The sequence below is a fragment of the Lolium perenne genome, chromosome 1 (assembly GCF_019359855.2).
Source record: "Lolium perenne isolate Kyuss_39 chromosome 1, Kyuss_2.0, whole genome shotgun sequence".
NCBI classification, from domain to species: Eukaryota; Viridiplantae; Streptophyta; class Magnoliopsida; order Poales; family Poaceae; genus Lolium; species Lolium perenne.
Genome location: NC_067244.2, coordinates 119,594,283 through 119,665,553, shown reverse-complemented (window position 1 = coordinate 119,665,553; position 71,271 = coordinate 119,594,283). Strand labels below are relative to the sequence as shown.

The 71,271-nt window shown below is 50.0% G+C and overlaps 4 protein-coding genes across 4 annotated transcripts; 1 reads left to right on the top strand and 3 right to left on the bottom strand.

Moving 5' to 3' along the window:
• Positions 1–35,856: 35,856 nt before the first annotated feature.
• LOC127332965 (uncharacterized) lies at positions 35,857–37,575 on the bottom strand. The gene is made up of 2 exons (XM_051359278.2): positions 37,339–37,575; positions 35,857–37,047 (listed from the first exon to the last, which is right to left on the bottom strand). The coding sequence occupies exon 2, from the start codon at positions 36,944–36,946 to the stop codon at positions 36,461–36,463; it is 486 nt and encodes a 161-aa protein (XP_051215238.2). The 5' UTR covers positions 36,947–37,047; positions 37,339–37,575; the 3' UTR covers positions 35,857–36,460.
• A 91-nt stretch (positions 37,576–37,666) lies between these two features.
• Positions 37,667–38,178, bottom strand: LOC139831018 (uncharacterized). The gene is made up of 2 exons (XM_071819975.1): positions 37,973–38,178; positions 37,667–37,857 (listed from the first exon to the last, which is right to left on the bottom strand). The coding sequence occupies exons 1-2, from the start codon at positions 38,135–38,137 to the stop codon at positions 37,699–37,701; spliced, it is 324 nt and encodes a 107-aa protein (XP_071676076.1). The 5' UTR covers positions 38,138–38,178; the 3' UTR covers positions 37,667–37,698.
• Positions 38,179–38,677: 499 nt separating this feature from the next.
• LOC127300251 (uncharacterized) lies at positions 38,678–39,745 on the bottom strand. Its single transcript, XM_051330345.2, has 2 exons — positions 39,332–39,745; positions 38,678–39,257 (listed from the first exon to the last, which is right to left on the bottom strand). The coding sequence occupies exons 1-2, from the start codon at positions 39,743–39,745 to the stop codon at positions 38,868–38,870; spliced, it is 804 nt and encodes a 267-aa protein (XP_051186305.2). The 3' UTR covers positions 38,678–38,867.
• Positions 39,746–59,529: 19,784 nt separating this feature from the next.
• Positions 59,530–71,239, top strand: LOC127332955 (uncharacterized). Its single transcript, XM_071822956.1, has 3 exons — positions 59,530–59,904; positions 70,569–70,674; positions 70,759–71,239. The coding sequence occupies exons 1-3, from the start codon at positions 59,530–59,532 to the stop codon at positions 71,184–71,186; spliced, it is 909 nt and encodes a 302-aa protein (XP_071679057.1). The 3' UTR covers positions 71,187–71,239.
• The last annotated feature ends 32 nt before the right edge of the window (positions 71,240–71,271 follow it).

Here is a 71,271-nt window from a genome sequence, read left to right as displayed (position 1 = left end):
AGTGCTCCTGTGAGTGAACTGTATGTTCGTGTAGTGTAGGATATTGTGCAATTGTAGCTTATAGTTTTAATTTGTTGCAGGCTGTTGCTTATCCCCCCAACGGAAATGCATCATGGAAAGGGCAGTGAAGGATCTCACGCACGTCCACCGCAAGGAAGGAGGCGGGCATACAACAATGCAATGAATTCCAAGACAGCGGGTCTACTTGGTATCTCTTCAACTAGACCAACATCGTCACAACCAGTAGTACCGAATGAGTCACCGCCGAGAACAACATCACCGGTGGTAATTTGCTTTCACCATTTAAAAAATGATCCAACACCACTACATGGTTTTTTAGTGTGATTGATTGATTGTGATTACTCTATGTGCAGCCAGTGGATGAGACCGATGAGGAAGAAAATTCTTATGACAAGAATGATGCCATGTCCAAGGAAGATGTATTTCATGATGGTCATCTTGACATTTCTGATGATGGAAATTCGGTGGATAATAATGGTGGAGGTTCTCGGATAGGGAAGAAGCGACAAAAGGGAATGAAGGTTGGTCCGAAGGTTACCGTTCAATCGGGGGGCAAGTCAGGTTCAAAAGTTTGGGATCACTTTGAAAAGGTTCCGGTGCCATCCACCACGCAGCCTGGTGTCACGGTGATTATGGCACAGTGCAATTACTGCAAGAAGTTCTTATCCTACAAATCAGATCAAGGGGGTACCGGAGCCACTACACACCTCAAGAGGCACTACACAAATTCGTGTGCAGATTACAAGGTCCTAATGGCAAAGGTGGCTTCTCAAACCCTTCTCAACTTTCAGCCATCTAATGCAAGTGATACCGGTATTCCGGTTCTCCAAACTTCTAGGGAATATAGCCAAGAGGAAGCTAAAAAATTAATTGCTAAAATGGTGATATGTCATGATTATCCATTTAAGATGGTAGAGCACACATGGTTCAACATAGTGATGAAATATATGAATCCTCAGTATGAATTTATTGGTAGAAAAACCATTAGAAAGGAATGCTTAAAGGTGTTTGAAGCTGAAAGAGATAGCCTTATGAAGGTTCTTAAAGGTGTGGACAACATTGCTTTAACTACTGATTTGTGGACATCCAACCAAACACTTTCCTATATGTGTTTAGTTGCACACTTCATTGATAAAAACTGGAATATGCAATGTCGTGTGCTAAACTTTGTGGAGTTGGACCCTCCACATAGTGGGCATGTGATTTCTCAAGCTGTCTTTGAATGTGTGGCTGCATGGAAGATAGAAGATAAAATCATCTCAATTACTCTAGATAATGCGTCCAACAATGATGTAGCAATCCGGAATTTGAAGGCCTTGTTTGCAGCTAGAAGCTCCTATTGTTTCGTTCCAAAATATTTTCATGTTCGTTGTTGTGCTCATATCATCAACTTGGTGGTGACCGATGGTACTGCAACCATCTCCCATTTGACTGCCAATGTGAGGGAAACTCTTAAGTACATAAAGAAGTCGGTATCTCGATTATTCAAGTTTGTTGAAATATGTCGTAATCTTGCAATGACAATTGGTGAGGGGCTGAAACTTGATGTTACCACAAGATGGAATTCAACATACAACATGCTAAAAACTGCCATTCTCTATAAGGATGCATTAGATTCATATGCGGACATCGATGCAAACTATAAATGGAAGCCCACAAATGATGAATGGGCATTCTTTGATAGCATCACACCAATACTTGCTCGTTTGGCTGAGGTTTCTACTGCATTCTCTGGCTCTACATATCCTACTTCCAATATATTTTATCCTCACATTGTCAATGTAAAGATTGCACTTAGAGAAGCATGTGAGTCCACAAAACCAGAGTTGAAAACTATGGGGGAGGCAATGATGGACAAATTCAACAAGTACTGGGAAGAACCCAATAATGTCATGGTCATTGCTACTGTTCTTGACCCAAGGTACAAGCTGAAATACATCAAGCGGGGTTTTTATAAGATCTATGCATGTGAAAAGGCTGCTACTGAATTTGAGTTGATCGACATCGAGGTGAGAAAGTTGTATGAGACATATGATATGCATCATCGTCATGAGAAAGCTGATTCTTATAGAGCGGGTGCATCCTCATCAACAACTATGGATACAAGTGCCTCTTTGCCCTCAAGTGCTAGCGAGTTTACCTCCTATTTAAATGAAACTTCTTTGGAGACAACAAAGAATGAGCTTGACAAGTATCTTGGTGAGGAGAATGAGAGCTTGCTAAACAAAAAATTTGATGTGCTATTGTGGTGGAAGCTGAATGCACATAGATAGCCCGTCGTGGCAAAGATGGCAAAGAATTTCTTGACTATACCGGCCACTTCAGTGTCATCGGAGTCAACTTTTAGCACCGGTGGTCGAGTTCTTGATGACTATAGGAGTTCTCTAAAGCCGGCGATGGTGGAGGCATTGGTGTGTGCTTCTAGCTGGATTAAAGGTGCCCACAATGACAACAAGAATTCGATGAATGTGGTATGTTCCTTGTTGCTACTGATTTATTTTTCAATTGTATTTCCTATTCATATCTCACTTGATTGCTTTTACTCTTTTAGGAGGAAGATCATGACGATGATGTTGAGACCATTCCATTTCCAAAGAGTGTGGTGGGAAGCAACTAGTAAGTTCTAATACCTAGTAATTGGTTAATTGCTGAAATGTTACTGGAATATGTACTTGCTGGAATGTCAATGGTTAATTGCTGAAATGTTACTGGAATATGTACTTGCTGGAATGTCAATGGTACATGCTTTTTGGTCTATGTACTTGCTGAAATGTCAATGGTACATGCTTTTTGGTCTATGTACTTGCTGAAATGTCAATGGTACATGAATTTTGGTCTATGTACTTGTTGGAATGTTAAATGCATCATCAAAACCGTATCCCAATAGAGTTAGTGCTGTTTTTGAGGTCTATTTAGTTGCTGGAACCTTTTCTATATCATGCAATCTGAAGCAAAATTTAGTTGTACTGATATTTTGATCCATTTAATTGCTGGTTAGTTTTCTACACAATCAAAATTGAGTTTGTATTGCTTCTTTTTGGTCTCTGTGTACTTGCTGCAATGTATTATACAACAATAAAGCTGAATCTAAATGTGGCGCAGATTTGACATGCGGTTTATGAACTGACAAGGGATGGCAATGCGGTGAAGAGAGAAGAAATGATGGAGCGGTGGTTCTTTTGTGGTTGAAATTCATGTTAAAACTTGCTTCTTTCATTGAGCCGCGACTCATGTTCTATTTGTTCTATTCGAAGTTGTTGAACTAAGCATGTGTTCGTGATGTATGCCACTGTATTCTACTAAGTAATCGATATTTGTACTTTCTGAAACTTGTTACATTATGTTTGTGATGTATACATGCTATATTGTTGTTTATACTTGTGAAATGGTACATTTTTAGCATAGGTCATGGCGAATTTTTTAATTACATCGAGCCTTCAAGCCGGCTTGCAAGCTTCATCGAGCGGGCTTGTCGAGCCTCGAGCCTTGATCCCAGGGTTTAGGCTTGGCTTGCCCACCCTTCGAGCCAAGTCGAGCCCGAGCCAAGCCTCATCGAGCCCAAGCCGAGCCTCGAGCCTCGAGCTTCAAGTCCACCCCTATCCTTAGGTGGGGTGGCCGGCCACCTCAGGTGGAGCCCACCTGGAACTCCTCCCTTAGGGTTTGGCTGGCCAAGCTTGTGGAGTCCCTCCGGGACTCCACCTTCCATAGTGCCTTTCTTTCGGACTTTTCTAGAACCTTCTAGAACCTGCCATAAATGCACCGGATCATTTCCAAACTTGGAATATGACTTCCTATATATGAATCTTATTCTCCGGACCATTACGGAACTCCTCGTGATGTCCTGGATCCCATCCGAGACTCCGAACAAAACTTCGAACTCCATTCCATGTATCCATATCTATTTAAACGACATCAAACCTTAAGTGTGTCACCCTACGGTTCGCGAACTATGTAGACATGGTTGAGACCTCTCTCCGACCAATAACCAATAGCGGGATCTGGAGATCCATAATGGCTCCCACATATTCAACGATGACTTTAGTGATCGACTGAACCATTTACATACGATACTGATTCCCTTTGTCACGCGATATTTTACTTGTCCGAGGTTTGATCATCGGTATCTCTATACCTTGTTCAACCTCGTCTCCTGACAAGTACTCTTTACTCGTACCGTGGTATGTGGTCTCTTATGAACCATTCATATGCTTGCAAGCTAATTAGACGACATTCCACCGAGAGGGCCCAAAGTATATCTATCCGTCATCGGGATGGACAAATCTCACTGTTGATCCATATGCCTCAACTCATACTTTCCAGATACTTAATCCCACCTTTATAACCACCCATTTACGCAGTGGCATTTGATGTAATCAAAGTACCCTTCCGGTATAAGTGATTTACATGATCTCATGATCGAAGGACTAGGTAACTATGTATCGAAAGCTTATAGCAAATAACTTAATGACGTGATCTTATGCTACACTTAATTGGGTGTGCCCATTACATCATTCATATAATGACATAACCTTGCTATTAATAACATCCAATGTTCATGATCACGAAACCATGATCATCTATTAATCAACAAGCTAGTTTATACAAGAGGCTTACTAGGGACTCTTTGTTGTTCACATAACACACATGTATCAATGTTTCGGTTTAATACAATTATAGCATGGTATGTAAACATTATCATAAACACAAAGATATATTATAATAACCATTTTATTATTGCCTCTTGGGCATATCTCCAACAGGCTTCGGCTACGAGATCCCGATGGACGCCTGCTCGCGCGCATCCCGCGGAATCGAGGCAGGCTCTACATCATCCACCTCACGCTGGCACGGCCAGTGTGCCTTGCCGCACATGGTGGCGAGGACTCGTGGCGTTGGCACGCGCTACGGCCACATGCACTTTGACGCGCTCCGTCGTCTCGCCAGCGCGGATATGGTGCACGGGCTCCCTCTTCTCGACGAGGTTGAGCGCCTGTGCGACGCCTTCCTCGCGGGGAAGCACAAGCGTGCACCGTCCCCCCGCCAGGCCATCAATCGCGCTGACGAGCCGCTAGGGTTGGTACACGCAGACCTCTGCGGGCCGATCGATCCACCCACACTAGGAGGCAAGCGTTACTTTCTGCTGCTTGTGGATGATCATAGTAGGTTCATGTGGCTGCACCTGCTCGCCACAAAGGACCAAGCCTCTGTGGCAATCAAGAAGTTCCAGGCCGCCGCAGAACTCGAGAGCGGCCGGAAGCTGAGGATGTTGCGCACGGATTGAGGTGGCGAGTTCACGTTGAAGGAGCTCGGGGACTACTTCGTTGACCTGGGCGTGCAGCGACAGCTGACGGCGCCATACACACCACAGCAGAATGACGTAGTCGAAAGATGAAACCAAACTGTCGTGGGGATGGCGCGCTGTCTGCTGAAGGCCAGAAGCATTCCTACGAGGTTCTGGGGAGAAGCCGTCACGACGGTGGTGTATCTCCTCAACCGGGGAACGGCCAAAAGCGTGGTGGCCAAGACATCTCATGAAGCTTGGTGCGGACGACGCCCAAGCGTGCAGCACCTACGCGTGTTTGGATGTGTGGCTCACGTGAAGAACACACGGCCAAATCTAAAGAAGTTGGACGACAGGAGCACTCCGATGGTGCTATTTGGCTACGAGCCAGGCACCACCGCGTATCGCGTCTACGACCCCTCCTCGGGCAAGGTGATGGTCTCCCGCGACGTTGTCTTCGATGAAGACGCCGCGTGGGACTGGTCGAGCACGGAGCGAGGCAAGATGGAGGCCGCGATCACGTTCAACGTCGAGCACTTCGTCGTGCCTCATGCAGGTGGCGAGGCAGGTCAGAACACGACGCGCCCAGAGCGTGCTCTGGACATGCCCACGCAGAGCGGGACACGCTCTGAGCGTGCACTGTCGCCGCCAAGCGACGCCCCTGGCATGGCGTCACCAAGCACACCTGCGACGCCAACCACACCATCTCCACCGCAGGTGGAGCTGGTCTCTCCACCAACGAACGTGTCGCAGCCGTCCCCTAGTGAGGAAGCACCTCGCCGCTACCGCACCTTGGAGAACCTCTTCGATGCGACCGAGGAGGTTGAGGCAGTGCATGACGACATCTGTCTCCTGACGGCTGATGAGACTGTTGGGAACCCCAAGTGAAAGGTGTGATGCGTACAGCAGTAAGTTTCCCTTAGTTAGAGACCAAGGTTTATCGAACCAGTAGGAGTCAAGAAGCACGTCGAAGGTTGATGGCGGCGAGATGTAGTGCGGCGCAACACCAGGGATTCCGGCGCCAACGTGGAACCTACACAACACAACCAAAGTACTTTGCCCCAACGTAACAGTGAGGTTGTCAATCTCACCGGCTTGCTGTAACAAAGGATTAGATGTATAGTGTGGATGATGATTGTTTGCAGAAAACAGTAGAACAAGTATTGCAGTAGATTGTATTCGATGTAAAAGAATGGACCGGGGTCCACAGTTCACTAGAGGTGTCTCTCCCATAAGATAAATAGCATGTTGGGTGAACAAATTACAGTTGGGCAATTGACAAATAGAGAGGGCATGACCATGCACATACATGATATGATGAGTATAGTGAGATTTAATTGGGCATTACGACAAAGTACATAGACCGCTATCCAGCATGCATCTATGCCTAAAAAGTCCACCTTCAGGTTATCATCCGAACCCCTTCCAGTATTAAGTTGCAAACAACAGACAATTGCATTAAGTATGGTGTGTAATGTAATCAACAACTACATCCTCGGACATAGCATCGATGTTTTATCCCTAGTGGCAACAGCACATCCACAACCTTAGAACTTTCTGTCACTGTCCCAGATTTAATGGAGGCATGAACCCACTATCGAGCATAAATACTCCCTCTTGGAGTTAAGAGTAAAAACTTGGCCAGAGCCTCTACTAATAACGGAGAGCATGCAAGATCATAAACAACACATAGATATAAATTGATAATCAACATAACATAGTATTCTCTATCCATCGGATCCCAACAAACACAACATGTAGCATTACAGATAGATGATCTTGATCATGTTAGGCAGCTCACAAGACCCGACAATGAAGCATAATTAGTAGAAGACGACAATCTAGCTACTGCTATGGACCCATAGTCCAGGGGTGAACTACTCACTCATCACTCCGGAGGCGACCATGGCGGTGAAGAGTCCTCCGGGAGATGATTCCCCTCTCCGGCAGGGTGCCGGAGGCGATCTCCTGAATCCCCCGAGATGGGATTGGCAGCGGCGGCGTCTCTGGAAGGTTTTTCGTATCGTGGCTCTCGGTACTGGGGGTTTTGCGACGAAGGCTATAAGTAGGCGGAGGAGATAGGTCAGGGGGCCACACGAGGGCCCCACACAACAGGCCGGCGCGGCCAAGGGCCAGGCCGCGCCGCCCTAGTGTGTCGCCACCTCGTGGCCCCACTTCGTATCATCTTCGGTCTTCTGGAAGCTTCGTGTGAAAATAAGCCCCTGGGCGTTGATTTCGTCCAATTCCGAGAATATTTCCTTACTAGGATTTCTGAAACCAAAAACAGCAGAAAACAGCAACTGGCTCTTCGGCATCTCGTTAATAGGTTAGTGCCGGAAAATGCATAAATATAAAATAAAGTATGCATAAAACATGTAGGTATCATCAATAATGTGGCATGGAACATAAGAAATTATCGATACGTCGGAGACGTATCAGCATCCCCAAGCTTAGTTTCTGCTCGTCCCGAGCAGGTAAACGATAACAAAGATAATTTCTGGAGTAACATGCCATCATAACCTTGATCATACTATTGTAAGCATATGTAATGAATGCAGCGATCAAAACAATGGTAATGCAATGAGTAAACAATTGAATCATAAAGCAAAGACTTTTCATGATTAGTACTTTCAAGACAAGCATCAATAAGTCTTGCATAAGAGTTAACTCATAAAGCAATAATTCAAAGTAGAGGTATTGAAGCAACACAAAGGAAGATGAAGTTTCAGCGGTTGCTTTCAACTTATAACATGTATATCTCATAGATATTGTCAATGTACAGTAATATAACAAGTGCAATATGCAAGTATGTAGGAATCAATGCACAGTTCACACAAGTGTTTGCTTCTTGAGATGGAGAAAAATAGGTGAACTGACTCAACATAAAAGTAAAAGAAAGGCCCTTCGCAGAGGGAAGCATTGATTGCTATATTTGTGCTAGAGCTTTGGTTTTGAAAACAAGAAACAATTTTGTCAACGGTAGTAATAAAGCATATGTATCATGTAAATTATATCTTACAAGTTGCAAGCCTCATGCATAGTATACTAATAGTGCCCGCACCTTGTCCTAATTAGCTTGGATTACCGGGATTATCATCGCAATACATATGTTTAACCAAGTGTCACAAAGGGGTACCTCTATGCCGCCTGTACGAAGGTCTAAGGAGAAAACTCGCATTGGATTTCTCGCTTTTGATTATTCTCAACTTAGACATCCATACCGGGACAACATAGACAACAGATAATGGACTCCTCTTTAATGCATAAGCATGTAGCAACAATCAATGTTCTCATATGAGATTGAGGATATTTGTCCACCATGATTCATGGCTTTAGTTAGCGGCCCAATGTTCTTCTCTAACATTATGCATGCTCTAACCATTAAATGAGTGGTAAATCGCCCTTACTTCAGACAAGACGGACATGCATAGCAACTCACATGATATTCAACAAAGAGTAGTTGATGGCGTCCCCAGGAACATGGTTATCGCACAACAAGCAACTTAATAAGAGATAAAGTGCATAAGTACATATTCAATACCACAATAGTTTTTAGGCTATTTGTCCCATGAGCTTTATATTGCAAAGGTAAAGGATAGAAATTTTAAAGGTAGCACTCAAGCAATTTACTTTGGAATGGCGGAGAAATACCATGTAGTAGGTAGGTATGGTGGACACAAATGGCATAGTGGTTGGCTCAAGGATTTTGGATGCATGAGAAGTATTCCCTCTCGATACAAGGTTTTAGGCTAGCAAGGTTATTTGAAACAAACACAAGGATGAACCGGTGCAGCAAAACTCACATAAAAGACATATTGTAAACATTATAAGACTCTACACCGTCTTCCTTGTTGTTCAACCCAATACTAGAAATTATCTAGACTTTAGAGAGACCAATTATGCAAACCAAATTTTAGCAAGCTCTATGTATTTCTTCATTAATAGGTGCAAAGTATATGATGCAAGAGCTTAAACATGAGCACAACAATTGCCAAGTATCAAATTATCCAAGACATTTTACCAATTACTACATGTAGCATTTCCCGTTTCCCACCATATAACAATTTAACGAAGAAGATTCAACCTTCGCCATGAATACTATGAGTAAAGCCTAAGGACATATTTGTCCATATGCAACAGCGGAGAGTGTCTCTCTCCCACACAATGAATGCTAGGATCCATTTTATTCAAACAAAACAAAAACAAAAACAAACCGACGCTGAAAGGATACGGATGTCGCCTAGAGGGGGGGGGGGTGAATAGGCGGTTTAAAACTTTTACGAGATGGGCTTAACAAATGCGGAATAAAACTAGAGTTTACTTTGTCAAGCCCAAAGCCTATATACTATGGTTCACCTATGTGCACCAACAACTTATTCTAAGCAAAGGTTCACCTATGTGCACCAACAACTTATGCTAAGCAATACAAGCAAGTATGTGATAGCAAGATATATATAACTTCAAGCACGATGGCTATCACAAGGTAAAGTGCATAAGTAAAGAGCTCGGGTATAGAGATAACCGAGGCACGTGGGAGACGAAGATTTATCCCGAAGTTCACACTCTTGCGAGTGCTAATCTCCGTTGGAGAGGTGCGGTGGCTTAGTGCTCCCGAACGCCACAAGAGGCTCACCTTGAGGTGTGGTTGCTCGATGCACACCAACGCCACAAAGGCCTCACCCCAAGATGCGGTACTCACACCACACACCGAACGCCACGAAGGCGCCTCACCTAAATCTCCGGTGACCCTCGCCACAAAGGCCTAGGTCACGGTTCCACTAAGGGATTTCCTTCGAGGCGGAAACCAGGCCTTACACAAAGATTGGGGCACACATCCACAACTTAATTGGAGGCTCCCAACAAACCGCCACAAAGGCCTAGAATCCGTCTAGGGTTCCAAGAACCCAATAGTAACAACCTTCTTGCTTTCACCACCACGAATCACCGTGGAGAACTCAAACCGATGCACCAAATGCAATGGCAAGAACACCACAAAGATGCTCAAGTCCTTCTCTCTCAAATTCCAACAAAGCTACAAAAGCTATTGGGGGAATAAGAGAGGAAGAACAAAGGAATTCACAAAGAACACCAAGATCAAGATCTAGAGAGTTCCACTCACAAAGAGATGGATTTGATTGGTAGAAATGTAGATCTAGATCTCCTCTCTCTTTTCCCTCAAATGGGGGCAAGAATCATGGAGGGATTGAGAGATAGAGCAAGCTTCTCTAGTTCAACAATGGAGGAGAGAGAGAGTGAGAGAAGCTCAGCCCAAGGAGGAAGAAGGGGGGTATTTATACCCCCCCAAGAAAATCGAGCCGTTGGGCAAAACCAGGGCCGGATAATCCGGCCTAAGTAAGGGCCGGATTATCCGGGGGCGGATTATCCGGCCTCAGGGATAAAACCTGGTCAAAATCCGGCCAAAAATCCGGCCCCTATCCAGAGCTGCTTTTCTTCTGGTCCTTAGCCGATTTCGGGGGGGGGGGGGGGGGATATTTCCGAAATATCCGCCCCGGATAATCCGGCCCGGATATTTCTGAAAAATCCGGCCTGGCAAAACTGCAGAAACACCAAAACTAAAACGGGCATAACTTTAGCATCCGGACTCCGATTTTGATGATCTTGGGCTTGTTTTGAAGCTAGGAACAAGCTCTACAAGATCATGCAGGAAACCATCATGGTCCAACAAGGGAGGATAGAAACAAATGATGAAAGGTTTGACCTATCTAAAAAAGACATACCGGTAAAACCTCCAATCTCGAAAATGCAACAAGTTGCCCGTGCAAAAAACATTCTTGATGAACTAGAGCTTGTCATGAGAATAAGCACAAGCTCTAAATCATCACATGGATAAGATCCAAATAACAACCAAGAAAGATGATGAATCAAACTCGAAAACGCAACAAGTGATCTATGCGAAATCCGTTTTCAATGAACTAGAGCTTGTCATGAGAATAAGCACAAGCTCTAAAACATCTCATGGATAAGGTCCAAATAACAACCAAGAAAGATGATGCAAGGATGCAAAGGTTTGAGCTCTCTCCGAACGATACGATCGAATTACTCACTCGAGAGCCCTCTTGATAGTATGGCAACTAAACTATAAACCGGTCTCCAACTACACTATGAGACCGGTGAGAAAGAAACCCTATCAAGAGCAAACCTTATACTTGCGCATTCCACTTGAGCTTGATGACGATGATCTTGACCTCAACAAGATGGAACGCCTTTCTTGCTTGTGCTTGCTTGACGAAGTCTTGTAGATTGCTCCCCCATAAACCACCATGGGAGAGCTTCTTCTTCGGCGCATCTTCACTTAACCATGACCACCATGTGGATTGCTCCCCCATAATCCACCATGGGAGAGCTTCTTCTTCGGCGCATCTTCACATATCCATGATCATCACATGGATGGCGAGACTCAAGCAAAGGATCTCTTCGAGATGGCTCATCTTGAACTTGCACTTCATTCTTAATCATGTTGATGTCTTGAAGTAACTTGAGGGCTCACTTCATCTTCATCTTCAAGACATACTTGACACTTGATATCCTTCATCAAATTCTTCTTCTTGCAACCTTGAAGCCAACATATGGTTCAAGAATTGCCTATGGACAACTCCTACAAATATAACTCAATGCAAACATTAGTCCATAGGGATTGTCATTAATTACCAAAACCACACATGGGGGCTCCATGCACTTTCAATCTCCCCCATTTTGGTAATTGATGACAATATCTTTGAGAGGGTTTATATAAGGAATTGAAGTAACAAATAAGTTGGATATATAGAGCAAACTCCCCCATAATATATGCATGTGTGAATGATCTTGACTTTCATTGCATATATTGGCATTCAAAACCTAGTGGAGTTTCCTCTAAATATTCAACTATGCAAAGCAACAAGATGCAATGCAATAAAGGCACATGCTTAAGCACAAAGCAAAGACATAACCAAATTCCCTTAAACCCTCCAAACTTCTCCCCCATTGGCACCAATTGCCGAAATGGGTGAAAAATTTAGAAGGCCAATATAGTGAGAGTTCCTCCATAGCGTGTGCATTTATCATAATTTGAGTGGAATCAAATGCACATATCCAATGACGAATATTCGGAAGGAATCACACTATAGATAGGGTCAAAGATTGCAAAAAGATAACAAAGTCAAGAAGCTTCAACAAATTAAGCAAGCAACCAAATGAACCACAAAGAAGATACCAAAAGAAATATAGATATTATGATAAGATCAAGAAGATTGCTCTAAATAATATGAGGAAGCTCCCCAAGGTTTGTGCACAAAACTAGACAATTTGCATTGGAGTATAAAGTGCACAAACATGGAATCATCACTCCCATAATATCATTCAAAAACAAAATATACCAAGTGAATCAAACTCTAATGATCACCAAAAGATAGTGCTCTAAATCAAATGAGGAAGCTCCCCAAGGTACATGCATAAATTAAAATGTTGTATTTGAATACAATATGCATAACATGGAATCCTCACTCCCTCATTACCATTTAAAACACAAACATTTGCAATAGATCATAGATAGAAAAATAAGCTTAACACTTGCAACAAACAAATAGTTGAGCAACAAGTAAGAGGCACCATAATAAAAGGCTCAACCAAGAGGATATGTGAATTGCATGATAAAGCATATTATAAGACTATTACAAGGATGAGCAAAAAGCATCATCATAGTCTTCAATGAATTATATTGCTTAGCATGACCAATCAACACGCAATAAATAAATAAGATATCAAATGGAGATGTATCATCTCTTATGTGTATAAGTTTCTCTAAGTGGACAAAATCACTAAGATATTTATCCACAAAGAAACATGCACACACAAAATAGACACACAAGACATATTGACATAGGTATCCCAAATGGTCCTGCCGAATATAGTATCCGGGGTTTACTGGGGGCCCAATACCCGAAGAATAAGAAGATTCGGGAGCCCAAGATCTATTAAGGAAAGATAGAGTTGTAATAGGAAGTGTTATTTGTAATCTGGCGGGATGAGTTATAAACCGTTCCGGACTCTGTAAACTTGTATAGCACGAATCCCTCGGCTCCACCTCCTATATAAAGGGGGAGTCGAGGGACGACGAATCAATCGAATCATTGTCTGCAAACCCTAGTTTTCATAATCGTCGAGTACTTTTTCGGCTGAAACCTTCGAGATCTACTTACCCTCTACTTCCAACTAAACCCTAGCCTACAATCCATAGGCATTGACAAGTTGATACCTTGTCAATTGGCGCCGTCTGTGGGAATTAGAGGCGTAAGGATCTGATCTCGATGGCACGCTCAAGATCTTCGACATCGTCAACCGCAAGCAACACAATGGATCGAGGTAAACAGATCGCTGCTGGTCTTGTCGATTTTGTTCCTCACCCACCCTCCCGTTTGGATGCATATGCGTATCTGGCGGAGCCCATGGAGATGACGTTCGGAAGGTTTCACTTTCGCGTCGAGAAGGAAGGATCGTATCGTGTCGAGATTCCGATTTCGTCGGGATCGTCGGTGGTCGATTCCGATTTTTCAAGCTATGCATCGTCTATCGAGTCAGGAGAAGAAGAAACCTCGGCGACACGCTACGTCAGCACCAGAGCAAGAGAGAAACTCGCCAAGATCTTCAACGACATGTCGTTTGAGTCATCTGCGGACTCATATATAAGCGATGGCTCAAGCGATGTCGACAGTTACGACTTCATCGACAAATCTCTCACAGTGGGCAAGGTCTTCATCAATCTCAACGATGATGTCACCAAACCCAACGTAGATCTGAGTACAAAGTATCATCAGATTTACGCCATTGAAGATCAAGAGGAGACATCTGAGGCTTTCGACAGTTTGGGAAATCCATACGTCGATCCCTCCAATCTGCGCCAAGGCCTGGGCAACAAATACGTCGGGCCAGAGCCGCGAGATAGAGTTCAACTTTCACAAGCAGCGTGGGACAGAGCCGCGAGAGCTATGAACGGCACAGAACCAATGGCTACCACAGCCACACCAGAGGAATTGCAAGCATATCAATATAGGCTCGCACGAGCTGCCAGGGAATTGGAAAAACAGACAATGAGTTGAACAGAGAAAGGAGGCAGCTTCGCATCCAGCAGAGAAGGGCAGATCTAAGTCGACAATCTAGAACTACGGGTGATAGCCACGGGGAGGCGCGGAATGAGCAAGATCAAGGCTGCAACACATACCCGCGTAAAGAGAGCACTTGGTCCAAAACCTCGACATGTCTTTTATGTCGATAGATACAAGAGGAAACATCATCCCTAAGACACCAGAGGCTGGGTATATGGCGACACATGCTTTTATCCTTGCATCTAAACCACCTCCAGGTGATCCAAGGGAAACACTGTACAATATGGCGGTAGCAGGAGTTGGAGCTATGGGGACAGCGTTTGTATCAACGCCTCCCGAAGGAGCGGCAAGGCAAAATAGTCCACGACCTGCAGCAGCAACAGCGGCAGTACCTGAAGGGCCAAGTGGAGCAAGAGACACAGCAGCACAAGCAAGAGTCGAGAGAGCGCGGCAGAGCAGAAGGGATCATCGGCAATCGCCGGAGCTGACCGACGAAGATATGTGTGGCTTGCCATGCTTTACAAGGAGAGTCCGGAAAACTCGAGTCCCCTCAGGATTCAAGTTACCCGATAATTTCAAGAAGTTCGACGGCCTTCAAGATCCAGAGGATTGGCTAGTCGACTATCTGGAGACGGTGAAGCTGACAGGAGGAACTAGGGCAACAGCCATGCAAAGCATCCAGGTGCATTTGAGTGGAGCTGCACGATCTTGGATAAAGAAACTCGCTCCAGGATCCATCGACAGCTGGGAAAGTTTCGAGGATGTGTTCGTCAAGAACTTCAGATCCACGTGCAAAAAACCCGCGTCGTTAGAGGAGTTGAGAGCGTGTCGACAAAAGCCAGATGAGCCAATGAGAAAGTACATCCAGAGGTGGAATATCATCAAAAACTCGGCAGAAAATATATCTGACGAGAGAGCAATAGATGCGTTTGTCGCAGGAGTCAGGCGTGGAGATTTTGTCGAGGACTTGGGACGGACCAATCCAAAGACAGTATCCGCGTTAATGGAGATAGCAAATAAATGGGCAGATGGAGAAGACGCCATCCATAACAAACGGCACAGGTTGCCAGAGGAGGACCGTGGTCGAAACTATCAACCGAGGCGACGATTTCCTCGGTCGTACCAGAACTATGACGCTCCAGGACAAATTTCGGCAGGTTTTCGGACAAATACAGGAGGAAGCAACAGAGATGATTACCAGAGAGGCAATGAACAGCGAGGTGATAACAGGGATGATTCACGCAACAGGCAAAGTAGCGGGCCTAGGTTCCCAAGACCTTTCGTGTCCCCTGAAGAGATGATGAATGGACCGTGCCAGATGCATTTTTTCCTCGACAGCAACGGTAAAAGACAGTCAGGGCACCTGCAGAAAGACTGTCGAAATTTTCAGGCAATGTTGCGGTATGCAGAGAACGCTAATGCGCGGGCAGCACTGAGAAATCCCCGAGAACCCAGAAGCGAGATTCACTTGCCGCCTCCTCCCGCGATTACAGAAGACAATCGGCATCAGCTCAGAATAGCGGCAGCACCTGCACCACCACCTTATGTTGATCCTAACTCCAATGGAGCAGTGTCGATGATTCAGAAGGGAAGGCCGTCCAATAGAGCTCAGAAAGTAATCTCACGACAGGTGTTTATGGCAGAGAAAATGCCTCCACCAACAGTTGAGTACCTTAATTGGTCAGGACAAGATATCGGCTTCACAATAGCAGATCATCCGCAGCAAGTTCCTCGACCAGGGCAGTCAGCACTTATTTTGCCAGCAGTTATAGCGGGATTTGATGTCTCTCGAGTGTTCATAGACGGCGGCAGCAGCTTAAACCTTATGTATGCAGATACATTGAGGAAGATGAACATATCCTTAGCAAACTTGAAACCAACAGACACAAGGTTCCACGGCATCACACCAGAGAAACCAAGTTATCCATTGGGAAAGATCAATCTCGACGTTCAGTTTGGGACCCGAGAAAATTATAGAATCGAGAGGCTCGAGTTTGAAGTCGTGGATTTTCCGTCGCAATATCACGCTCTGTTGGGACGACCAGCATATGCTAGATTTATGGCGGTACCACACTATACATACCTGTTGTGGAGGATGCCTGGACCAAAGGGACCAATCACAGTCAAAGGAAGCTTTGCCTTAGCCGATAAGTGCGACAAGGATTTCCACCGGTTGTCAGAAACTTTCGGGATGCAAGCTGAGTACTTGGCGTCAAAAAGCATGACTGACTACGACGTACTGCCAGACGTTGGAAGGCCAAACAAAGAATCAACTTTCAGTACCGAGAAAAATTCAAAAGAGGTGCAGATTCACCCGACAGACCCAAAAAAGACGACATCTATCGCAAACAACATGGATATCGCATAGGAAAGCGCGCTCGTCGAGTTCCTCCGTGAGCACTGGAAAATCTTCGCATGGTGTCCAGCTGACATGCCAGGAGTACCCAGGGAACTTGCCGAGCACCACCTAAACTTGGATCCACTAGCGAGACCAATCAAACAACCTTTGCGGCGTTTTTCGGAACCAAACCGCAAAGCCATGCTGTCAGAAATCAATCGACTACAAGAAGCTGGATTTATCAAAGAGATATTCACAGAAGCCACATGGGTAGCAAATCCTGTGCTGGTGCCAAAGAAAAACACTAAGGTCCTTCGCATGTGCGTCGACTTTACGTGTCTCAATAAACATTGTCCAAAGGATCACTTTCCCCTCCCAAGGATCGATCAAATTATCGACTCCACGGCTGGATGTGAACGTCTTTCCTTCCTGGATGCATACTCTGGTTACAACCAGATCAGATTGAAAGAAGAAGATGAAGTAAAGACTGCGTTTATTACACCTTACGGCGTGTTTTGCTACAGAATAATGCCCTTTGGTCTAAAAAATGCGGGAGCAACATATCAGAGGATGATGCAGAAGTGTTTGGCGACACAGATTGGGAAGAACGTGCAAGTATACATTGATGATGTCGTCATAACATCAAAAAAGGGGGCAACGCTGATCGAGGATCTCAAGGAAACCTTCGACAACCTTGATAAGTTCTGCCTCAAACCAACCCGACGAAGTGTTCTTTCAAGGCGTCCCAAAGGAGAACTTCTGGGGTTCCTAGTTTCAGCAAGAGGGATTGAAGCAAATCCCGATAAAATACAAGCTATCGTAACAATGAGGAAGCCAACAAAGTTGAAAGAAATACAACAGCTAACTGGGCGAGTTGCTGCTTTGAGCAGATTCATCGCGAGGTTGGGAGAAAAAGCGCTGCCGTTCTACGCTTTGATAAAACAAGGAGATAAATTCCAGTGGAACGAAGAAGCCGACAGAGCTTTCGAGGATTTGAAGCGTACAATCTCGACACCACCAATCTTGGTGGCGCCAAAAGAAAGGGAACCTCTCCTGCTGTATATCGCAGCCACGCCCCAAGTGGTGAGCACGGTGCTAGTTGTCGAAAGGGAAGAAGAAGGAAAGCTCCACGGCGTGCAGAGGCCAGTATACTTTGTTAGCGAAGTTTTATCGCCCTCAAAACAAAGGTATCCGCAGTACCAAAAGATAGCATATGGAGTGTTCACGACAGAACGAAAATTGCGCCACTATTTTTTGGCACATCCGATCATAGTGGTCAATGAAGCTCCTTTGTCAAATATATTGAACAACCCAGAAGCTACGGGTCGTGTCTCCCTTTGGGGAATAGAACTTTCCCCTCGGGACATCACGTATGAAAAAAGAAAAGCAATAAAGTCGCAAGTTCTGCCAGACTTCATCGCAGAGTGGATGGAATTGCAAAACACAGGACCCCCAGACTTATCGAGAACCTGGACCATGAACTTTGATGGGTCCAAGAGACTAGAAGGGACTGGCGCAGGAGTAGTACTCATATCACCTGAAGGCGACAAGTTGAAGTACATCCTTCGGATGACGTTCCCTAACGCATCTAACAATGAAGCAGAATATGAGGCTCTCATACACGGGATGAAGATGGCGAAAGCCTGCGGTGCAACTCGACTAAAAATCTTTGGCGACTCACAGTTGGTGGCACAGCAAGTTATGAACCAATGTGACGCAGTCAATGATAGCATGATGGCATACAAGGAGGTGTACAACGAGCTCGAGAAGTTGTTCGATGGATGCGAAGTAAATCATATTAGTAGATTGAGCAATGACGAAGCCGACGTTCTTGCAAACATCGGGTCGCAATGCCTTGCAGTCCCGCCAGGTGTATTTTGGGAAGAGATAACAGAGAGATCCACTAAGTCGACAAAATCAAAAAAGAAGGAGAAGAAACCTTCGGGGGCTACCAAGGAAAAGCAAGAGGACGAAGAAGAAGATCAGGACCTGGTCATGGTGATACAGATACCGTGGATGCAGCCGTACATATCATACATCCTAAGGAAAGAAATACCCGATGATCCAGTTGAGGCAAGGCGAGTAATTCGACGCTCCAAAGCTTTCACGGTGGTCAAGGGAGAATTGTATAAGCGAAGTATTTCAGGCGTCTTGCAAAGGTGCGTCACACCCGAAGAAGGAAGAATAATTCTGAAGGATGTACACGAAGGAATATGTGGCCACCACGCAAGTAGTCGAGCTATCGCAGCCAAGGTTTTTCGGGCAGGATTCTACTGGTTGACAGCAATCGAGGACGCCAAGGACATAGTAAGAACTTGCGACGCGTGTCAAAGGTTTGCCGCAAAACCTCACTCTCCAGCAGCAGAGCTAGCACCAATACCATTGTCATGGCCCTTTGCTCAATGGGGACTTGATATGGTGGGTAAGTTACACAAATCCTGGCCAGGAGGAAAGGAGTACATGCTAGTAGCTGTCGATAAGTTTACAAAGTGGATAGAAGCGAAGCCGATAAATTCACCAGATGGAGCATCCGCAGTAAAATTCGTAAAAGGCCTCGTCTTCAGATTTGGAGTGCCCCACAAGATCGTCACGTACAACGGCGGTAACTTCACATCCCATGAATTCAAAGATTATTGCGAAGAGGTGGGTATCAAGCTGAACTTTGCGTCAGTTGCACATCCTCAAACCAATGGGCAAGTCGAGAAAGCCAATGGCATCATCTGCAATGGCATCAAGAAGCGCTTGTTAGGACCACTGGAAAAAGCTCGACATACCTGGCCAGAAGAACTACCAAGCGTGTTGTGGAGCATCCGAACAACACCAAACACAGCAACGCAGGAAACTCCGTTTTTCCTGGTTCACGGAGCAGAGGCAGTACTACCAATCGAGATAGAGCACAACTCTCCACGTGTCGCTGAATATGATGAAGAAACGTCGAGAAGAGCGCTAGAAGACGACGTCGACGCACTTGATGAAGCTCGAGATGAAGTATTATCTCGGGTAACCAAATATCAACAGGACTTGAAGAATTACCACAGTCGACGTTTGCGGCCAAGATCTTTTCAGGTGGGAGACCTAGTTCTTCGGCTCACGCAAAAAAGTCATGAAAAACTCGAGTCACCATGGCTTGGCCCTTACATTGTTACGGAAGTAATCGGAGGAGGAGCATACAGGATAAAGGACAAGAAGACAGGGGTGGAGGAGCGAAACCCCTGGAACGTGGCGCAACTTAGGCGGTTCTACGCTTAGAGTCGAAATATAGTCCTTGTAAAACTTCAATGTACTGAAACGCCCGTGAGTTTTCAGACGCACTCTTTTCCTTTTTCGGGGCACCGAGTGGGGCCGGAGAAGGTTTTTAATGAGGCGGGCTCGCGGTGCTGCAATATAATAAAGATAGTGACAATATAACTTTTCTTCTTTATCGACATGATCAAAGTCTTTGCTCCGACGAATTTCAATATAGTTCATCGACAACAGAAAAGCCTTGCCTTGGTATTCAAATACCTCGTGAGTCAATAAAAATACAAAATAGTACTCAATAAAAAGCTCGGGGGCTCATATTCGCCATAAATATATAAATGCCTTGGTTCAAAACCTCGCAAATATACAAATACAGTAAAGAGTCACCGAAACACTCGGGGGCTAGACAAACAGAAAAATATAATGATTGCTTTACAATATAGTCATGGATTACAAAGAAGAAATATCTACAAGAAGAAAATAACTAGTCTTGATTCAATATGTCATCAAGAGTAACTCTGTTTTCTTCAGGAGCAGCACCAAGAAAATCGGCATAATGGCCATCGGCAAAAAAGTCGGCGTCCATCCGAAGAAGGTCCTCAATCATTTCTTCGGCTATAGGCGTAACCTTCGTGTTAATCCTGTCAACACCAACTCTCCGACGTTTTACCTTTTGGTGAACCTTCGCGACAACTTGGGTAAGGTCAAGATTCGAGTGGCAGATCTGGAGCATGATAAGAGCAAATCTGGCGCCAGCTACTAGTTGAGCTTTGACAAAATCATGGATACTGCGAGCATCCTTGAACCTTTCCATCAATTCAGGAAGAGTTTTTGGTTGGACGTTCCGAGGAAACATGGAGTTGTAAACCATGGACAAGGTCTTGGTACAGAAGTCAAGGAAGTCGCGAGTTTGAGAGGTGCGATCTTGAAATCTGACAATTTGGCGGGTCCTCTCTGGGGTAGCCCAAAACAAAGAACCATGGTCCAGGGAAAGATTAACAAGGAGGTTTGTCCTAGCATTTACCCTCTCTTCCTCGGCAGCATCGGTAAAGGCACCTATCAAAACAAAGAAGTGGAAACCTTTAAGAGACAATAGCATGAAGATGAAAGATATCGAGGATGAAACAGGCATACCCGACATATCTCAAGCTTCATTCATTAATTCGAGCATGAAATTTTCTCGAGTAGTCGCCTTTTCAGCCTCGGAAGCAGCAATTTCCTTAGCAGCCACGGCCTCGCGAGCTTGCTGGAGAGCAACTTTTTCGGCTTCAGATGACTTACGAGATTGCTCCATCATCATAAGTGTTTGCTTCTTCGCATACTGAAGTTGTTGTCGAAGTTCGTCCAGTTCTTGCGACAAGGTATCGTCGACAGGTGCAGTATCAGCAAAAGCTCTCCTCGCGCGAGAAGAAGAAGGCGAAACATTGGAAGGAGCGGAAGTTGGAGTATAGTTATCAAATATCAACTGAAATTTAAACAGGACAACATCAAACGACAAGCAAAGATAGAGTTTTTCATTAATCTCTCGGAATAATTACAAGGGCATTACAGTGGAGCTAAGGAAATACGTGTCGCCAAATGATTACTTTGGCGACAAAAGCAAAAGAAACAGAAAGAAAAACAGAGGCATGCAACTAGACCTCCGGCCTTGACGAGCTAGGAGTCGACGCTGGCTTAATCCCGAGATAAGCCAAGATCTTCTTCGTGTTGGGCTTGGCTGCCTTGATTAGCGACTTCCACCTTGATTGCTCTATTTGCTCGGTGTCGCCAACTTTCATCCAGTCAATAGTCTGTCGACTTTCAGCAACCAAAGCGACAGTGTTTTCAACGGCAACCTTCATATTCTCCTGGCGCATCTTCAGTCCAAGGTCTTCCGGCGTATTGAACATCTTGGCAAGGTTGAGAAAAGTCGCGGGCTCCTCTTTCTTCGGGAAGAAGTAGGGGAACAACGCCAACAATACTGCGTTAGCATTCGACACACCTTCACGAATCTCGGACCCATGAAGCTCCAGATAGGAAAGCGCGTCAAGGAGCGGGTCATCGACAGGATTCGTCAGATCAAACTCCTGGTTTGTTTGGACTGTCAAGGAAACAAAGCATTAGTGAAAAGACAAGAAACAACGATTCTCATAAAGATAGATGGGATCAGCAACATTACCGAAAGTGCGGCGACTCTGAGTTTTCAGGCGCTTGAGGATTCCTTCTTCACGAGAAGCTTGCGCAGCTTTGTGCTCATCTAAGGCAGCTGTAGCATCCTCAAGTTTTTTCTGCAGTTCCTCGACACCAGCAGCTTTCGCCTTGGCTTCATCAGCTTCGGCCTTGGCTTTGCTAGCAGCGAGTTCGGCTTTCTTGCGAGCCGCCTCACTTTGCTCAAGTTTTCGAGCAAGTGCGTCGGCGCGTTCGTTGGCCTCTGCAAGTTTCTCTGTCGAGATATGGAAAAGAGAGAGAAGAAAGATCAAAAATCGCGACAAGCAACAGGAGTAAAAAATCAAGGAAAAACAGCAAGTGTAAAAGTCGTTACCTTCGGCTCTATTAGCATATTCACGGTACCCAATAAATTGGGAACCAATGCGGAGAAGATCTTTGATCATAGGCTGTTCAAGGTGAACACAGCAAGAGAAACATCGGCATGAAAAAGAGAAAAGATGTGAAAAAATAAAATAAGGAAAATATAGATGTCGACAAGCTTACATCATCTAAGAGCAGAGTCGACGAACTGCCCAACTGAGGGGCAGGTTCAACAATCTTTTCAACCCTTGTCCTTTTTGGTGAAGGAGCAAGGGGGCTTGATGGTGGAGTAGTGGTGACGACGTTTTGTTGAGGAGGCGAGGTTTCTTCTCCCTCAACTAGCGTGTCTGAGGCAAGTACAGTACGTGACGTGCTTGTCCGAGGAGCCACGTCAGTAATTGGTACTTCTTCCTCGTCATCACTGTTGGTCAAAAAATCGGCAGCATAAAAAGCAAGACAGGATAAATATTTCGAGTACAAAAATAGGGAGAAATAAAGACGACTTACGAGCTGACGAGGGATTCAACATAAGGATCGTAAGCTGCCTTCGGATGAGAAGGAACAACTTCTTCAGCCTTAGAGGTGCCAGAATCCTCGGCATCAGTCCTTTTCCTTTTGTTCTTTGGAGAAACAGCAGGAGGAAGGGATTGCGTCGACTCACTGGCTTCAGACTCAACTTCTTTTTCATGAGAAGCCGCAGATTTGTGAGAACCCGCGACTTCACTTTCAGGAATAGAAGAACCTTGAGTATCTTCGGCGACGATGGCCTGTTCTTCGACTTCTCCACCCTCCGGAAGAGGAGGAAGGGAAGTCATAGTAGGATGGTTCTGTAAAAAATAGTGACCAAAGGAAAATTAAAGAGATGACAATACAATGAGATGCAGAGAAAGTGCGGAACAAGATAAAAACTCGGGAAGACCAAAGCCCTCGGGGAGTGGATTGGCGGAGCTGTACGGTTCCACGCGACAAGAGGAAGGAACTGGGTCCTTGCCCAGGCGAGAAAGTCTTCGAACCAACTTCTCCAAGTCCTTGGTGGAAAGATCACCGGAGATTCTGTTGGCGTCATTTTTACCAGAATACGTCCAAAGGGGATTTTTGCGAGCCTGAAGAGGCTGCACTCTAATCCTAAGGAAGTAGGCAGTGATTTGAACACCAGACAGCTCTTTGCCTCGAGTGTTTTGAAGCTGGTGAATACGAGACATCAGTGCCTCTGTCGCTTTTTTCTCTTCCTCGGAAGCTTCGGCATCCCAGGAGCGGCGGCGCTGAATTCTGGCACTTCCGTCGAAAGGAATTATGTTGTGCTCAACGGAGTTGGCGCTTTCTTCGTGAATGTAGAGCCACTTTTTGCGCCATCCTTGGACAGAATCAGGAAATTTGACGTCGAAATAGTCGACATCAGTACGAACACAGATAACAACGCCACCTATGTTATAAGTGACGTTGTGGGAGCCATTGCGGCGGAGGCAGAAAATGCGCTTCCACAGAGCCCAATTGGGAGGGATTCCGAGGAAGCATTCGCAAAGTGTGATGAAAATAGAAATGTGAAGGATGGAATTGGGGGTCAACTGGTGCAGTTGAATCCCATAAACGAAAAGAAGGCCGCGGAGGAAATCGTGAATTGGGGTCGAAAGGCCGCGGATTAGGTGATCAACAAAACTAACCCGGTACTCCATTGGAGGCTTGGGGTAGCTTTCTTCGCTGGGAAAGCGGATGGCGTCCTCCTTCTTCATGAGGCCAAGCCTCTTCAGCATGTTGGTGTCTTGGTTGGAGATTTTGTATCTCTCCCACTCAAGATCCTCGGCGGCCATCTTGGATTCCGGAGTGTTGTGGCGAGTCAGACGCGCGCGCGGTGGCATTAACGGCAATGGGCAAAGCAATGTATGAGCGTGCGGAAGATCAGAGAAAGTTGGGCGCAGGGGAAGTTTTGCGAAGAGGAACAGGTGAGCGGCGCAAGCGAGGGGATGAACGGAGGTTGAAGAAAGGTTTATATAAGAATCGGGTGAAGCAGTGTGCCGTTGGATGAAGAAATCGTGTGGTGAGAATAGATCTTCTAGATACAAGGGCAAAAAGGTATTTTTACTGAGATAGGCGTTACCGTACGAGCGCCAGAAAAAGTGGAGGACGTGTGTCCCCCACTTGCACGACGTGTCAACGTGGTGGAAGCAATGGACCCACAGGGCAGAAAAAATCACGACTATTCGAGAAGGATGAAGTAAATTTGATTAAGGGAATCATGTCGACAAGAAAAATAAAAGAAGATTGGCGACAGGAAGAATTATTCAATACTTCGGGAGCCTTTGATCAAAAACAAGTTTTTGCCCAAATGCTCGGGGGCTACTTCGACAGAAAGTAAAATTTCGAGTATGGCAATATAGAAATTGCGGGAGCCTACAACCAAGCACAAGTCCTTGGTTGTAGCCTCGGGGGCTACTCCCATCGGGAGCGCTGTTCGCGCACCCGAGAGATAAAAAAAAAAAAAAAAAAAAGAGAAGAGAAGAAAGAAAGAGATCATATTGGGAAATATTGACAATATAGCGACAAGATGGACTACAACGTTGAGCCTACAACCAAGCACAAGTTCTTGGTTGTAGCCTCGGGGGCTACTCCCATCGGGAACGCTGTTCGCGTGCCCGATGAAATTATCAAATGAAAAATAGAAAAGTAAGAGAGTATATTTCGAGTTATAATTAACTCTACATATACTCCCATCGGGAGAGCAATATAAGTCATATTTGACTCGATAAAATGTGCCATTCCAACAGCCGGAAAAGCACTCGACAATATATTCTCAGAACGCCGAAGTTGCGATCAATTTCTGAATGCCGCAAATTTGCGAAGATAAGACCCCAGATCCGTTCTGCTGGGCGTGGCATCGCCAAAGACTGCGCTCTGCTACTTTTATCCGTATCAACAGATACGAAGAAAAATCCTAACGGACGCATTAGGTACCCGATAAATTTGACTGGGACTCGAGAGAATGGTAAGACCTTAAGCGGCACCTGTCGAAGTTTACACCAGTATCCCGAGATCATGTCCAGGGACGTGATTTTGAAGTAGGTTTTTGCGGATTGCCACTAGAGCAGTTAACTAGTACCTGATCCGTCAGATGAACTAGCCCCAACTACCAGTATCCCTGTACAATATAGAATTTTATGTGAAGAAATATAAAAAAGTTAAAGCTCTCGAGTAAAAATAAACAGTGGAGATTTTCCCTGATTCTACGATTCAAGCAAAATCTCGGGGGCTACTGACATAGGCATCCCAAATGGTCCTGCCGAATATAGTACCCGGGGTTTACTGGGGGCCCACTACCCGAAGAATAAGAAGATTCGGGAGCCCAAGATCTATTAAGGAAAGATAGAGTTGTAATAGGAAGTGTTATTTGTAATCTGGCGGGATGAGTTATAAACCGTTCCGGACTCTGTAAACTTGTATAGCACGAATCCCTCGGCTCCACCTCCTATATAAAGGGGGAGTCGAGGGACGACGAATCAATCGAATCATTGTCTGCAAACCCTAGTTTTCATAATCGTCGAGTACTTTTTCGGCTGAAACCTTCGAGATCTACTTACCCTCTACTTCCAACTAAACCCTAGCCTACAATCCATAGGCATTGACAAGTTGATACCTTGTCACATATAGCGTGATATCCAAGACGAAGTCATGCAATATACCAATAAGAATTTTTGCTTAATAGCATGGCCAAAGGCTCAATTTTATCTTATTGTACATTCATGAACTTCAACCACAAACAACTAAAATACATCACAAATATCAACAAGGGATAGAAGATAGTTGGGATTCATTAGATAAAGGCAACAAGTATCACAAACGAGGATACCAAAGGAAGTAACTAAATTTGCACTTTAATCTATATTGCACATGTGAGAGCCTTGAGGAATTGATATGCAATAAAATTGCTAGATATATAGGCATAGTTGGGATGGATGAATCATGAGCATGATTTAATATACTTCCCAACAAATGCACTCATCTCACATTACTCACATTCACAATAAAGAGGTTTCATTAAGACTTTTGCAAAAAGCACAATATTTGCAAATCAAGAGATTCATGCCAAGATGCAACCATAAGGTTGGATACAAGAAAAGTATGCATGAGAAGATACTTGTTACCAAGATAGCATTGGTGTGGATGTAGTAGATATGTATTCGTTGACCATCCTAGCTTGCCTCAAGTTACCATTGAGTCACCACTTCTTTCCAAGAGTGAGACAAGCAACCAATGCATATCCATTGTACCTAACAAAAAAGGTAAGTACAAAATGGTCCCCAAACTAATTGGGTCCGAAGTAGTTAGACACACTACAAAATATAGGACAAACTCCACAATTCTATGTGCATATAGATATGAAATTGAATTTCATGCACATCTTAGCCAAATTAGGATTTTATGGAGTTTACCCTATATATTGGATCAAAGAAAGTGACACATGCCATAAGATATACATATATTAAATATGCATGCACAATACTTTCAAGGACCAAAGGAAGATACAATTTGGACAAAACACCAAATAAATCAAGAGACAATGGTTGCCCAAATTATATCAAAGAACCAAATCAACACAATATTGACTCCAAAGACTTATCTCATTATAAGAAGCTGATTAAGCCTAAGCACAAAGGAATGAGATAACCAACTCCCAAGAGAGCAAGGTTCCAACAAATAAACCAAACCCTCGACACTTTTTATGATGACACAAAGTACAAAAAATATAGGAGAGCTCCCCCAAGATTAGTGCATTATCTAGGATTTGGCATATGAATACAAAATGCACAAAACTAGGATCATCATGCTACCTATATCTACTAAAATGCTAAGAAAGTTTGAATAGACAAATTAGATCCATAAGATACAAGGAAGACACATGGGAGTCAAAGCAAAATAAATTCATGGCAATAAATAAGGCAATTTGAAACACAAGAGCCAATGTAGATATGATCAATAAATATCTACCTCATAATTGATTACCAATTGTCCTAGGACAAGAGGTATTAGGAAATATTTCCCGGTGGTAGTTTGTAAGTATACATAAGATCATATTTACAACGAACAAAGCATATGGTAAAAGATAAGAGTGAACCATCATGCAAAGAATATGTATTAACAAGATGCCGAAGTGCCAGTTGCTGTTTTCTGCTATTTTTGGTTTCAAAAATCCTAGTAAGGAAATATTCTCGGAATTGGACGAAATCAACGCCCAGGGGCCTATTTTGCCACGAAGCTTCCAGAAGTCCGAAGACGAAACGAAGTGGGGCCACGGGGTGGCCAAACCCTAGGGCGGCGCGGCCCCCCCCTGGCCGCGCCGGCCTATGGTGTGGGGCCCCCGTGCCCCCTCCTGACTTGCCCTTCCGCCTACTTAAAGCCTCCGTGACGAAACCCCCAGTACCGAGAGCCACGATACGGAAAACCTTCCAGAGACGCCGCCAACGCCGATCCCATCTCGGGGGATCCAGGAGATCGCCTCCGGCACCCTGCCGGAGAGGGGAATCATCTCCCGGAGGACTCTACGCCGCCATGGTCGCCTCCGGAGTGATGTGTGAGTAGTCTACCCCTGGACTATGGGTCCATAGCAGTAGCTAGATGGTTGTCTTCTCCCCATTGTGCTATCATTGTCGGATCTTGTGAGCTGCCTAACATGATCAAGATCATCTATCTGTAATTCTATATGTTGCGTTTGTTGGGATCCGATGAATAGAGAATACTTGTTATGTTGATTATCAAAGTTATATCTATGTGTTGTTTATGATCTTGCATGCTCTCCGTTACTAGTAGATGCTCTGGCCAAGTAGATGCTTGTAACTCCAAGAGGGAGTATTTATGCTCGATAGTGGGTTCATGCCTGCATTGACACCTGGGACAGTGCCAGAAAGTTCTAAGGTTGTGTTGTGCTGTTGCCACTAGGGATAAAACATTGATGCTATGTCTAAGGATGTAGTTGTTGATTACATTACGCACCATACTTAATGTCGGGGGGAAGACCCCGGGTAGGGCAATGGACGAGGAGCTGCCGGCTGGCCACTGGCCGGCTCGCGGCTCAGGCCGGCTGAGGAGCAGCCGGCTGGCGCCGTGGCCGGCTGGTCCGGAAGCCGGCAGGCTCTAGGTCCTAGTCGGCCTGGCTACGGCCACCAATGCTGTAGCTGGGCCGGCTTCTACAAGCCATATCCGACTGGGGTTTGTACCTCAGACCGATTCGAGGCTGGCGAGTCTTGCACTGGAAGGAACCGGGTCGGTGGTCCGGGTTCCCAAAGTCCACGCTGACTTCATCTTCCGTAAAGCGCGGGAGCCTTTGTGGAGCAATAGTGCCACGCGCCGGACAGGCCGTCAGGGCTTACGACGATCCGTACTGGCTACAGTGGCTGACAGAGACAGGGACACCTCCTCTCCATACCGCTGACCGTGGCAGCCGGATGGGACAGGCCACGATGCCTCAACCACTCCTGACGTCACCGCCTCGGGAAGGAGCGGGAGCCGGAGCCGGCCAAGCCGGCCAGTAAACTATAGGGTCTTATATGTAAAGTGCCGGTGCCTATATAAGCCGCACTACCCCCTCTCGTGCAGGGGATCGATCATTTTATTGCTTTCACCTACCTACAGAGCTGCCCTGTGAGAGAGACCATCATCTCCCTTAGCCTCTCAGGAGCAGCCGGACACAGCTCTAGGAGCACCATTGTACTGTGTGATCATCATATACACTCATAGCAGGAGTAGAGGTTTTACCTCCATCGGAGGGCCTCCAAACGGCGTACGTCGCCGCGTCGCTCGTGCCCATACCCGCATCCGGATACCGCCGTGAGATCCCTCAGGAACCACTTCGATTAGCCACCCTATGGCATATGCCGTGACGATACCACGACATTTGGCGCCCACCGTGGGGCCTTCAGCATCCTCGGCCGGTGTCTTCATCCGGACGGGCCTCACCATCACCACCGGCGAGCGAGTCGCTTCAGGCTTGATCTGGAGATTCGGCTCCCTCAACTGCGTCAGCGACAACGCTGGCTGCTTCGCTGACCGCCCCTTCCCAGCCGGCGGCAGCGTCATCTCCTTCGGCGGCTTCGACGTCTACGTCGCCACTGTCGCACCGCCGCGCTACCCGCGGCAGGTGCTGCGCTGCGCTAGCCCTCCTCCGCGAGTCGGCAGCAGCGCTTCCGCCAGCCCCGCCGTCGTGCAAGTCATGATGGCTGGCGACGAGCTCCCCACCAAGAACCCGCGCATGCGTGGCCCCGACCTGGAGCGCAACTTCGACCCCAACGCCTCCGGCTCGGGCCCGAAAGCGCCACCACCACCGTCCCGGCTGGATGCAGTCCGGGCAAAACTGAGCACCCCGCTCACGCCTGGTGCAGACCCCACCGCCATCGAGGCGGACTTGGAGGCGCACCGCCAGCTCCTCCTCAAGCAAACCGAAGAACTGGCTGCTGCTAAGCGCCAGATGGAGATCACCCAGCGCGAATACAACCGCGCCCACGGCCTCACTCCAGGCGGCGACGAGCCAAGCCGAGCCGGCCATATCCGCCGCAGGGGCCGCGACCTTGGCGCTGAGATCGCCCGCGACGGCGCTCCTTCGCCGGCTCCGTCCGCGGAGCTTCCCGTCTACAACACCCCCGACAAGAACGTGCGCGCGGCAGAAGCCGCCGCGGAAGAGCTGAACCGCCTCGAAGGCGAAAAGTTACGCCGCCAGACCAAGCGGGTCACTGAGCTGCTCAACGCAGCCAACAGACAGATCGCCGACCCCAGGTATGTCAATGCCCCCAGAGCTTCTCACGCTCGTGGAGCTGCAGGCAACGACAGGGAAGGCGCCAGGGACACGGCCGAATCCGCCTCCCCAACACCAAGCCGGCGCCATGACTCCCGGGCCACGCACAGCTCGGGCCGGCCAAGCCACCAGCCGAGCGGCAGCAGCCGCAGCCGGGCCCCTCCAAGCCGGAACCAGGAGCAAGACTCCGGGCCCCGCCGTCATCACCGGCCGGCTCCAGAAGCAAGCGGCGCGCGCCAGCCGGCACACTCCCGGCTGGGCCCGCGCATCGAGCCCACCGACGCCCGGGACCGCCTCGACCGGCTGGTTCAATCCCGCATCGCGGAAGAAGCGGGGCCAGCCGGCCCAAAGTGCTTCGGGCCGCGGATCCTCAACGAGCCCATGGTCGACGGCTTCCAGCTCCCGCGCGACACCCCCAAGTACGACGGCACCGCCAAGCCGGAGGACTGGCTGCAGGACTACTCCACCGCAGTCGGCATCGCCAAAGGCAACAAGCGCTGGGCTGTGCGCTACTCCCCCCTGATGCTACTCGGCTCCGCCCGCACGTGGCTCAACAACCTGCCAGCCGGCAGCATAAACGGCTGGCTGGACTTCGAAGCCGCCTTCATCAGCAACTTCACCGGCACTTATCGCCGGCCGGGTCGCCCCCAGCAGCTCGAGATGTGCAAGCAGGGCCCCGACGAGACGGATCGCGCGTACCTGACGCGTTGGTGCGAGATGCGCAACTCTTGCGAGGGCGTGCACGAGATGCAGGCCATCAGCTTCTTCATGGGAGGCTGTCGGCCCAACACCATGCTGTGGCACAAGTTGCGCCGCAGTGACCCCAAGTCGATGGCCGCCTTGATGGCCATCGCCGACAAGTACGCGCTGGCAGAGGAAGCCGGCAAGGCGCCGGCTGATATTTCACCGGCTCCAGCAAGGCGGGACAACAACAGGCCGGCCGAGCACAAGCCGGCCGAGGGCGGCTCGCATGGCAGCCGGCGGGACAACTACCGCGGCAAGCGTCACAGCGACCAGCCGGACCGCCGGTACGGCTCCGCCCACGTAGCCGCCGTGGCGGAACAACGCGGCGGCGGCAGCCGCCGTAAGCAAGACCGGCAGTGGAAGCCGAAGTACACCTTTGAGCAAATGCTCGACTCGCCGTGCAAGTACCACAGCGGCAAGAACCCCTCCAACCACACCACCCGCGACTGCCACTTCATGAAGCGGCTGACAAGCGGTGAACCTCTACCGCCTCCCCCCCCCCGCCCCCACCAGCCGGCGGGCCGGGTGGCCAAGCCGGCGCAGAGAACGCCAACCTCGAGCACCACGAGGCTAACCAAGTGCACCATGGCGGCCGATATCTGGCCGAAGACGCCACCTACATCGTCTTCACCTCCGAGCCCGAGGACAGGACGAGCCAAGAGCGCCGTTCCCTCGAGGTCAACGCGGTCATACCGCCGGTCCCCCAGTACCTAAACTGGTCAGAGCAGGCCATCACTTTTGATCGCCGCGACACACCGGCTGTCCTGCCGAAGCCGGGCAGCTACGCCATGGTCCTCGACCCCACCATCGGCACAACCCGGCGCAGCGTGCGTTTTTCGCGCGTCCTCATCGACGGCGGCAGCAGCATCAACATCCTCTACCGCGACACCGCCCGCAAGCTGGGCATCCAGGAGGCCGAGTTGCGCCCCACCCCCACCGTCTTCCATGGCATCGTGCCAGGCCATTGCTGCCAGCCGATCGGCCGGATCACGCTGGAGGTGATGTTCGGGCAGCCGGACCACTTCCGCACAGAGAGAATCGAGTTCGAGGTGGTGGACCTCGTGAGTCCCTACCACGCGCTCCTGGGCAGGCCGGCCCTGACCAAGTTCATGGCGGTGCCCCACTATGGGTACCTGAAGATGAAGCTGCCTGGCCCCAAGGGGGTCATCACCGTAGCCGGCGACTATCGCCGCTCCATGGACTGCGCCACGCAGAGCTCCAAGATGGCCCAGACGCTGGTCATCGCCACCGAGAAGCAGCTCATCCACGACGCCGTCGCCCTCGCCAAAGCCGCGCAGACAGACATGCCGGCTGCGGGCAACCCGGCTGGGACGACTCACTTCCAGCCGGCCGACAACACCAAGATCCTGCTGGACCCGGCGCAGCCGGACAAGTTCGTCACCATCGGTGCCGGCTTGAACAAGAAATAGGAAAGCGAGCTCACCAGCTTCCTCCGTGAGAATCGGGACATCTTCGCATGGACTCCAAGAGACATGCCGGGTGTGCCGAGGGAGTTGGCTGAGCACCACCTCCACGTCCGGCCTGAAGCCAAGCCGGTGAAGCAGCCTCTCAGGCGCTTCGCCGAAGAACGAAGGAAGGCCATCGGTGAAGAAATCGCCCGGCTCCTAGCTGCCGGCTTCATCATGGAAGTGCTGCACCCGGACTGGTTGGCGAACCCGGTCCTGGTTTTGAAGAAGAACGGCTCCTGGCGCATGTGTATCGACTACACCAGCCTGAACAAGGCGTGCCCAAAGGATCCCTTTCCCCTGCCGCGCATAGATCAAGTTATAGACTCGACTGCCGGCTGTGAACTGTTGTCTTTCCTAGATGCCTATTCAGGCTACCACCAGATTCCTTTGAATCCGGCTGATCAAATAAAGACTTCGTTCATTACCCCGTACGGGGCTTACTGCTACACGACTATGCCGTTCGGCTTGAAAAATGCAGGCGCCACCTACCAAAGGTGCATGCAAAAATGCTTGCAGGATCAAATCGGCAGAAACGTTCACGCATATGTGGATGATGTCGTTGTAAAGACCAAGGAGACGACTACCCTCCTTGATGACCTGAGAGAAACCTTCACCAATCTGAGAAGATTCCGGATGAAGCTCAACCCGGCCAAGTGCACATTCGGCGTGCCGTCTGGCCAGCTCCTTGGCTACCTCGTCTCTCAGCGAGGGATCGAAGCCAACCCGGACAAGATCAGTGCCCTGGAGAAGATGGAACTGCCGCAGTGCCTCAAGGACGTCCAGAAGTTTGCTGGCTGCCTGGCTTCCTTGAGCCGCTTCGTCAGCCGGCTGGGGGAGAAGGCACTGCCCCTGTATCAATTGATGAGGAAGGCGGACAAATTCGTCTGGTCACCGCAGGCGGATGAAGCTTTCCGTGACTTGAAGCGCGTGCTCTCAACCGCGCCAATCCTTGCAACGCCGGCTTCAATGGAGCCGATGCTGTTGTACATCGCAGCCACCAACCGAGTGGTTAGCGTCGTCCTGGTGGTGGAGCGCAAAGAAGCCGAAAACAGAGAGCAGCTGGTCCAGCGCCCAGTCTATTACCTCAGCGAAGTGCTCTCCCAGTCGAAGCAAAACTACCCCCACTACCAGAAGGTCACCTACGGCGTGTACATGGCGGCCAAGAAGCTCAAGCACTACTTCCAAGAGCACCCCATCAGGGTGGTTGCCACAGCGCCTTTGGCGGAAATCATAGGCAGCAAGGATGCCAACGGCCGGGTTGCCAAGTGGGCCCTGGAGCTAGCCGCCCACACCATCCTCTACGAGCCACGCACAGCCATCAAGTCGCAGATCCTCGCGGATTTCTTCGTCGACTGGGCTGAGATGCAGTACCTGCCGCCTGTGCCGGATTCCACACACTGGAAGATGCACTTCGACGGCTCGAAGATGCGCAATGGCCTGGGAGCCGGCATCGTCATCACCTCTCCCAAGGGAGACCGGCTGGACTACGTCCTGCAGATCCACTTCGCCGCATCCAACAATGTGGCGGAGTATGAAGCGCTCATTCATGGGCTGAAGCTGGCCAAGGAGATTGGCGTGCGTCGCATACTCTGCTTCGGCGACTCCGACTTGGTCATACAGCAAGCATCTGGCGACTGGGACGCGAAGGACGCCAACATGGCCTCATACCGCTTCCATGTCCAGCAGTTATCCGGCTTCTTCGACGGCTGCGAATTCCACCACGTGCCACGAGCAAACAACGAGGCGGCTGATGCCTTATCCAAGATTGGCTCAACCCGGCAAGCTATTCCGCCGGGTGTCGCCTTGGCGGTTCTCAAGAAGCCGTCCATCATACCGTCACCGGACTCGGATTCAATATTCGTGCCGGCTGACCCGGGGGCTGCTCAGCCGAACCCGGGGGCTTCATCGCCCAAGTCGGGGGCTAACAAGCCAAACCCGCCGGCTAGCATGCCGAACCCGGGGACTTCTCAGTCCAACTCGGGGGCTTCATCGCCAAACTCGGGGGCTAGCAAGCCGAACCCGCCGGCTAGCAAGCCGAACCCGGCGACCATGCAGTCGAACCCGGAAGCTCCCACGCAGGAGGCCCTGTTGGTTAGCGTATTCGAGATAAGATGCGTACCTTCATGGGCACAAGAATTCCTCTCCTACCTCACCAATGGTGTGCTGCCTGATGATAGAGTCCAGGCCAGGCAGATTGAGAGAAGGGCCAAGGCCTATACCATCATCAACCACCAGCTGTACAAACGCAGCGTAAGTGGGGTGTTCCAGCGGTGCGTCGAGCCGGCTGAAGGGATTGAACTCCTACGGGAAATCCATCAAGGAGAGTGCGGACATCACGCCTCATCCAGAGCCATAGTGGCCAAAGCCTTCCGGCACGGTTTTTCTTGGCCGATCGCGCTCAGAGATGCGTAAGATTTGGTGAAGAAGTGCAACGGCTGTCAGCGCTTCGCAAAGCAGAGACACCAGCCGGCTTCCGCCTTGAAAACCATCCCCATCACATGGCCATTTGCCGTATGGGGCTTGGATATGGTAGGCCCATTCAGAACAGCGCGAGGCGGCATGACACATCTCTTGGTGATGATTGACAAATTCACCAAGTGGATCGAAGCCAAGCCAATCAAGAAACTGGACGGGTCCACAGCCGTCACATTCCTCAAGGAAATCATTGTGAGATTCGGCTACCCCCACACCATCATCACCGACAACGGCACCAACTTCTCCCAAGGCATCTTCTCTCGCTATTGCGGGGAAATGGGGATCCGGATGGCCCTATCTTCTGTGGCACACCCGAGTCCAACGGACAAGTGGAGAAGGCTAACGGCTTAGTCCTAGCCGGCATCCGGCCCCGACCGGTGGAGCCGCTCGAAGCGAGCAGCCGGCTGCTGGATCGAAGAACTGCCCAATGTGCTTTGTGGAGCCTGCGCACAACGACAAACCGCTCGGTCGGCTTCACACCATTTTTCCTCGTATACGGGGCCGAAGCCGTCTGCCGGCGATATCGAGCATGATGCGCCAAGGATCAAGCTCTACACAGAAGCCGAAGCCAAAGAAGCTCGCGAAGATGGAGTTGACCTGGTCGAAGAGGCCCGGCTGCTGGCTGAGTCTAGATCTACTATCTACCAGCAAAGCCTCCGACGCTATCACAGCCGGAAGGTCCAGCCCTTAGCATTCCGAGAAGGAGACCTAGTGCTCCGGCTGATCCAGAGGACAGCCGGACAGCATAAACTATCATCCCCATGGGAGGGTCCCTTCATCGTGAGCAAGGCGGTAGGCAATGATTCCTACTATCTCATAGATGCCCAAGAGGCTAGAGAAAACAAGCCGGACAAGGCTGACGAGGAGACTAAACGTCCCTGGAATGTCGTTACTCCGCCCATTTTACACATGAGAGCAGGAATGTATGTATCCCTTGTATCCCTTTTGTGAGTTATGAAAAAGCTTGCGCCAAGAGCGCCGTTTCCGACAAGTTTTTCGCGTACTTTACCTTGTTTCGCCAATTGGCTTGAACCCTCTCACGCGGTCGGCTCAGTAACGTGATCCGGTTTCCGACAGCCGGCTTCCGATCCAGCTACAGACCGCAACCCGGCTGTCCGGCTGGCGGGAGTAAGGCCTAGGGAGCCGGCACGCGAAAAACGACTAAGGGAAAGAGTAAAAGCGAGTTGACTTGCAACTTTTCATAAAAGTGCCGGATTGCCGAATTCAGCCCGTTCGACTGAAATACTGTCGGCCTCACCCAGCGGCCCGCTCTTGATCCGGCGACGGATCGCAAGTCGGACGTACGACCGGCAAGAGCACAGCCAAAGAGTGGGGCGGATGGGAAAAAGCGAACGAGTCGAAAGAAAGCAACTCGGCACACAAATGATTAACAAACACATTAAAGTGTGACATAATTAAAGGGCGATAATATTCATACATCTGCACCCGGCATCTCGGGGATTTAATAAATTGTCTTGGCAAAAGAACAACTGGAAAGCAGGAAATCTAAGCCGGAGGGGCATCAGCGGAGCCGGCTGCCGGGTCATCCTCGGGCACGTCGTCCGCCTCTTCGTCCTCAGCCTCCTCCTCCTCGTCGTCAGACGGCGGATTCGGGTCCGCGATGAAGACGGACTTGTCGACGAAGTCGGCAATGGCGCAGGCGCGGGCAAGCCGAGCAGCCTTGTTCTCCGCCGGGAGCTTGTCCTCCACGCCGGCGCGCCGGCACTCCAGCTGGTCGAGGCTAACCTCGTTATACCAGGAAAGCACAAAAGATAGCGCCATATCGGCTCCGGCGCGCGTGGCCGACTCCTTCCAGTCCAAGAAGCGGTCGGGAGCCCTCTCCAGCCAAGCGATGAGATTGGAGAGATCTTCCGGCAGCGTCTCCGTCGGCCACAGCAGTCGGATCAGCTCCTCCGCCGCCTTCCGCAGCTCCCAGCCAAGCTTGGTGACCGGCTCCACGCGGGCGGCGATGGACGCCAGATAGTCGTCCATGGTGAAGCAGTCGGAGCTCTGCTCCCCAGTGGCCTGCCGGCGATCCTCCCGCGCCCTGCCAACTGCCGCTAACGCCTCCTCCTGCGCCTCAGGGAAGGCCGCTGCAAAGAAGAAAAGCATGTCAGAAGCCATCAAAGCCGAAATAAGCTGAAAAATGCAAATTTTCGAAGTCCTAAAGTAAGCCTGGCGGCAGCCGGCAAGATCCGACTGCCCCCAGCCTGAAGATGGAGATTCCGAAGCTCTAAAGCCTGGCGGCAGCCGGCAAAAACCGACTGCCCCCAGCCCGAAGATGGAGATATCGAAAAAATCAAGTTTCTGCCGCCGGCTGCCAACCTAAGCCGGCAGCCGACGGCCGAAAGCCGGCAAAAGGGAAGGCATAAGACAAAACTCACCCGCCAAGCCGCGGTCGAGCGCGCTAAGTTCCCCCAACCACCGCTTGGCGGTGGCCGACAGCTCGTTGGACTTGGTGGTCACCTCCTGCTGGAGCGAAAGCCGTTGCCGCTCCACCTCCTCCAACCGCTTGCTCAGACCCTCCAGCTTTTCCTCCTGCTCCTTCTTGAGGGCGGCAAGTTCCTTGAGATGGTTAGCCTCAAGAAGGCGCAGCCGTTTCAGCTCCCCGTCAGCCACCTTCAGCTTGGCAGCAGCCCGGTTCGCCTCCTCACTTGTGGCGCATTGAGCGCGGGCAACCCGGAGGTCCGACTCCAGCTGTAGGATCCGGGCGGCCTCAGCTGCAAGCCGGCAAAAATGGGCCGTCAGTAAAAAAGAAACTCACAGGAAAAGCAAGTCAAAAGAGAGAAGGCCTCACCCTTGACAGCCTCCAGCTCGCGAGCCAAGCCGGCTCGCTCGATCTTGGCCTTGTGGTAACTAGTCACCACCTTGTTGTACAAGACGGTGCGTCGCTCCGTAACCGCCTGAAAGAAACAATCAGATATCCAGACGAAACCCGGACCGGCTCCAAGCAGCCGGACCATGCCTCGGAGGGCTACCAGGATAATAACAAAATTGCAAAAACAAGAAGACACCTACCTTGTCAGCATCCTCCAGCGTTGCTAGCTGGGCAAGGGCCTCGGCGGCCTTGTTCTTAAGGCTGGCCCGGTAGCCGGAGAAGACCACCTTCATGGGCGCCGCACCAGGCTGTCCCTCCCGGCTGAACACCTCGCAAGTATCCGCCTTGTGCCACGCAGCCTCCATGGTTCCAGCCGAGCCAAGGCTGGAGTCAGAGGCAGACGGCACATGCAGCAGCCAGGCCCCCTTGGCCACATGAAGGCCCTCAGTTGGGCCCGGCGGGCCCTTCGTCCTCACCAGCGCCCGGGAGTCGGCGTCCTTCGAGCGCGCTGGCTCCTCCCTCGCCGGCTCCTTCCCGGTCGGCTCCCTCCTCGTCGGCTCCGAAGCTGGAGGCGGCGCGGTCGAAGCAGTCGGCCCGGTGGGAGCCGTCGCATCCGGCGCTTGAGGCGCTCCTTCCGGAGAGCTCTCCAGCACCACGACGTTGGGCGCGGGCCCGCCGACTCCGGTCGAAGGCGGCGCAGCCCCACCAGCTCCCGCTCCAGCCGCAGATGGCATGCCCCTGCCGGCTCGGCCGCCTGCTCCACAAACGGGGCGCGGCGCGGGAACATGTCGTCTAGGGTCGGCCGGCGCGCCGACTGACCCTGGTCTCCGCCGCCAGGCGCGGCAGAAGAAGACGCCCCCGCAGAAGGCGGCATGGCCGCAGGCAGCACGTTAGCAGCCGGCGGCGTGCGCGCGCGTGCCGAAGGTTGCGGGGTTGGCTCCCTCCTCTGCCGCTGAAGCGGCGACGTGACGGGAGGAGCCTGCCGAGAGCCGCCTCCCTGGGTAAACTTAATCGCGGCCCTAGTTGAACAAGCAAGAAAAGATAAGTACAGAGAGGAAGGAAAGAAAAGGAATCAAACAACAAAGGAAAAAGAACTCACCCGGCTTTCTCCGGGACCTTCTTGGGCGCTAGCCGGCGCTGTTTCTTGGCCCTCGCCTCCGAAGCGGCCGTAGACCCGACGCCGGCCCGCTTCCTCCCCTTCAGCGCAGAAGTCGCCGTGTTCGTAGGCGGCGCCGCGCGCAGAGGCACCGCCGGGATGGGCCCCGTGCCGGATTGGGCCGGCTCCTGCTCCTGCTCCTGCTCCTGCTCCTGCTCATGCTCAGGCGAAGGCGGCGGGTTATGCTCCCCCTGGCCGCCCTGATCCTGCACCACCGGCAGATCGTCGTCGCCGGCTTGGTCGCCGGCTAGGTCAGCCGGGTCGATGTGATCCGGCGTCCAGACCTTCGTCGCCAAGTCGCCATCCTCGATGCCTTGGCGGGTGAAAAGCTGAAAACAACAAGATAAATATCAAGTCGGCCACGCAGCCGCAAGCCGGAAGACGGCAAAAACGTTAAACTTACCAGTTCAGGCGGCTGCTCCCGGTTGTAAGGCGGCAGCCCCCAATTCCAGTTGTCCGGCATGTTGGCCTTGGTGATGTTGTTCACCCGGTGAGCCACCTGGGACTTGGAGAGCTCCACCTTCGACGTCCGTGTCGGGTCGAGCCGGCCGGACATATGGCCGATCTTGTGGACGCGCCACTGAAGCGGTATGACCCGGCGCGAGATGTAGGTGCAGAGAAGGTCCTCGGCACTCAGCCGGCCCTCCGCGACGCACTGGCCCAGGAAGTCCCACAGGAGGTTCACCTCCGCGTCCGGGTCCGAGGACTTGGCATTGAAGCCCCAGTTGATCCGGCCGACTGGCGGGGCCGGGTTATATTCCGGCAGGTTGAGATGGTCGAAGGCCGGGCTCTCGTTCCGCACGTAAAAGAAAGACATCTGCCAATTCTTTACAGAATCGACAGTCGGAATCCGCGGGAAGGACGTACCCATGCGAGGATAGATGGAGGCGGCGCCGCAGGTCCTCAAGCGGCCTTCGGTCGTCTGCGCCTTGATGTAGAAGAGCCGGCTCCAAAACTCCACGTCCGGCCACAAGCCGGTGTAGCCCTCCATGAAGGCCACGTAGCAGCTGAGGAGGATCATGGCGTTGGCCGGCAGGTGATGCGGCTGCAGGCCGAAGTGGTCGAGAAACCGGCGGAAGAAGTTGGAAGCCGGCAGACCCAATCCGCGGTCGAGATGCGCGCCGAAGACCACGCGTTCGCCGGGCTCCGGCAGAGGCTCCTTCTCCGCGCCCGGCGCCCTGGTGATCACCCCCGCCGGGATGCGGCGGAGGCGCACGAGCCGGGCAATGTCGTCGTCCTGCATATAGGAACCCTTCCAGGAGCCGCTCGGCTGGGCCATCGAGGACGAAGAAGAAGAGGAGGACCAGGAGAGGCGGAAGGGCGAAGAAGAGCCGCTCCTCGCCGGAGGAGATCGCGGTGGAGAAGGGCGCGCCGTCGATGCGCGTGGCCCCGTGGCGCCGGATTGGCGGGTTTGCGGCGGCGGCTCGGCGGAGGATCGTCGGGGCAACCGCTCGCTGAGGTTCGCCAGAAGAACGGAAGAGGAACGGCGGCGGAGCAGCGAAGAGCTCGGGTGAAGAGAAGGAGCGAGGCAGGAGCGCGAGGAGGAAGAAAGGGGCAAGTGCCGCCTCGGTACCGCCCCCGCGGCATTTATAGCCGACCGCGGCGAGCGGTTGGCCTCCAAGTGGCCGACGTGGGCCACGTCTCCGGATTTACTGCGCCGTAACTCCTCCCACGACCGCTACCGTTACCAGAAACGGCCACACCACGTCGCCCACTACCGCACCGGATCCGGAGGGACATTGATGTGACCAGACGAACCGACCGCCGGAGCCGGGCGTCGGACCGGTCAAGTCGGGCGCAGGGCCCGAGGCGGCGGAGACTCCGGCGCGCCGCAAGCCGGAGCCGGACAATAAGTTCCACTCGAGCCAAAATTCATCGGCAAGGCGGAGGCGCCATCAGATCTTGCAAGAAAGCAAAAGCGCCACAAGTGTAAAAAGTGGCCGGCTAGAAGCAGCCGGCAGGAACGAGCCGGATGAGGGCGCAGCCGGCTGAATGGAAATTCTCAGTCGGCCCCTCCAAGTGCCGTTTAATATATTCGAGAAGCCAGGAAAACCTGCCTAGGTCCTTCCAAACGCAGGACCTTGCCAGCTTCGGGGGCTAATGTCGGGGGGAAGACCCCGGGTAGGGCAATGGACGCGGAGCTGCCGGCTGGCCACTGGCCGGCTCGCGGCTCAGGCCGGCTGAGGAGCAGCCGGCTGGCGCCGTGGCCGGCTGGTCCGGAAGCCGGCAGGCTCTAGGTCCTAGTCGGCCTGGCTACGGCCACCAATGCTGTAGCTGGGCCGGCTTCTACAAGCCATATCCGACTGGGGTTTGTACCTCAGACCGATTCGAGGCTGGCGAGTCTTGCACTGGAAGGAACCGGGTCGGTGGTCCGGGTTCCCAAAGTCCACGCTGACTTCATCTTCCGTAAAGCGCGGGGCACTGTGGAGCAATAGTGCCACGCGCCGGACAGGCCGTCAGGGCTTACGACGATCCGTACTGGCTACAGTGGCTGACAGAGACAGGGACACCTCCTCTCCATACCGCTGACCGTGGCAGCCGGATGGGACAGGCCACGATGCCTCAACCACTCCTGACGTCACCGCCTCGGGAAGGAGCGGGAGCCGGAGCCGGCCAAGCCGGCCAGTAAACTATAGGGTCTTATATATAAAGTGCCGGTGCCTATATAAGCCGCACTACCCCCTCTCGTGCAGGGGATCGATCATTTTATTGCTTTCACCTACCTACAGAGCTGCCCTGTGAGAGAGACCATCATCTCCCTTAGCCTCTCAGGAGCAGCCGGACACAGCTCTAGGAGCACCATTGTACTGTGTGATCATCATATACACTCATAGCAGGAGTAGAGGTTTTACCTCCATCGGAGGGCCTCGAACCTGGGTACGTCGCCGCGTCGCTCGTGCCCATACCCGCATCCGGATACCGCCGTGAGATCCCTCAGGAACCACTTCGATTAGCCACCCTATGGCATATGCCGTGACGATACCACGACACTTAATGCAATTGTCTGTTGCTTTGCAACTTAATACTGGAGGGGGTTCGGATGATAACCTGAAGGTGGACTTTTTAGGCATAGATGCAGTTGGATGGCGGTCTATGTACTTTGTCGTAATGCCCAATTAAATCTCACTATACTCATCATGATATGTATGTGCATGGTCATGCCCTCTTTATTTGTCAATTGCCCAACTGTAATTTGTTCACCCAACATGCTGTTTCTTGATAGCTTCATTTAGTCATACCAACATGCAAGGCAATTAATAGTATTCATACCAACATGCAAAGCAATTAATAGTATTCATACCAACATTCAAAGCAATTAATAGTATGACTTGAAGCACATAGTTTTCCAAAAATGTATTGAGGGACACGTTGTGAAAAACCATGCCAAGAAAAGCTTTCACAAATAAGATCCACAAATATATTAGCAATGAAGCTATTTAAGAAAATTGGACCTTGTTTGAGCAAACATGCCACATAGGAGAGAGATAATTTACGATATCAATTCTATGTGACACAACCTCAAATGTTCACATTTTCTAGGCTTGTAATATGCACAAAGCTTATTACTCCCCCATAATGTGATAAGGAATTTATTTTCACAAGAGGCAAATAAGATCGAAGTAGAGATATTAATGGACATTAGAATTTGAATTTCTCATGAAGATGACATACCACATAGCGACTAGATAATCTCGCAATATCAATTCTAAGTGATATTCCTCATGTACACACATTGTTTAGGATCATGAAATTCCCAAAGGCATATCACTCCCCCAAAATGGGATTGTCCATTAATCGCTCATAAGAGCCATATAAGATACAACAAGATGCAAAGAGGCTCCAACACAAACACAAATACATGGTGTGCAACCCAACATGCATAGACTTGATTTCTCAAGCAAAACAATTAGGAAGCACAACATATACAAACACATGTTAGGAACAAAACTAACACATGCAAAGGGGCGAGTAACTTTCAATATAAATGAGTTGAGCATATGTTACCGCAAGGAGGAACATTGATCATATGATAGGAGCAAGATAACCAAGACTTGGCTTGAGATAATATAAATGATGAAGATCCCTTAATTCTTCATGATGTAGCCAAGTCTCCAATGCCCTCCAACAAGCACCTATTGATCAAGTTTTGGATTGTTGGTCCTGATACGTCTCCGACGTATCGATAATTTCTTATGTTCCATGCCACATTATTGATGTTATCTACATGTTTTATGCACACTTTATGTCATATTCGTGCATTTTCTGGAACTAACCTAATAACAAGATGCCGAAGTGCCAGTTGCTGTTTTCTGCTGTTTTTAGTTTCTGAAATCCTAGTAAGGAAATATTCTCGGAATTGGACGAAATCAACGCCCAGGGGCCTATTTTGCCACGAAGCTTCCAGAAGTCCGAAGACGAAACGAAGTGGGGCCACGGGGTGGCCAAACCCTAGGGCGGCGCGGCCCCCCCCTGGCCGCGCCGGCCTATGGTGTGGGGCCCCCGTGCCCCCTCCTGACTTGCCCTTCCGCCTACTTAAAGCCTCCGTGACGAAACCCCCAGTACCGAGAGCCACGATACGGAAAACCTTCCAGAGACGCCGCCAACGCCGATCCCATCTCGGGGGATCCAGGAGATCGCCTCCGGCACCCTGCCGGAGAGGGGAATCATCTTCCGGAGGACTCTACGCCGCCATGGTCGCCTCCGGAGTGATGTGTGAGTAGTCTACCCCTGGACTATGGGTCCATAGCAGTAGCTAGATGGTTGTCTTCTCCCCATTGTGCTATCATTGTCGGATCTTGTGAGCTGCCTAACATGATCAAGATCATCTATCTGTAATTCTATATGTTGCGTTTGTTGGGATCCGATGAATAGAGAATACTTGTTATGTTGATTATCAAAGTTATATCTATGTGTTGTTTATGATCTTGCATGCTCTCCGTTACTAGTAGATGCTCTGGCCAAGTAGATGCTTGTAACTCCAAGAGGGAGTATTTATGCTCGATAGTGGGTTCATGCCTGCATTGACACACAGGACGATGTGAGAAAGTTCTAAGGTTGTGTTGTGCTGTTGCCACTAGGGATAAAACATTGATGCTATGTCTAAGGATGTAGTTGTTGATTACATTACGCACCATACTTAATGCAATTGTCTGTTGCTTTGCAACTTAATACTGGAGGGGGTTCGGATGATAACCTGAAGGTGGACTTTTTAGGCATAGATGCAGTTGGATGGCGGTCTATGTACTTTGTCGTAATGCCCAATTAAATCTCACTATACTCATCATGATATGTATGTGCATGGTCATGCCCTCTTTATTTGTCAATTGCCCAACTGTAATTTGTTCACCCAACATGCTGTTTATCTTATGGGAGAGACACCTCTAGTGAACTGTGGACCCCGGTCCAATTCTCTTTCTTGAAATACAATCTCTTGCAATACTTTGTTCTACTGTTTTTACGCAAACAATCATCTTCCACACAATACGGTTAATCCTTTGTTACAGCAAGCCGGTGAGATTGACAACCTCACTGTTTCGTTGGGACAAAGTACTTTGGTTGTGTTGTGCAGGTTCCACGTTGGCGCCGGAATCCCTGGTGTTGCGCCGCACTACATCCCGCCGCCATCAACCTTCAACGTGCTTCTTGGCTCCTCCTGGTTCGATAAACCTTGGTTTCTTTCTGAGGGAAAACTTGCTGCTGTGCACATCATACCTTCCTCTTGGGGTTCCCAACGAACGTGTGAGTTACACGCCATCAAGCTAAATTTCTGGCGCCGTTGCCGGGGAGATCAAGACACGCTGTAAGGGGAGTCTCCACTTCTCAATCTCTTTACTTTGTTTTTGTCTTGCTTAGTTTTATTTACTACTTTGTTTGCTGCACTAAATCAAAATACAAAAAAATTAGTTGCTAGTTTTACTTTATTTGCTATCTTGTTTGCTATATCAAAAACACAAAAAAAAAATTAGTTACTTGCATTTACTTTGCTTGATTCATCATGTTTCCTTTTAATTTTACCACAAAAGACATATCGGTAGGACGTGGGTCTATAGTTGGGAGAAATAATATAGAAGAATTTTTCAATCATGTTAGTACCATTGAAAATTTTGAAGATAGACACTTGGTAGACCTTGCGCCTACTTATGAAATTGCTGCTGCGCATTTAGTTCGCCTGTTGGAAACTAAATTTGTTAATCTTAATCCTATAATCCAACACATGTTTCTCACACTTGGTGATATGGAAGAAGGGGAAAAGAAAGATTTTGTTTTAGAGACCCTTCTTAGAGAATTTGGTGGTCTAGCAAGAGAAGCTAGAAAGGTGTTTGCTAAATTTAATATGCTTGGTTCTCATACTAATTTTGTTAGTCTCCTTGAAAAGATGGACATGGATAGAATAAGATACACTAATAATATTGATGATGGTGGGGAGATCAAAGCACCAATACCATGTAAACTCTTAGCTATGAATGATGCACTAGAAAATAACTATGCTTGGCTTGTTCCTGAAAATTTGTTTGATGAGAGTAGCACGCCTAAGACTAATGAAAAGGGAGATGCTAAAACTTATGTATCTAATATACTATGCCTGGTTGAGAAAACTCCACACCCCGCTGAGAATGCACAATCTTTGATAATACTTGATACACACTTTCTGCGCCTAGCTGAAAGGCGTTAAAGAAAAGCGCTTATGGGAGACAACCCATGTTTTTACCTACAGTACTTTGTTTTTATTTTGTGTCTTGGAAGTTGTTTACTACTGTAGCAACCTCTCCTTATCTTAGTTTTGTGTTTTGTTGTGCCAAGTTAAGCCGTTGATAGAAAAGTAAGTACTAGATTTGGATTACTGCGCAGTTCCAGATTTCTTTGCTGTCACGAATCTGGGTCCACCTCCCTGTAGGTAGCTCAGAAAATTAAGCCAATTTACGTGCATGATCCTCAGATATGTACGCAACTTTCATTCAATTTGAGAATTTTCATTTGAGCAAGTCTGGTGCCATTTTAAAATTCGTCAATACGAACTGTTCTGTTTTGACAGATTCTGCCTTTTATTTCGCATTGCCTCTTTTGCTATGTTGGATGAATTTCTTTGATCCACTAATGTCCAGTAGCATTATGCAATGTCCAGAAGTGTGTCACCTCTGAATATGTTAATTTTTATTGTGCACTAACCCTCTAATGAGTTGTTTCGAGTTTGGTGTGGAGGAAGTTTTCAAGGATCAAGAGAGGAGTATGATGCAACATGATCAAGGAGAGTGAAAGCTCTAAGCTTGGGGATGCCCCGGTGGTTCACCCCTGCATATTCTAAGAAGACTCAAGCGTCTAAGCTTGGGGATGCCCAAGGCATCCCCTTCTTCATCGACAACATTATCAGGTTCCTCCCCTGAAACTATATTTTTATTCCATCACATCTTATGTGCTTTTCTTGGAGCGTCGTTTGTTTTTGTTTTTTGTTTTGTTTGAATAAAATGGATTCTAGCATTCACTTTATGGGAGAGAGACACGCTCCGCTGTAGCATATGGACAAGTATGTCCTTGGTTTCTACTCATAGTATTCATGGCGAAGTTTCTTCTTCGTTAAATTGTTATATGGTTGGAATTGGAAAATGATACATGTAGTAATTGCTATTAATGTCTTGGGTAATGTGATACTTGGCAATTGTTGTGCTCATGATTAAGCTCTTGCATCATATGCTTTGCACCCATTAATGAAGAAATACATAGAGCATGCTTAAATTTGGTTTGCATATTTGGTTTCTCTAAGGTCTAGATAATTTCTAGTATTGAGTTTGAACAACAAGGAAGACGGTGTAGAGTCTTATAATGTTTTCAATATGTCTTTTATGTGAGTTTTGCTGCACCGGTTCATCCTTGTGTTTGTTTCAAATAAGCCTTGCTAGCCTAAACCTTGTATCGAGAGGGAATACTTCTCATGCATCCAAAATACTTGAGCCAACCACTATGCCATTTGTGTCCACCATACCTACCTACTACATGGTATTTTCCGCCATTCCAAAGTAAATTGCTTGAGTGCTACCTTTAAAATTCCATCATTCACCTTTGCAATATATAGCTCATGGGACAAATAGCTTAAAAACTATTGTGGTATTGAATATGTAATTATGCACTTTATCTCTTTATAAGTTGCTTGTTGTGCGATAACCATGTTCACTGGGGACGCCATCAACTATTCATTGTTGAATTTCATGTGAGTTGCTATGCATGTCCGTCTTGTCTGAAGTAAGAGCGATCTACCACCTTATGGTTAAGCATGCATAATGTTAGAGAAGAACATTGGGCCGCTAACTAAAGCCATGATCCATGGTGGAAGTTTCAGTTTTGGACATATATCCTCAATCTCAAATGAGAAAATTATTAATTGTTGTTACATGCTTATGCATAAAAGAGGAGTCCATTATCTGTTGTCTATGTTGTCCCGGTATGGATGTCTAAGTTGAAGAATAATCAATAGCGAGAAATCCAATGCGAGCTTTCTCCTTAGACCTTTGTACAGGCGGCATAGAGGTACCCCTTTGTGACACTTGGTAAAAACATGTGCATTGTGATGATCCGGTAGTCCAAGCTAATTAGGACAAGGTGCGGGCACTATTAGTATACTATGCATGAGGCTTGCAACTTGTAAGATATAATTTACATGATACATATGCTTTATTACTACCGTTGACAAAATTGTTTCATGTTTTCAAAATCAAAGCTCTAGCACAAATATAGCAATCGATGCTTTTCCTCTATGGAGGACAATTCTTTTACTTCAATGTTGAGTCAGTTCACCTATTTCTCTCCACCTCAAGAAGCAAACACTTGTGTGAACTGTGTATTGATTCCTACATATTTGCTTATTGCACTTATTATATTACTCTATGTTGACAATATCCATGAGATATACATGTTACAAGTTGAAAGCAACCGCTGAAACTTAATCTTCTTTTGTGTTGCTTCAATGCTTTTACTTTGAATTATTGCTTTATGAGTTAACTCTTATGCAAGACTTATTGATGCTTGTCTTGAAGTGCTATTCATGAAAAGTCTTTGCTATATGATTCACTTGTTTACTCATGTCATATACATTGTTTTGATCGCTGCATTCACTACATATGCTTTACAAATAGTATGATCAAGATTATGATGGCATGTCACTCCAGAAATTATCTGTGTTATCGTTTTACCTGCTCGGGACGAGCAGAACTAAGCTTGGGGATGCTGATACGTCTCCGACGTATCGATAATTTCTTATGTTCCATGCCACATTATTGATGTTATCTACATGTTTTATGCACACTTTATGTCATATTCGTGCATTTTCTGGAACTAACCTATTAACAAGATGCCGAAGTGCCGATTCTTTGTTTTCTGCTGTTTTTCGTTTCAGAAATCCTAGTAAGGAAATATTCTCGGAATTGGACGAAATCAACGCCCAGGGGCCTATTTTGCCACGAAGCTTCCAGAAGTCCGAAGACGAAACGAAGTGGGGCTACAGGGTGGCCAAACCCTAGGGCGGCGCGGCCCCCCCTGGCCGCGCCGGCCTATGGTGTGGGGCCCTCGTGCCCCCTCCTGACTTGCCCTTCCGCCTACTTAAAGCCTCCGTGACGAAACCCCCAGTACCGAGAGCCACGATACGGAAAACCTTCCAGAGACGCCGCCAACGCCGATCCCATCTCGGGGGATCCAGGAGATCGCCTCCGGCACCCTGCCGGAGAGGGGAATCATCTCCCGGAGGACTCTACGCCGCCATGGTCGCCTCCGGAGTGATGTGTGAGTAGTCTACCCCTGGACTATGGGTCCATAGCAGTAGCTAGATGGTTGTCTTCTCCCCATTGTGCTATCATTGTCGGATCTTGTGAGCTGCCTAACATGATCAAGATCATCTATCTGTAATTCTATATGTTGCGTTTGTTGGGATCCGATGAATAGAGAATACTTGTTATGTTGATTATCAAAGTTATATCTATGTGTTGTTTATGATCTTGCATGCTCTCCGTTACTAGTAGATGCTCTGGCCAAGTAGATGCTTGTAACTCCAAGAGGGAGTATTTATGCTCGATAGTGGGTTCATGCCTGCATTGACACCGGGACGATGTGAGAAAGTTCTAAGGTTGTGTTGTGCTGTTGCCACTAGGGATAAAACATTGATGCTATGTCTAAGGATGTAGTTGTTGATTACATTACGCACCATACTTAATGCAATTGTCTGTTGCTTTGCAACTTAATACTGGAGGGGGTTCGGATGATAACCTGAAGGTGGACTTTTTAGGCATAGATGCAGTTGGATGGCGGTCTATGTACTTTGTCGTAATGCCCAATTAAATCTCACTATACTCATCATGATATGTATGTGCATGGTCATGCCCTCTTTATTTGTCAATTGCCCAACTGTAATTTGTTCACCCAACATGCTGTTTATCTTATGGGAGAGACACCTCTAGTGAACTGTGGACCCCGGTCCAATTCTCTTTACTGAAATACAATCTACTGCAATACTGTTCTACTGTTTTCTGCAAACAATCATCTTCCACACAATACGGTTAATCCTTTGTTACAGCAAGCCGGTGAGATTGACAACCTCACTATTTCGTTGGGACAAAGTACTTTGGTTGTGTTGTGCAGGTTCCACGTTGGCGCCGGAATCCCTGGTGTTGCGCCGCACTACATCCCGCCGCCATCAACCTTCAACGTGCTTCTTGGCTCCTCCTGGTTCGATAAACCTTGGTTTCTTTCTGAGGGAAAACTTGCTGCTGTGCACATCATACCTTCCTCTTGGGGTTCCCAACGAACGTGTGAGTTACACGCCATCAGGTCCCCCACTAAGTTGGGTCATAAGAGGTTAGTCACAATAGGCTTGGCAACCCAAATGGTTCTTTTCTTGACACCACTTTGACCACCAACATATTTGGCAAACACATTACCACCCTCATCCTTACGAAGAGAATAAACATCATCAACGGTGATAGAGTTGAATGAGGTACCAATAGTGCAAAAGGAGGAGATGTGGCCCTTCTCGCGGCATATGTAGCAAGTTCTTTTCTTCTCCTTCTTCTCACTAGATTTCTCCACAATGGGAGCATTGGCTTGATTCTTCTTGGGAAGTGAAATTTCTTCAACTTGAGGTTGAATATGTGTTTGAGCTTGAGGCCGCTTCCCTTTTTGCTTCTTCTTCAAAGGGCAAGATCTAACATGATGCCCTTCAATTTTGCACTTGAAGCAAACAATCTTGGCCGGGTCTTTGACTTGTAATTGGCCCTTCTTAATCTTGTTGTTCTTGGACTTGTTCTTGTTGTTGGAGTTGAATCCAAGTCCACTCTTGTCATTGGGGGATTGTTGCACACTCAACATCTTATCAAGTTTGCATTTCCCTTCATGACTCTTTACCAAGTCGGTCTTCAAAGAAGTGACTTGGGCCTTGAGCTCTTTGATTTCCTCTACATGGTTAGTAACAACACAAGTACTAGAGGAAGTAGAACCTTCATTGTTAGAGCAACAAGGCAAGGAAGATAATTCATCACAAGATTTAGCAATATTATGAGTGGATGAATTACTAGGACTAGCACATGGCAATATAACATTTTGAGTAGTAGTGCTAGTACCCACATGAGGCTCACAAGGTGTTGCCTTAGATATTATAGCCTCATGAGCTAACTTTAGCCTATCATGAGAGGCTAGAAGATCCTCATGGGATCTAGAAAGCTTTCCATGATTTTCTTCCAATTTCCCATAATTGCTAGTTAGCAATTTAAGTTGAGCCCTTAGCTCAACATTCTCCTTCAAGATAGATGCTTCACAAGAAGTAGAGTTAGTAGCACAAGCATCATTATTAATAGTAATGGGAGAAGGCAAGTTGTCATGCTCTTTTAGATAAGAAGCTTTAAGTTGCTCATGCGACTCGGTGAGTTTGGTGAGCGCACTCTCAATAACCCTTGAGCCCTTTTTGAGTTGCTCAAAATCCTCAAGGAGTTTAGCATTAACAAACACAAGCTTATCATTTTTTAGCTTTAGTTCATTTGTCACCTCAAGAGATTTATCATGGTTTTCCTTTTCTCTAGACAATTCTAGAGCAAAGGTTTCCTCAAGAGCTTCCTTGGTGGTTTGTTCTTCTTCAAGTTCATCCTTTAGAGATGCCACATCATTGGCGTACTCACGTTCAAGAGCACCCATTTTATCAATGGTGTTCTCATGAATCCAAATAAGTTTTTGGCTCTCAATAGCGGTAGTCAAGATTTCAAAGAAGTGAGTGCTAGCAATTTTATCTTTACAAAGAACCTTGAATACACTCTTACCCTTATCGCATAGAGAGACAACCCAATCCTCTTCTTCATATTCATCCTCATCCTTATCACCACGAGACATATTAGGTTCCATGGTAGGAGGTACCGTGGAACCCTTGGCCATAAGGCATACATGAGGACCGTGAGATAAAGATGAGGAGTTACTTGAGGCTCCTTTCAAGATCTTGTCTTGACCAATAGAATCTTTGGTTTCCTCTACATTGTTAGACACACAACAACTAGAGAAAATAGAAGCATTTTTATCATGGCCACAAGACAATGCAAGCATATCATCATTAGATTTATTCAAGCAACTTACACATGATATGCAAGGACTATCAACACAAGCATGTAAATCATTTCTAGAGATAGATGTGTTTAAGTCCGAAGATGAAGCATTGCAATGAGATAGAGATGAGGAATCATCAATAGTAAGATCAATATCAATATTGCAATTTTCAACACCACTCACCATATCATTACCTTGTGTCTTACCACACTTTGGTGAAGTGGATGTAGATGAGAACTCATCACGGCCGGAAGTGGAAGCAATACAATCATCCTTAATAATATTGGACACATCATATTTGTCTTGAAGCTTTGTCCATAATTCATGAGAGCTCCCAAAAGGCATGATTGCCGAAGTAACTACATTGCTCACAACAATGGAAAACACATGAGAAGCAAGAGCATCGAGGCAAGAGTTTTTCTCCTCCTCAAGAGATAAATTTTGAGGATCCTTAGGAGAAGAAAAACCCATGCCAAGATATCGCTCCATGTCCGGGGACATTCCCCGTAAGATTTTAAGCACATAATTTTTCCATAGATCATAATTTGTGCCATCAAATATAAACAAGTTATTGTGCGCTAATCCCCTAACCGACATCTTTACTCTCAAGGCGGTGAAGCCTAAGAATGAGAGACCTTGCTCTGATACCAATTGAAAGGATACGGATGTCGCCTAGAGGGGGGGGGGTGAATAGGCGGTTTAAAACTTTTACGAGATGGGCTTAACAAATGCGGAATAAAACTAGCGTTTACTTGTCAAGCCCAAAGCCTATATACTATGGTTCACCTATGTGCACCAACAACTTATTCTAAGCAAAGGTTCACCTATGTGCACCAACAACTTATGCTAAGCAATACAAGCAAGTATGTGATAGCAAGATATATATAACTTCAAGCACGATGGCTATCACAAGGTAAAGTGCATAAGTAAAGAGCTCGGGTATAGAGATAACCGAGGCACGCGGGAGACGAAGATTTATCCCGAAGTTCACACTCTTGCGAGTGCTAATCTCCGTTGGAGAGGTGCGGTGGCTTAGTGCTCCCGAACGCCACAAGAGGCTCACCTTGAGGTGTGGTTGCTCGATGCACACCAACGCCACAAAGGCCTCACCCCAAGATGCGGTACTCACACCACACACCGAACGCCACGAAGGCACCTCACCTAAATCTCCGGTGACCCTCGCCACAAAGGCCTAGGTCACGGTTCCACTAAGGGATTTCCTTCGAGGCGGAAACCGGGCCTTACACAAAGATTGGGGCACACATCCACAACTTAATTGGAGGCTCCCAACAAACCGCCACAAAGGCCTAGAATCCGTCTAGGGTTCCAAGAACCCAAGAGTAACAACCTTCTTGCTTTCACCACCACGAATCACCGTGGAGAACTCAAACCGATGCACCAAATGCAATGGCAAGAACACCACAAAGATGCTCAAGTCCTTCTCTCTCAAATTCCAACAAAGCTACAAAAGCTATTCGGGGAATAAGAGAGGAAGAACAAAGGAATTCACAAAGAACACCAAGATCAAGATCTAGAGAGTTCCACTCACAAAGAGATGGATTTGATTGGTAGAAATGTAGATCTAGATCTCCTCTCTCTTTTCCCTCAAATGGGGGCAAGAATCATGGAGGGATTGAGAGATAGAGCAAGCTTCTCTAGTTCAACAATGGAGGAGAGAGAGAGTGAGAGAAGCTCAGCCCAAGGAGAAAGAAGGGGGGTATTTATACCCCCCCAAGAAAATCGAGCCGTTGGGCAAAACCAGGGCCAGATAATCCGGCCTAAGTAAGGGCCGAATTATTCGGGGGGCGGATTATCCGGCCTCAGGGACAAAACCTGGTCAAAATCCGGCCAAAAATCCGGCCCCTATCCAGAGCTGCTTTTCTTCTGGTCCTTAGCCAATTTCGGGGGGCAAAACTAAAACGGGCATAACTTTAGCATCCGGACTCCGATTTTGATGATCTTGAGCTTGTTTTGAAGCTGGGAACAAGCTCTACAAGATCATGCAGGAAACCATCATGGTCCAACAAGGGAGGATAGAAACAAATGATAAAAGGTTTGACCTATCTAAAAAAGACATACCGGTAAAACCTCCATTCTCGAAAATGCAACAAGTTGCCCGTGCAAAAACCATTCTTGATGAACTAGAGCTTGTCATGAGAATAAGCACAAGCTCTAAATCATCACATGGATAACATCCAAATAACAACCAAGAAAGATGATGAATCAAACTCGAAAACGCAACAAGTGATCTATGCGAAATCCGTTTTCGATGAACTAGAGCTTGTCATGAGAATAAGCACAAGCTCTAAAACATCACATGGATAAGGTCCAAATAACAACCAAGAAAGATGATGCAAGGATGCAAAGGTTTGAGCTCTCTCCGAACGATACGATCGAATTACTCACTCGAGAGCCCTCTTGATAGTACGGCAACTAAACTATAAACCGGTCTCCAACTACACTATGAGACCGGTGAGAAAGAAACCCTATCAAGAGCAAACCTTATACTTGCGCATTCCACTTGAGCTTGATGACGACGATCTTGACCTCAACAAGATGGAACGCCTTTCTTGCTTGTGCTTGCTTGACGAAGTCTTGTAGATTGCTCCCCCATAAACCACCATGGGAGAGCTTCTTCTTCGGCGCATCTTCACTTAACCATGACCACAATGTGGATTGCTCCCCCATAATCCACCATGGGAGAGCTTCTTCTTCGGCGCATCTTCACATATCCATGATCATCACATGGATGGCAAGACTCAAGCAAAGGATCTCTTCGAGATGGCTCATCTTGAACTTGCACTTCATTCTTAATCATGTTGATGTCTTGAAGTAACTTGAGGGCTCACTGCATCTTCATCTTCAAGACATACTTGACACTTGATATCCTTCATCAAATTCTTCTTCTTGCAACCTTGAAGCCAACATATGGTTCAAGAATTGCCTATGGACAACTCCTACAAATATAACTCAATGCAAACATTAGTCCATAGGGATTGTCATTAATTACCAAAACCACACATGGGGGCTCCATGCACTTTCAGACGCTCCAAGCAAAGCACATAAGATGTGATGGAATAAAAATATAGTTTCACTAGAGGAACCTGATAATGTTGTCGATGAAGAAGGGGATGCCCAAGGCATCCCCAAGCTTAGACGCTTGAGTCTTCTTGAAATATGTAGGGGTGAACCACCGGGGCATCCCCAAGCTTAGAGCTTTCACTCTCCTTGATCATATCGTATCATCCTCCTCTCTTGATCCTTGAAAATTTCCTCCACACCAAACTCAAAACAACTCATTAGAGGGTTAGTGCACAATCAAAATTTACATGTTCAGAGGTGACATAATCATTCTTAACACTTCTGGACATTGCACAAAGCTACTGAAAGTTAATGGAATCGAAAAATCCATCAAGCATATCAAAACAGGCAATGTGAAGTAAAAGGCAGAATCTGTCAAAACAGAACAGTTCGTAAAGACGAATTTCTAAGAGGCACCAGACTTGCTCAAATGAAAATGCTCAAATTGAATGAAAGTTGCGTACATATCTGAGGATCACTCACGTAAATTGGCATAATTTTCTGAGTTACCTACAGAGAATTCTTCCCAAATTCGTGACAGCAAAGAAATCTGTTTCTGCGCAGTAATCCAAATCTAGTATGAACCTTACTATCAACGACTTTACTTGGCACAACAATGCACAAAACTAAGATAAGGAGAGGTTGCTACAGTAGTAACAACTTCCAAGACTAAAATATAAAATAAAAGGTACTGTAGTAAAAACATGGGTTGTCTCCCATAAGCGCTTTTCTTTAACGCCTTTCAGCTAGGCGCAGAAAGTGTATATCAAGTATTATTAAAAGACGAAGCATCAACATCATAATTTTCACAATTTGTCCCATTGGGTATCTTAGATGCTCCCTTATCTATAGTGGTTTTAAGAGCTTTATCAATTTTAGGCCTATAATAGCTTTTTGGTTTAGGCCCCTTAGAGACATACATGAACTTTTGCTCCTTTCCCACATAAGCTTTCTCTCTAAACTTTATAGATGAAAAGGTTGAACCCAATGTTCCCATAGCCTCTTCAAGTTCGCTAATCCTTTGGGTTTGATTATCATGAATAGCACAAGATTCTAAGATGGCGATTCTCTCATTAATTCCATCTAGAGATTTATCAAGTTTATCAGTGCTATCAAGTAATGCTCCCAAAGTAGTATCAATACTTGGAAGGTTTTGCTCTATGGTTTCCAACTTTTTCATGACATCTTCAAAAGAGGTTTCAATTTTAACTTCATTAACAGGTGGTATTCCAAATAGACTCTCAATAATGCAACTAGCTTCTAAAGCAGGAGCGCCTAGGAAGTTACCTCCCGCAAGACAATCAAGAACATACCTATTCCAGCTAGAGATACCAACATAAAAATTCCTGAGTAGGATAGTGGTGGAGTGTTTCTTAGTGCACCTATTATGGGCATCACTAATTCTATACCAAGCATCTTTTAAACATTCTCCCCCTTGTTGCTTAAACGAACGAACTTCAACTTCAGGATTACTCATTTTAGCAATAGTAAATAAAGCAAACTAGATAAAGTAAATGCAAGTAACTAAATTTTTTGTGTGTTTTTGATATAGAGTGCAATAAAGTAAAGCTAGCAACTAATTTTTTTATGTTTTGTTTTAGTGCAGCAAACAAAAAAGTAAATAAAATAAAGCAAGACAAAAACAAAGTAAAGAGATTGGATTGTGGAGACTCCCCTTGCAGCGTGTCTTGATCTCCCCGGCAACGGCGCCAGAAATTTAGCTTGACACGCGTACAACACGCGACCGTTGGGAACCCCAAGTGGAAGGTGTGATGCGTACAGCAGTAAGTTTCCCTCAGTTAGAAACCAAGGTTTATCGAACCAGTAGGAGTCAAGAAGCACGTCGAAGGTTGATGGCGGCGAGATGTAGTGCGGCGCAACACCATTGATTCCGGCGCCAACGTGGAACCTGCACAACACAACCAAAGTACTTTGCCCCAACGTAACAGTGAGGTTGTCAATCTCACCGGCTTGCTGTAACAAAGGATTAGATGTATAGTGTGGATGATGATTGTTTGCAGAAAACAGTATAACAAGTATTGCAGTAGATTGTATTCGATGTAAAAGAATGGACCGGGGTCCACAGTTCACTAGAGGTGTCTCTCCCATAAGATAAATAGCATGTTGGGTGAACAAATTACAGTTGGGCAATTAACAAATAGAGAGGGCATGACCATGCACATACATGATATGATGAGTATAGTGAGATTTAATTGGGCATTACGACAAAGTACATAGACCGCTATCCAGCATGCATCTATGCCTAAAAAGTCCACCTTCAGGTTATCATCCGAACCCCTTCCAGTATTAAGTTGCAAACAACAGACAATTGCATTAAGTATGGTGCGTAATGTAATCAACAACTACATCCTCGGACATAGCATCGATGTTTTATCCCTAGTGGCAATAGCACATCCACAACCTTAGAACTTTCTGTCACTGTCCCAGATTTAATGGAGGCATGAACCCATTATCGAGCATAAATACTCCCTCTTGGAGTTAAGAGTAAAAACTTGGCCAGAGCCTCTACTAATAACGGAGAGCATGCAAGATCATAAACAACACATAGATATAAATTGATAATCAACATAACATAGTATTCTCTATCCAACAAACACAACATGTAGCATTACAGATAGATGATCTTGATCATGTTAGGCAGCTCACAAGACCCGACAATGAAGCATAATTAGGAGAAGACGACCATCTAGCTACTGCTATGGACCCATAGTCCAGGGGTGAACTACTCACTCATCACTCCGGAGGCGACCATGGCGGTGAAGAGTCCTCCGGGAGATGATTCCCCTCTCCGGCAGGGTGCCGGAGGCGATCTCCTGAATCCCCCGAGATGGGATTGGTGGCGGCGGCGTCTCTGGAAGGTTTTCCGTATCGTGGCTCTCGGTACTGGGGGTTTCGCGACGAAGGCTATAAGTAGGCGGAGGAGATAGGTCAGGGGGGCGCACGAGGGCCCCACACAACAGGCCGGCGCGGCCAAGGGCCAGGCCACGCCGCCCTAGTGTGTTGCCACCTCGTGGCCCCACTTCGTATCATCTTCGGTCTTCTGGAAGCTTCGTGTGAAAATAATCCCCTGGGCGTTGATTTCGTCCAATTCCGAGAATATTTCCTTACTAGGATTTCTGAAACCAAAAACAGCAGAAAACAGCAACTGGCTCTTCGGCATCTCGTTAATAGGTTAGTGCCGGAAAATGCATAAATATGACATAAAGTATGCATAAAACATGTAGGTATCATCAATAATGTGGCATGGAACATAAGAAATTATCGATACGTCGGAGACATATCAATGAGCCTGTCAGCCACGTCGATGCAATGAAGGAGAAGGGCTGGCGTGAGGCAATGGTGGAAGAGCTGGCCAGCATCGAGGAGAACGGAACGTGGGAGATGACATCGCTCCCGCCAGGATACCGCGCAATTGGACTCAAATGGGTGTACAAGCTCAAGCGAGACGCCAACGGCGAGGTGGTGAAGCACAAGGCACGGCTGGTGGCGAAGGGGTACATGCAGCGACTGTTGTGGGTATACTTTATGGGTATATGAACGGCATAGCCTAGATCCGGCAAGCCCGGGTGGTCCATAGATGGTGATGTTGCATGTGGCCCATCGGGCGGCCCAGTTGCTGTAGATCCTGAAGGATGAAGTTCAGCCCATGAGCAGGAAGCCGGATCCCAACCGACCTACGGAGGAGGCCGGATCCGTGTAGGCCCATGAAGTATCCGGATCCAGCACGTACTTAGGGGAAGGCGGATCCTTGACGTACACGGCAAGACTTTGTACCGTAGTTAGGCAACTTGTATTCCGGCTAGGACTCTCCATGTAAACCCTAGATCCGTGCGCCTTTATAAGCCAGATCCCGGGAGCCCTAGAGGCACAACCACAACTCATTGTAACAACGCGAAAGCGCCAAGATAATTCCAGACAAGCAGCAGTAGGCCCTGTCATCGTGCAGGTGTTCCGAAGCTGGGTAAATCGCGTACTACCGTCCCGTGTGCACTCCGCCCTATGGCCCCTACTTCTTCTCCCCCTCGTGAGGATCCCTCCTCCGAGGCACCGTCGAATAGGCAACGACAGTTGGCGCCCACCGTGGGGCCAGCGGCGTCTGGAGGCCGGAACCGGGAGGGTTCCGCCATGGGAAGCTACGACGACACCATCGCTGTGGGGCGCGTCCTCTACGCCGGAAACCTTCCGATCGTCCCTTCGGATGAGTGCTGGATTCCGGCTAAGACAAACCCCGTCAAGCTCTCCATCGTCCCAGTTGGCGGCATACACATCTTCATCGGGGAAACCGTCGATTCCGATGGAAACCCACTGGTAAGTAACGCTGACGCGACCGCCGCTGAGCAGGACACAGTCGCGAAGATCCGATTTGAGATGCTGGAGCTTCCTAAGGAAGATTCCGCCTTGGATCTGGAAAAATCAAAACCCACCCAATCCACCCCTGAGCGGGAAATAAAGGTGGAAGACCAATGCAGATCCGCCTGGGTCTCCCAGGTGTTAGAGAAGCAAAGGTGTCACTTCGTACACTTCTTGGCCCATACCGCCGGAACCGCCCCTCAAGAAGCCGGAGCTGGTCCCGAGCAGGTTGAGGTACCGGAAAACAGCGTTGCTCCGGATCAGCAGGAGGCTGTCGGAGAAAGCAGCGCTCCGGGTGAAGAGTCACTACTGGGTAACCTAAGCCCAATTTCCGGGGATACCCCCTCCATGGATAATGAAGAGTTCGATCGCAAGGTAAAGGAGTATGGATACGGTGATCATCCTGAAGTTGAATCCGCTCAGCCTAAACAGGTTCTTGCAACCTTGGCGGCGCTGGATCAACGAGAATCAGAGGATGAAAACACCCACTCCGATCCACAGCCATCTCATGCAGGATCTCCGCTCTCGCGGGAACGACCGCATAAGGAAGTCTTGTCCCCAGAAGAACTGGTTGAGCAAGCAGGCATGGATGCAATCGCGCACTCGGATATCCTCAACAAACCCATTACCCCCGAAGATGCAGTAGATGCGGAAGCACTAGAAGATAAGAGACTGGAGATGCTGGCCACAGCCAAAAAGTTTGCCCAAACCGCAGCCGCAATGATTGACGAGAGGAAGGAAGCCGCAAATTTCGTGGACAATTTTCTCAAGCGCGAGCGTGAGGTAGATGAATCACTGGTGAAAGTCAAGCAACTCCAGAAGCATTCGGAGGACAAGATCACTGAGGCTCAACAGGAGGTTGATAAGATCCGGCGAGAAACTATAGCTCCCCGCAAGATCACCTTCACAACTCCGACCAAGCAGCAGCCGTACGCCACTTCGAAGGATAACATAAAGAAGGCTGCGGAGATCTTGAAGAAAAAAGACGAGGAGATCGACATCGGCTATGTCCGTACGCTCGTTGCTTCAGCAATGAAGCAGCAGAGCAAGGCAGATACTTCGCGCAAGTTGGAATCCAACCCGGAACATTGCATCTCTACCGCGCAGAAGGACGCCTACGACAATCGCCATCGTGATGACGAATCGCGAACCGGATCCTCGGAACGCAGAAGGAAAACCAGAGAACACCCAAATCCAATCCCTGTACCATCAAAGACGCCTCCGTCAGATCCAAAGAAGGGAAAGGATGCAATGTACACTGGTAAGGACAAGTACCGAAATCCCTCACCTCCGCCTAACGGATATCCGCGTCCTCCTCGCCGCCGTAGTCCAGCCGGAAACACCAGACCCCATGGGCCTGGCGGAATCAATATCCGCGACAACGTGCTGCCCTCAAGGAACAGGAACAGGGAGAGAACGCCGGAACCTCGCCGGAGCCAGATCAATGATCGCGAGCCTGAGCCCAGGAGGAGTCGGAACGAAGAACGCGACCCGGAGCCTCGCAGAAGCCGGAACGGCCAAGGCAGCCAGCACCAAGGTGAAGGCAGCCATCGAAGCCGGAGCCAGCATCGCGAAGGGCGAGGAGAATCAGAAGGCGGAAGCAAAAGGTCGCATCGGCCCCCTCGCAGGTCTCCCTCACCACCACCTAGCTGTAGAGGCGGAGGTGGAGGCGGAGGCGGTGGCCGGAGATCTCGCTCACGCTCAAAATCCTCCCGCAACGGCTCGCGTGATGCGCGGGAATGCCTCAACGAATACAAAACTGACTACATCGGCCCAAAGTGCTTTGGCAGGATGATTCGAGGGGAACCAAAGCCAAGGATGAACCTCAAGCTACCCGGAAATCTGAAGAATTATGATGGCACGGAAAGGCCGGATACCTGGATTGAGGATTACTACAAGCATTGGGAGGACAAGATCACTGAGGCTCAACAGGAGGTTGATAAGATCCGGCGAGAAACTATAGCTCCCCGCAAGATCACCTTCGCAACTTTGACCGAGCAGCAGCCGTACGCCACTCCGAAGGATAACATAAAGAAGGCTGCAGAGATCTTGAAGAAAAAAGACGAGGAGATCGACATCGACTACGTCCGTACGCTCGTTGCTTCAGCAATGAAGCAGCAGAGCAAGGCAGATACTTCGCGCAAGTTGGAATCCAACCCGGAACATTGCATCTCTACCGCGCAGAAGGACGCCTATGACAATCGCCATCGTGATGACGAATCGCGAACCGGATCCTCGGAACGCAGAAGGAAAACCAGAGAACACCCAAATCCAATCCCTGTACCATCAAAGACGCCTCCGTCAGATCCGAAGAAGGGAAAGGATGCAATGTACACTGGTAAGGACAAGTACCGAAATCCCTCACCTCTGCCTAACGGATATCCGCGTCCTCCTCGCCGCCGTAGTCCAGCCGGAAACACCAGACCCCATGGGCCTGGCGGAATCAATATCCGCGACAACGTGCTGCCCTCAAGGAACAGGAACAGGGAGAGAACGCCGGAACCTCGCCGGAGCCAGATCAATGATCGCGAGCCTAAGCCCAGGAGGAGTCGGAACGAAGAACGCAACCCGGAGCCTCGCAGAAGCCGGAACGGCCAAGGCAGCCAGCACCAAGGTGAAGGCAGCCATCGAAGCCGGAGCCAGCATCGCGAAGGGCGAGAGAATCAGAAGGCGGAAGCAAAAGGTCGCATCGGCCCCCTCGCAGGTCTCCCTCACCACCACCTAGCGGTAGAGACGGAGGCGGTGGCCGGAGATCTCGCTCACGCTCAAAATCCCCCCGCAACGGCTCGCGTGATGCGCGGGAACGCCTCAACGAATACAAAACTGACTACATCGGCCCAAAGTGCTTTTGCAGGATGATTCGAGGGGAACCAAATCCAAGGATGAAGCTCAAGCTACCCGGAAATCTGAAGAATTATGATGGCACGAAAGGCCGGATACCTGGATTGAGGATTACTACAAGCATTGGGAGGACAAGATCACTGAGGCTCAATAGGAGGTTGATAAGATCCGGCGAGAAACTATAGCTCCCCGCAAGATCACCTTCGCAACTCCGACCGAGCAGCAGCCGTACGCCACTCCGAAGGATAACATAAAGAAGGCTGCAGAGATCTTGAAGAAAAAAGACGAGGAGATCGACATCGACTACGTCCGTACGCTCGTTGCTTCAGCAATGAAGCAGCAGAGCAAGGCAGATACTTCGCGCAAGTTGGAATCCAACCCGGAACATTGCATCTCTACCGCGCAGAAGGACGCCTACGACAATCGCCATCGTGATGACGAATCGCGAACCGGATCCTCGGAACGCAGAAGGAAAACCAGAGAACACCCAAATCCAATCCCTGTACCATCAAAGACGCCTCCTTCAGATCCGAAGAAGGGAAATGATGCAATGTACACTGGTAAGGACAAGTACCGAAATCCCTCACCTCCGCCTAACGGATATCCGCGTCCTCCTCGCCGCCGTAGTCCAGCCGGAAACACCAGACCCCATGGGCCTGGCGGAATCAATATCCGCGACAACGTGCTGCCCTCAAGGAACAGGAACAGGGAGAGAACGCCGGAACCTCGCCGGAGCCAGATCAATGATCGCGAGCCTGAGCCCAGGAGGAGTCGAAACGAAGAATGCGACCCGGAGCCTCGCAGAAGCCGGAACGGCCAAGGCAGCCAGCACCTAGGTGAAGGCAGGCATCGAAGCCTGAGCCAGCATCGCGAAGGGCGAGGAGATTCAGAAGACGGAAGCAAAAGGTCGCATCGGCCCCCTCGCAGGTCTCCCTCACCACCACCTAGCGGTAGAGGCGGAGGTGGAGGCGGAGGCGGTGGCCGGAGATCTCGCTCACGCTCAAAATACCCCCGCAACGGCTCGCGTGATGCGCGGGAACGCCTCAACGAATACAAAATTGACTACATCGGCCCAAAGTGCTTTGGCAGGATGATTCGAGGGGAACCAAAGCCAAGGATGAACCTCAAGCTACCCAGAAATCTGAAGAATTATGATGGCACAGAAAGGCCGGATACCTGGATTGAGGATTACTACAAGCATTGGGAGGACAAGATCACTGAGGCTCAACAGGAGGTTGATAAGATCCGGCGAGAAACTATAGCTCCCCGCAAGATCACCTTCGCAACTCCGACCGAGCAGCAGCCGTACGCCACTCCGAGGGATAACATAAAGAAGGCTGCAGAGATCTTGAAGAAAAAAGACGAGGAGATCGACATCGACTACGTCCGTACGCTCGTTGCTTCAGCAATGAAGCAGCAGAGCAAGGCAGATACTTCGCGCAAGTTGGAATCCAACCCAGAACATTGCATCTCTACCGCGCAGAAGGACGCCTACGACAATCGCCATCGTGATGACGAATCGTGAACCGGATCCTCGGAACGCAGAAGGAAAACCAGAGAACACCCAAATCCAATCCCTGTACCATCAAAGACGCCTCCATCAGATCCGAAGAAGGGAAAGGATGCAATGTACACTAGTTAGGATAAGTACAGAAATCCCTCACCTCCGCCTAACGGATATCCGCGTCCTCCTCGCCGCCGTAGTCCAGCCGGAAACACCAGACCCCATGGGCCTGGCGGAATCAATATCCGCGACAACGTGCTGCCCTCAAGGAACAGGAACAGGGAGAGAACGCCAGAACCTCGCCGGAGCCAGACCAATGATCGCGAGCCTGAGCCCAGGAGGATTCGGAACGAAGAACGCGACCCGGAGCCTCGCAGAAGCCGGAACGACCAAGGCAGCCAGCACCAAGGTGAAGGCAGCCATCGAAGTCGGAGCCAGCATCGCGAAGGGCGAGGAGAATCAGAAGGCGGAAGCAAAAGGTAGCATCGGCCCCCTCGCAGGTCTCCCTCACCACCACCTAGCGGTAGAGGCGGAGGTGGAGGCGGAGGCGGTGGCCGGAGATCTCGCTCACGCTCAAAATCCCCCCGCAACGGCTCGCGTGATGCGCGGGAACACCTCAACGAATACAAAACTGACTACATCGGCCCAAAGTGCTTTGGCAGGATGATTCGAGGGTAACCAAAGCCAAGGATGAACCTCAAGCTACCCGGAAATCTGAAGAATTATGATGGCACGGAAAGGCCGGATACCTGGATTGAGGATTACTACAAGCATTGGGAGGACAAGATCACTGAGGCTCAACAGGAGGTTGATAAGATCCGGCGAGAAACTATAGCTCCCCGCAAGATCACCTTCGCAACTCCGACCGAGCAGCAGCCGTACGCCACTCCGAAGGATAACATAAAAAGGCTGCAAAGATCTTGAAGAAAAAAGACGAGGAGATCGACATCGACTATGTCCGTACGCTCGTTGCTTCAGCAATGAAGCAGCAGAGCAAGGCAGATACTTCGCGCAAGTTGGAATCCAACCCGGAACATTGCATCTCTACCGCGCAGAAGGACGCCTATGACAATCGCCATCGTGATGACGAATCGCGAACCGGATCCTCGGAACGCAGAAGGAAAACCAGAGAACACCCAAATCCAATCCCTGTACCATCAAAGACGCCTCCGTCAGATCCAAAGAAGGGAAAGGATGCAATGTACACTGGTAAGGACAAGTACCGAAATCCCTCACCTCCGCCTAACGGATATCCGCGTCCTCCTCGCCGCCGTAGTCCAGCCGAAAACACCAGACCCCATGGGTCTGGCGGAATCAATATCCGCGACAACGTGCTGCCCTCACGGAACAGGAACAGGGAGAGAACGCCGAAACCTCACCGGAGCCAGATCAATGATCGCGAGCCTGAGCCTAGGAGGAGTCGGAACGAAGAACGCGACCCGGAGGCTCGCAGAAGCCGGAACGGCCAAGGCAGCCAACACCAAGGTGAAGGCAGCCATCGAAGCCTGAGCCAGCATCGCGAAGGGCGAGGAGAATCAGAAGGCGGAAGCAAAAGGTCGCATCGGCCCCCTCGCAGGTCTCCCTCACCACCACCTAGCGGTAGAGGCGGAGGTGGAGGCGGAGGCGGTGGCCGGAGATCTCGCTCACGCTTAAAATCCCCCTGCAACAGCTCGCGTGATGCGCGGGAACGCCTCAACGAATACAAAACTGACTACATCGGCCCAAAGTGCTTTGGCAGGATGATTCGAGGGGAACCAAAGCCAAGGATGAACCTCAAGCTACCCGGAAATCTGAAGAATTATGATGGCACGAAAAGGCCGGATACCTGGATTGAGGATTACTACAAGCATTGGGAGGACAAGATCACTGAGGCTCAACAGGAGGTTGATAAGATCCGGCGAGAAACTATAGCTCCCCGCAAGATCACCTTCGCAAATCCGACCGAGCAGCAGCCGTACGCCACTCTGAAGGATAACATAAAGAAGGCTGCAGAGATCTTGAAGAAAAAAGACGAGGAGATCGACATCGACTACGTCTGTACGCTCGTTGCTTCAGCAATGAAGCAGCAGAGCAAGGCAGATACTTCGCGCAAGTTGGAATCCAACCCGGAACATTGCATCTCTACCGCGCAAAAGGACGCCTACGACAATCGCCATCGTGATGACGAATCGCGAACCGGATCCTCGGAACGCAGAAGGAAAACCAGAGAACCCTCAAATCCAATCCCTGTACCATCAAAGACGCCTCCGTCAGATCCGAAGAAGGGAAAGGATGCAATGTACACTGGTAAGGACAAGTACCGAAATCCCTCACCTCCGCCTAACGGATATCCGCGTCCTCCTCGCCGCTGTAGTCCAGCCGGAAACACCAAACCCCATGGGCCTGGCGGAATCAATATCTGCGACAACGTGCTGCCCTCAAGGAACAGGAACAGGGAGAGAACGCCGGAACCTCGCCGGAGCCAGATCAATGATCGCGAGCCTGAGCCCAGGAGGAGTCGGAACGAAGAACGCGACCCGGAGCCTCGCAGAAGCCGGAACGGCCAAGGCAGCCAGCACCAAGGTGAAGGCAGCCATCGAAGCCGGAGCCAGCATCACGAAGGGCGAGGAGAATCAGAAGGCGGAAGCAAAAGGTCGCATCGGCCCCCTCGCAGGTCTCCCTCACCACCACCTAGCGGTAGAGGCGGAGGTGGAGGCGGAGGCGGTGGCCGGAGATCTCGCTCACGCTCAAAATCCTCCCGCAACGGCTCGCGTGATGTGCGGGAACGCCTCAATGAATACAAAACTGACTACATCGGCCCAAAGTGCTTTGGCAGGATGATTCGAGGGGAACCAAAGCCAAGGATGAACCTCAAGCTACCCGGAAATCTGAAGAATTATGATGGCACGGAAAGGCCGGATACCTGGATTGAGGATTACTACAAGCATTGGGAGGACAAGATCACTGAGGCTCAACAGGAGGTTGATAAGATCCGGCGAGAAACTATAGCTCCCCACAAGATCACCTTCGTAACTCCGACCGAGCAGCAGCCGTACGCCACTCCGAAGGATAACATAAAGAAGGCTGCAGAGATCTTGAAGAAAAAAGACGAGGAGATCGGCATCGACTACGTCCGTACGCTCGTTGCTTCAGCAATGAAGCAGCAAAGCAATGCAGATACTTCGCGCAAGTTGGAATCCAACCCGGAACATTGCATCTCTACCGCGCAGAAGGACGCTGTCGTGGTATCGTCACGGCATATGCCATAGGGTGGCTAATCGAAGTGGTTCCTGAGGGATCTCACGGCGGTATCCGGAAGCGGGTATGGGCACGAGCGACACGGCGACGTACCCAGGTTCGAGGCCCTCCGGTGGAGGTAAAACCTCTACTCCTGCTATGAGTGTATATGATGATCACACAGTACAGTAGTGCTCCTAGAGCTGTGTCCGGCTGGCCCTGAGAGGCTAAGGAAGACGATGGTCTCTCTCACAGGGCAGCTCTGTAGGTAGGTGAAAGCAATAAATGATCGATCCCCTGCACGAGAGGGGGTAGTGCGGCTTATATAGGCACCGGCACTTTACATATAAGACCCTATAGTTTACTGGCCGGCTGGGCCGGCTTCGGCTTCCGCTCCTTCCCGAGGCGGTGACGTCAGGAGTGGTTGAGGCATCGTGGCCTGTCCCATCCGGCTGCCACGGTCAGCGGTATGGAGGAGGTGTCCCTGTCGCCGTCAGCCACTGTAGCCAGTACGGATCGTCGTAAGCCCTGACGGCCTGTCCATCGCGCGGCACTATTGCTCCACAGTGCCCCGCGCTTTACGGAAGATGGAGTCAGCGTGGACTTTAGGAACCCGGATCACCAACCCGGTTCCTTCCAGTGCAAGACTCGCCAGCCTCGAGTCGGTCTGAGGTACAAACCCCAGTCGGATATGGCTTGTAGAAGCCGGCCCAGCTACAGCATTGGTGGCCGTAGCCAGGCCGACTAGGACCTAGAGCCAGCCGGCTCCGGACCCGCCGCCCACGGCGCCCCCCGGCTGCTCCACAGCCGGCCTGTGCCGCGAGCCTGCCAGCGGCCAGCCGGCTGCTCCGCGTCCATTGCCCTATCCGGGTCTTCCCCGACATTAGCCCCCGAAGCTGGCAAGGTCCTCGCGCCCCGAAGGACCTAGGCAGGTTTTCCTGGCTTCTCGAGTATATTAGACGGCACTTGGAGGGGCCGACCGAGAATTTCCATTCAGCCGGCTGCGCCTCATCCGGCTCGTTCCTGCCGGCTGCTTCCCAGCCGGCCGCTTTACACTTGTACAGTTTTTGCTTTCTTGCAAGATCTGACGGCGCCTCCGCCTTGCTGATGAATTTTGGCTTGAGTGGAACTTTTGGTCCGGCTCCGGCTTGCGGCGCGCCGGAGTCTCCGCCGCCTCGGGTCCTGCGCCCGACTTGACGGGTCTGACGCCTGGCCCGGTGGTCGGTTCGTCTGGTCACATCAATGTTCCCCCGGATCTGGTGCGGTAGTGGGCGACGTGGTGTGGCCGTTTTCGGTAACTGTCGTGGACGTGGGAGGAGTTACGGCGCAGTTACGGCGCAGTAAATCCGGCGACGTGGGAGGAGTTACGGCCCACGACCGCCACTTGGAGGCCAACCGCCCGCGTCGGGTGGCTATAAATGCCGCGGGGGGGCGCCTCGAGGCGGCCACTTGCCATTTCTTCTTCCTCGCACTCTTGCCCCCATCGCTATCCTCTGCGCGCTCGAGCTCGCTGCTGCTCCGGCGAACATCTTCCGCTGGCGAACTCCGGCGGGCGAATCTCCACCGATCCGCCGCCGCCACCCCGCCAATCCGGCGCCACGGGGCCGCGCGTCTCAACGGAGCGTCCTCAGCCGCCGCTGTCGCCGCCGCGATCGCAAGGTTCTTCCTCGCCGTTCAGCCTCTCCTGGTCATCTTCTTCCTCGACCTCGTCAATGGCGTCCCCCAGTGGATCGTGGAGGGGCTCCTACATGCGGGAGGACGACATCGAGCGCCTGGTACGCCTCCGGCGAGTCCCGCGGTCGGTCATCACGCGGGTGCCCGGCGAGGAGACGGAGCCCGAGCCGAGGAACGGCGAGCGCGCTGCCTTCGGCGCGCACCTCGACCGCGGGCTGGGTCTGCCGGCCGCCGTTCTTCCGGCAATTCCTCGACCACTTCGGCCTTCAGCCGCACCACCTGCCGGCCAACGCGTGCGTCCTCCTGAGCTGCTTCGTAGCGTTCATGGAGGCTTACGCCGGCTTGTGGCCCGACATCGACTTCTGGAGCCGGCTCTTCTTCTTGAAGGCGCAGACCAACGACGGCCGCCTGCGAGCCTGCGGCGCCGCCTCGATCTACACCCGGCCTGGTACGCCTTTCCCCAAGATCCCCACCGTCGACTCGGTGAAGAACTGGCAAATGTCATTCTTCTACGTGCGCAACGAGGGGGAGCTCGTCGACCGGATCAACCTGCCGGAGTTCAATCCGGCTCCTCCGATCGGCCGGATCAATCGGAGCCACAACGCCCGCTCGACGGACCGTAACGCCGAGGTGAACCTGCTCTGGGATCTCCTGGCGACAGCCACCGCCGGGCGGGCTGACTGCCGAAGATCTTCTCGCACCATCGCTGAGCGCCGGGTGCTGCCGCTCCAGATGCGCACCCACAAGATCGGGCACATGTCCGGCCGGTTCGATCCGAACCGGACGTCCAAGGTGCCGCTCACCAAGGCCCAGGTGGCCAGCCGGGTGAACCACATCACCAAGGCGAACCTGGCGGAGGACTGGAGCTACGGGCTGGTGCCCTGCGACAGGAACCATCCACCGGCGCGGGTAAGCTTCGTGTCTTTGCCATTTTCCGGCTTGCGGCTGCGAGGCCGACTTCCTTTTTCTTCTGCCGACTTCCGGCTATGCTCATGTTTTTCTGTCTTTCTAGGTTTTTGAGCGCCAGAACGCCGAGGACGGCGACCTGGCGACGAAGAGGTGGACGCCGGATCTCATCGATCCGGCTGACCAAGCCGGCGACCATGCCGGCGACGACGACCTGCCGCAGCGCCCGATCTAGGCGGCCGGGGAGCACAATCCGCCCCCTTCACCAGAGCACCAGGAGGAGGAGGAGCCGGCGACGTCCGGCACGGGGCCAATCCCCGCCGTGCCTCTGCGCACGAGGCCGCCAAGCGCCACGGCGACTTCGGCGCCCAAGGGCACGAAGAGAGCCGGCTCCACCGCCGCCGCGGAGTCGAGGGCGAAGAAACAGCGCCGGCATCAGCCGAAGAAGGTCCCGGAGCAAGCCGGGTGAGCTCTCTCTCTCTTTTTCTTATTTGATTCCTTTTCTTTCCTTACTTTTGTGCTTATTATCTTTCTGTTTATCCGGCTAGGGCCCCTATCAAGTTTGCCCAGGGCGGCGGCTCCCGGCAAGCTCCACGCGTGGTGTCGCCGCTTCCGCGACAGAGGATGGAGCAGACGCCACAGCAATCCTCGCGCGCACCTACACCGCCGCCGCCGCCAGCGACAGGGCGTCTTCCTTTGCCGTGCCGCTGGCCTCCGCGCCCGATCGCGGCATGCGGGTCGAACCAACGCGGCAGCCGACGCTGGACGACATGTTCCCGCGCCGGACGCCTCTCTGGACCCAGCCGCCGGGGCCGGGCGGGGCATGCCGCCTTCAGCCGGGCCGGAGCCGGCGGGGCTGCTCCTAGGACTGGCGCTGGCAGGGCCGCGCCGCCGCGGCCGGAGCCGGCAGCAGGCCCACCGTGGTGGAGTTGGACGAGAGTCCGAGGGGCGCCCGGGCGCCGGAGACAATCGGGCCGGCTGGGCCATCCGCTGCGCCCGGAGCGACACCGCCGCCGCAGCCGACGAGGGACGAGCCGACCAGGCAGGAGCCGGCGAGGGACGAGCCGGCGCGCACGGAGGGCGCCGACTCGCGCGCGCTGGTGAGGACGGAGGGCGGAGCGGGCCCGTCTGAGGGCCTTCATGTGGCCAAGGGTGCCCGGCTGGTGGCTGTGCCGTCCGCCTCCGACTCCAGCTTCGGCTCGGCAGGAACCATGGAGAGGGCATGGCATCAGGCGAACTCCTGCGAGGTACTCAGCCGGGAGGGGCAGCCTGGCACGGCGCCCATGAAGATGCTTTTCTCCGGCTATCGCGCCAGCCTCAAGACCAAGGCCGCCGAGACCCTTGCCCAGCTGGCGACGCTGGAGGATGCCGAGAAGGTGTGTTTTCTTTTCTTTTGCAATTTTCTTGTCCTGGTAGCCCTCCGAGACGTGGGCCGGCTGCCTGAAGCCAGTCCAGGTTTCGTCTAAGCAACTGATTCTTTCAGATGGTTGAGGAGCGGCGCACCTTCTTGTACAACCAGGTGGTGACCAGCTACCACAAGGCTAAGATCGAGCGAGCCGGCTTGGCTCGCGAGCTGGAGGCTGTCAAGGGTAAGCTCTATGCTTCTTTCGACTTGATGTCTTGTTTCTTTTTTAATCTTGGTTGGCTGACATTTCTTTCCGGCCGCCTCGCAGTTGAGGCCGCCAAGGTCCCGCAGCTGGAGTCGGATCTCCGAGCCGCTCGCGCGCAGTGCGCCGAGAGCGAGGAGGCGGGCCGATCTGCCGCAGGCAAGCTCAAGCTGGCTGAGCAGGAGCTGACGCGGCTGCGCCTGCTGGAGCAGAACCATCTCACCGAGCTCAACTCCCTCAGGACGGCGGAGAAGGCGAAGGTGGATGATCTGAGCCGGCGGCTGACGGAGGTGGAGAAGCAGCGGCTTGCGCTGCAGGAGGAGGTCACCGCCAAGTCCACAGAGCTGACGGCTACCGCCAAACGTTGGACCGACGATTTTAGCGCGCTTGATCGCGGCTTGGCGGGTGAGTACATCTTTATGTTCCTTTCCCTTTGCCGGCTTTCGGCTGTCGACTGCCGGCTTTTGTTGGCAGCCGACAGCAGAAACTTCTGATTTCTTCGTTATCCTCATCTTTGGGCTGGGGACAGTCGGTTCTTGCCGGCTGCCGCCAGGCTTTTCCTTTTGGCTTAGGACTTCG

Bases quoted from the DNA above. Each gene is read 5' to 3' on its own strand.
- LOC127332965 (XM_051359278.2), bottom strand. From the start codon at position 36,946: ATGGACGACTATCTGGCGTCCATCGCCGCCCGCGTGGAGCCGGTCACC.
- LOC139831018 (XM_071819975.1), bottom strand. From the start codon at position 38,137: ATGGAGGCTGCGTGGCACAAGGCGGATACTTGCGAGGTGTTCAGCCGG. The intron at 37,858-37,972 runs GTAGGTGTCTTC...TGTTTCTTTCAG, and splicing joins CGCTGGAGGATGCTGACAAG to GCGGTTACGGAGCGACGCAC.
- LOC127300251 (XM_051330345.2), bottom strand. From the start codon at position 39,745: ATGTCTTTCTTTTACGTGCGGAACGAGAGCCCGGCCTTCGACCATCTC. The intron at 39,258-39,331 runs GTAAGTTTAACG...TGTTGTTTTCAG, and splicing joins GGGAGCAGCCGCCTGAACTG to CTTTTCACCCGCCAAGGCAT.
- LOC127332955 (XM_071822956.1), top strand. From the start codon at position 59,530: ATGGATGCAATCGCGCACTCGGATATCCTCAACAAACCCATTACCCCC. The intron at 59,905-70,568 runs GCTGCGGAGATC...TGATTCTTTCAG, and splicing joins CGAAGGATAACATAAAGAAG to ATGGTTGAGGAGCGGCGCAC. The intron at 70,675-70,758 runs GTAAGCTCTATG...GCCGCCTCGCAG, and splicing joins CGAGCTGGAGGCTGTCAAGG to TTGAGGCCGCCAAGGTCCCG.